Here is a 72,089-nt window from a genome sequence, read left to right as displayed (position 1 = left end):
TGATCACTTGTATGATGATTGGGAATTATGTGTTTTGCTTGCATCTTTGCTCTTTTCTTTATTTCTCCTACTTTTCCTTTATCTTTGTCTCCATGTTTTCTTTATTTTTCTTTCTTTTCCTTTCCTTTCCTTTTCTTTTCTTTTCCTTTCTTTTTTATTTTGGTTTGTGTATAGTTTTTGAGATTTTTTCATTTTTTTTCTCTTATGAATTGGACAATATACAATGAACTTTTGCTTTTGAATAATCACCTTCCTAGGTTTTAATGGTATGCACTGTTTGAGAATATGTTCGGTTGATTCTAGGATGACATATGCTAAGGTATTGTGTTTAAGAACTAGGAGGATCATGAAACTGGATTCTACTTGTTTATGGCATGTTTGGTAGTTTCTCCCTATAGTTGATTTGATACCAATAGTGAGTTTTTGCTATATCCGTGTGAGGTTCATAGTTTTTCAAGCCTTCAACATTATTTGCATGAGCGGCATGGATCCTTGACTATTGCGGAGCCAATCTAGAATCTTGACTCATATCTCTTAAGACCGAGACCGAACCATCTAGGAATGACAAAGGCATATTTTCAGGGTGGTAATTTTTCTTTTCTAGGATAGTATTCATCATTTTTGTTCTTTTTGGGTTTACATTTGCCTACTTGCTAACCATTTGTGCCTTTACCCTTCTTTTCAAGCCACATCTTTAGATTCTTGAGCCTTTTGTTTCTTTTTGTTCCATCTCTGTTTTTTGTGAAGCAAATGATCATATTTTGGAGTTTGTGGTTTGATAGTATGGATATTGGTTCAAAATGAAAGCAAGATTGTGTTTTGTGTATATTTTGTGAATAATGGCAAGTGAATAAATGAAAAAGCCGTCCAAAGTTAAAAAAGGCAAGGACATTTTTATGCAAAGTTGTAAAATCCGTCCATAGTTAAAAGAGGCGAGGACAATTGTTATGAAAAACGAAAAAAAACAAAAAAAAAAGTGAAAAATGAGAAAATCCAAAAATATTTTGATGTATTCTTTTCTCCTTCTAAGAATTGAGGACAATGCTTCATTTAAGCTTGGGGGAGAAGCGTTTACGCTTTTGTATATATGTTTGTGAGTATAGCTTTGAATAAGCTTGAGGGTGTTAGTTTGTTTTTGTTTGGTGATTGCTTGATTATGGTGTTGAGGATTGATCACCCTTTGCTTCACAATTAGGTATACCACCAAATTTTAAATTTTAGCTTACCCTCTTCTTGCGTTATAACCTTGGGGAAAGACCTTTCGACCTAGAGGTTGAGTCACTTTCCGGTGGAGGGAAATATGAGTTATAGCCTCAGGGGAGGGGATGCATAGTCAAGATGTCGAGTAGCCTAAAAATTTCTCTTTTCCGGTTCCTTCGAGGAACCATTGAGATGCTCACTAGAGGGAGATTTGAGACTAGTAGGGAGAACGCGGTAAGATTGAACGGGATGAAAGTGGAGTGTGATACCTAGTTCTCTATGCTTAGCATATTCTATGTTTCAATCAACCTTAGATATCTTGGAACGTGCATACCTGTAGGGAATATTTCAATCATTATAACCCCAAGCTTGAACCCCACTGTGATTATACACTAAAGTATGGTGGCGTTCTAAAGGGAAGAAAGCTAGAGCAAAAGAGTCGCCAACAAGTTTTAGGAACTTGTAAACCCAAAACGATCCAGGAGATCGTCAACTCCATAAGCTCTTGAACCAAATAGGGTTCGGGGATGATGGTACGAATCCAATCTACAAAAGAAAGGACCCGCCCTATAAAATGGCCTCTACTTTGTTCTGCTCGTATTCATGTGGGCTTTTCGACTAACATGCAAAACATTATATTTACCCTAAACCTGTTTATCTATGTTGGTTGAATATTAATGCACAAATAAACTATTATTGGCGATCGCTTGAATTAAAATCATATTAGCCTAAACCAAATTATTAATTATCTTATTAAGCGTGATTTCAAGTACAAATTCTCTTTAAACAAGCATAAAAGGCGTGATCAAGCAATAACAATAAAATAAATATCAAGCAACATAAGCATAATAAATATAATAATAATAATCATAATCATAATCATAATCAAGAGCATGTTAATAATAAAGCTTAAATACAATAGCAAGATCCTAGGCATGATACTAACAAGATTAATAACAAACCCAAGCATGTCACTAAGCAATAAAGATCAAAGCTTTAAACCTAACATGGTACTAACATGCTAACATGATATTAGAAAGAATAAAAGACACCCTAAACATGATTCTAGAAAGCAATAAAAACATCCTAACATGATACTAGGAATATTAAACAATAATAAACATGCTTTCTACGTACATTGAAAGAGAGTAATAAGATTACATACTTTGAAGCCTCGTACCTCTTTCTAATAACAAAATACACAAGTTAGTAAACTTCAATGAAAATAATAAAGAATAATTAAATAATTAAATTAAATTAAATAAATTGAAAATAGAGAGATAAAAAGTTTAGACTGGATTTGGGACCAAACCCTCAGAAAAGTATAAACCTTTCACGTCTAGGGCGAAGGCAACTTCGAACTTGGCTAGGTGTTTCTAGATCTTGCGAATGCGGTATTGTGTTTGTAAAAGGCTAGTTTAGAAAGAGAGAGAAAGAAAGCATATATTGCTCAAGAGAGAATAGAGAGAATTGGGTGATTGTTGATGAGAGTTGATGAATAAAAACAGAGGTCGAGGACCCTATTTATAGGAAAATAGTCCGGAAACTCTGTCGCTAACAAACCGACCTTGTCGCCAGAAATTCATCTTGTCGCCAGGCGACAGACTTGTCGTTTAGCGATAGACTTGTCGTTTGGCGACAAAAACAGTTTTTGCGGATTTTGTTTTTATCATATCTTTTGATCCAAAAGTGTAAATAAATCATATAATATGTCGTTGGAAAGCTCTTGAAGTCTACTTTCTAATGCAATTAGAATCAGATTAAAATATTTTGTATATAAAAAGATATGGCCGAAATAGTGGAAGGGTGTCAGTTTTGGATAGAGTTTCGTATTCCTTTCATATCTTTTTCGTTAGAGCTCGGATTAAATATTATAATATATCATTGGAAAGATAATTTCAAGATCTATCCAAGCATATAAAATTTGGATAAAAAATATAAGGCACGAAAATAATATCTTACTGTCTTTGAACAACTTTAAATTCAAATAGAATTAGGACTTTAAAAAAGGAAAGTTTTTATTTAAATCAAATTCCATGATCTTATCTTTTCAAAAAAGGATAATTAAGATATTTTAGAAACTTATAGAAGCTTCTAATCAATCCTAATTAGTTTAGGAATAGGATTAAACCCTTGGACCCTCCTCATGATCATTGGGTCGTAGGTAAAATCCGGTTTGGGCCCAGTTTAGTATTTTGGCCATAACTTCCTCATTATTCATCGGAATTGGGCTTATAATATATCGTTGGAAAGCTCTTTTCAAGCCCCATCCAACTACACTATTATTGGACCTTTATCATGGACCAAAATAAACTGGATTGGTTATTTTTAATAAATAGAGTTATTTTCAAAAACAAAGAGAAGAGAATTAAAACGCAACACTTGACTTTTCCACACTTTCACCTCATTCGATTATGGTTCGACGCGAAAGGAATTCATCGCTGGGTTTGGTTTTGGGGAGACACAAATGGGTGTCTACAATACCCTTGTTACTTGACAAGTGTTTATTCACTTGAATTGTAGTTACTTTGTAATGTCCAAATTCGTAAAGGTTTCATTTTTCATTTCCTTTTCTTTTCTTTCTTTTATTTCTTTTTATGTTTTTCCTCATGTATGATTATGGGAGTTGTAGGTTAAGCTCTTAGGAAACCTTTACGAGACCTCACTCGTCCTCATAGGCGACTTTGAGGTTTAGAGGGCTTGTTGTAGCTAAAAAACAACCGTGATTCCTACGACAGTGAGTCTTAGTGTATATTCCCATCTTGAGTCTTTCTTTTTCTTATTGAATAAGAATTTCATCCTTATTCTTTCTTGCTTTGTTTTGCTCGAGAACGAGCAAAAGTTTAGCTTGGGGGAATTTGATGAGTGTCATTCATGGCACCCATTTGATTCTCTTTAGGATGAATTTCATGCTATTTTATAGCTATATTCCTTAGTTTTCCTTTATTTTTTGTTCTTTATTTCTTTAGTTTGCATTTCTTTGGTTGATTTTATATTTTTATGCACTTCTTGGTTTATTTTGCCTTTTTCTCTTTTATTTGCTTGTTTTCGTTCATTTTTCAGGTTGAGATCGTGATCCAAGGATTTCCGAGTTTCCTTCCCTCATTTCACATCATTTTAGATGCCTCTCGCCCACCATTTGAGGTTCAGGCTTGAAGAAACGCAAGGTTCAAATGTCCAATTGGTACATTAATGCGGTGGGGGCACCATTTTTGGTGTTAAATCCACCGTGGAGGCCATTTCAAGACTGCCACATTTCGTGTTCAAGAACACCATCAAGTGGAGCGCACGAGGCTGAGAAAGATCGAAGAGAGGAAAGGGTGTCCTGCTCTCAGGCGCGGCCGCGCAGCATGGTGGCGCGGCCGCGCAGCCTGGTGGCGCGGGTGCGCCTCCATGGGTCTCTGTTCTGTACCCATTTTTGAGCGGTCGCGCTTCCTCCATGCATAGGCCGTGCCTTTCCAAGTCTTTTTGGGACAATTTAACCAATTTTTTCTTAGTTAATTTTACTATATATAGATTTTCCTTCTATTTTTAGAGAGAGAATTACTTGTAGAATCAATTGTAGAATTCATTAGAGAATTTGTAGAGAGAGAAAGAGTAGATTTGTAGAGAGAGAAACTCTTGATTGATGATTGAATATTGATGATTCTAAGCAATTTTTACTTTGATTTGAAGCAAGTTTGTAAGGATTTCTTTTACTTTAATGCAATTTTTAGTTCTTGATTTCATTAGTTTTGTTGATTTTTCAAGTTTGATTGATTTTTGATTGATTTTAGTTTGATTAATATGATGATGATGAATTTGTTGTTTAGCTTAGTTTTGATCTTAATTTCCTTGGATAGTAAGTAGTTTACTTGCTAGGGTGATGGTGAAGCATATATGAGTAATGGATTGGTGTTAACTGGGGGAAATTGATGGAGTTGATGATGTGATTATTTGGTTGATTGATTATGTGCATGTGTGTGATTGATTGAAGAGTAGCTAACTTTGATTGATGCACTAGATTGCATTGTAGGTTCACATTGATACGGACCATTGATTTGTGTCCTACATTTGTCGATTGAGTTGGTTTGTGAAGTTCCTAGCTAGAGCCTCTCGTAGTTGACGCTAGTTTGACCTCTAGGAGATTAACCTATCATACTCTTTTGATTGCATGATTGATTTTCCCTCGCATCACTCGACTTAGTCAATTCCATTCCCAATTAGCTATTTCCATTGCAAGTATATGTAGATCCTAAACCCTAGTGCTTGATATATTTGATTTCCACTTGTTATTTTAGTTGTTTAGAGTATACACACACCCCTACCTTTGTTTCCGAAATAGCTTGACTTAGGCAATAGCAATTAACTCCCATTCCTTAGTGGTTCCACCCTCAACTTACCTTTATACTAGTATATGGGTGTGTTGAGTGATATAAATTTTGTTTTGACCTAGAGACGATTAATTCAACGACCTAGTCCATTCCCTAGTCAATCTAGGATTTCAGCTATAAAGGAGGTTGACATTGGGTTGTCTGGAGGGATTGACTTTGCCCTCAAACCGACATATGTGCTACTTTATTCCTGGCATCGTGATCACGATGTTTGTGTTAACTTGACAGGGTCTTCTCTTTTGACACATTCCTGAACGGGTTGTGGCTGATGCGGCTCATCAAAAGTGGGTCAAGTACGAATTCAGTTGTCGGGCAATTGGATATGGCTTCCTTCCTTTCTCTTTATCTTCACTTGGGGATTTAGAGAAGGAGGCGATTGCATAGCTAAAGCGGATTTAGAAGTTCTCAAAGACTCAAGATATTGGGGCACGTGTTGCTGCTCATATCTTCACTAGAATAGGATTTGCAATAGCTAGAGGAGTGGGGCCTAGATTGTATCCCGGCTTCCCACTAATTTTTTGTAGGTTGTATGACTTTGTATGTTTTTAAGGTATAATAATAATAACAACAACAACAACAACAACAACAACAATAACAATAATAATAATAATAATCTGGGTCTTTGTTTCCTTTTTTTCATTTTTGGATATTTTCCTCTTTTATTTTTATTTTTTTTTTTTGTTTTTTTGCCTTTGTTTTTTTTCAATATTTAATAGTCAAACTATTACAGTAAATTAATTTCACAGGCATTAATTAACATGAAAATAAAAATTTAAACAAACAAAAAAAAAAGGTTTTTCTACATGATACCCCCAAATTATTACGTTTTCTATATTGTGTCCTTCTAAATCCAAACTTATACACGGTGCCCACAAGTTTTATGTATTGTTTTATATATGCCCTTCATAAGCTATTTTGTTAACAGTAATTAACTTGTGGTTAAGTTAACCACCCACCTTATTAGTTAATTACTAGTACTTAAATTTAAAGGACATAAAATACAAAATTAAAACCCCATTCTCACGCGCCCTGTTTTTATTGAGAATGGTTATCTCATTAAATTCCCGATTGTTATGAACCCTAAGATTTTTGCTCAAAAATTCGAATCTAATAACGATCGATTGATATATACAATAACAAATCCAGAATTCTTCTTTGCTTTATTTCGATCAGAATTTTGGTGTTCTTTTATTTTGTTTTTTTAAAATTTTTTATTTTTTTTAATTTTTTTTGAAACCGGAATTTTGGTGTTCTTAGTTCAGAAAGGTATGATTGAACAACATTTTTCATCCTAAATTGATAATTAATTTCTTGTTATTTTACGTGTACAATAATTAAAAATGATTACATTAACTAAAAGGGTTGGTAAATTTCATACTAGTTGTTCGTTGTTGAGTTGATTGTCCAATTAATCAATCAAATGTATATTTTGATGCTATGCCATGCCATGTCATCTAATGATTTTACTTCCACAACAAAATAACCAGATACTAATGATGAATTATATTGCTTATTCACCCCTTCTTGAAATTGCGATTCGTAGAATACACCTTCAATTTCGCATGTTTTGGTATCTTGCAATTACATTTAAGTCAATTTGACATCGGAGAATGACATATTGGTTCTGAATTGGAGGGCTTTATGGGGGAGAGATTTCTGGGTTTTAATGGGGAAGGTTGCGAGTTAAAAATTGGTTGAGGTGAGGTTGTTTGCTAATTCGTTGTTGTAGAATTCAGATTTCAATTAGTGATGAGAAGATTGAGAAAGTTTAGAGAAAAAGAGTTCATTTTATCAATGTTTATTATGGAGAAGAAGAAAGAAGCTAACAATGGTGGAAGATCGTGAGTTTGGGGGAAGTATAACCACATTATCTTATGAAGTTATAATAACATATTACTAACCTCTTTTTAAAAAAAAATAATATAAAATAAAAAGGGAAAAAATATATTGCTAACCATAGTTAGTAGTCAATTATAAGTGTTTTAACATTTATTAACTTAATGAATGATTAAAAGTAATTAAGTTAATTAAACTAGTGAACACCGTAATAAAGTTTGGATTTAGAAGGGCACAACATAAAAAACCACAATAATTTAGAGGTATAGAAAATTCAAAAAAAAAATTATTGCATTTAAAAAATAACAGAGGTAGTAGAGCTACACACTCTGTCCCCTTTTACATGATTTGATTCAAATTATGCACATAACTGGGTAGAAAAGTCTTGGCTGACCACGGCCAAGCTAGCCAAATTGTATTTCGGCACCTTTATTGGCTTTATATATATATATAATACTTGTATATATGATCTTCATCTCAACAGATTATTATACATACCGTCAAACTATTACAACACATTTTACTAGAAATAATGGATGAAAATTTGCTACTTTATGCTGCTATACTCTTAGTCTCTTACATATTAACAAAACAAATATTACACAAGTTTCAGAATCATCCACCCACACCCTTTCCAACCATACCAATCTTAGGCCATCTCTACCTCCTAAAGAACCCTGCCCAAATCCACCGGACCCTAGTTAAGGTCTCGGACCGCTACGGTCCGGTGGTCCAACTCTGGCTCGGCTTTCGCCGAACTCTCCTAGTCTCGTCAGCATCAGCTGCCGAGGACTGTCTTCACCACAACGACATCATCTTTGCCAACCGGCCTCGCCTCATAGGTGCCAAGATCCTAGGATATGACTACACCACCATTCTGTGGGCCCCATACGGTCCACTATGGCGTAATCACCGTAGGATCGCGGCAACTGAAATATTATCCCCTCATCGGCTTCATTTGTTGGCTGATATACGAGCCGAGGAAGTACGATCACTCGTTAAGCGCATCAATGATCATGCAGCCGAAGGCCGGGATAATACAATTATAGAGATTAAGCCGGCTCTCCTCGAGCTTACGAATAATATCATGATGAGGATGATTGCAGGGAAGAGGATATACGGCGAGGCGGTAGAGACCGAGGAAGGGGAGAGATTTAAGATGTTAAAGGAGTTGTTGGCCATTGGTGGTGCGTCGGTGCAGGAGATTTATTCCCGTTTTTTAAATATTTGGGGTTGAATAAGGCAGCTGAGAAAAGATGTAAGGCAGTATTTGTGAAATTTGATAAGTTTTTACAAGAATTGGTGGATGAACAACGAGGTAATTAATAGAGGAAAATGATAATGGTGATGATAGTAAGATTAACGACAAGAAAAAGAATTTGATTCAGGTTTTGCTTGGACTTCAGAGTACTGATCCTTCTTATTTTACTGATGATATCATCAAAGGTCTTGTTCAGGTATGAATCTATGACTACTCTTTTTCCTGCCTACTTTTGAATTTTCTCAAATGTTTAGTACTCCCTCCGTCCCTTTATTACATGCCTGTATTCCTTTTTGAGGTGACCAAAATTAAGTGTCTATTTCTATTTATAAGTTGTACTTTTTGCCAATATTATTCTTGTTTTGATGATTTGTCATCAATTTTCTTTTTCTTTATTGTACTTTACATCAATTCCCAATACTTTCTCTCTCCTAATTTTCAATCACTTTTTCTTTCTCTCTATCTCTCTCTAACCCCACATGCATATTTGTACTCCCAATTTTTAGTTTTAAGGAATCTTTAACTTTCTTAATTCCCGTGCAAAATGAGGAATAGGCATGTAATAAAGGGACGGAGGGAGTATCATTATTGTAGTGGGGTCTCATATGGCCTTATGAAAAATAATTATTGGACTTATAGTACGGTATTATTGGACTTATTATAAATAGGTAGGCCCATTCGTTCAATTAATAAGGTACTATTTGGCAACAATATGAAAATATGTGTTACATGTACTCTTCATTTCACTTCAAGTATCTGTGTTGAGTTTTTTCGACACGGATAATCTGTGTCTGATATAGGTATGACACTTGGATACTTTACTTTTATTTCAAAATTATGAAATTTTTTTAACATAATAGCCGAGTTGGATGCTTGGACATGTACCTATGCGGATGTGCTGGACAAGACCTAGGCAACCAAGTCCAGGAAACATAGATGAAAATGATGTGAAACGGACAAGTTAGGTGGAATCACAAGGTAATAGATGAAACAACCGATTAGATAATGAAATTTTATAATTATTTGATTGGCATATGGGATGTTTAGTAGAATTCAAATTTTTAAGTAGCAAATACAAATACCGTAATTAACTTATTTAAATTTTAAAGTAGAAATGGTTTAGATAGATAATACAGAGTACAAAACTTTGAACATCTTATTTTGATATAGTGGTCAAAATAACATCACACAAGGCAATATGCAACTTTTTCTAACATCTTTAATATTAATTTACTCAATTTTACCAGATATTATTGTTAACCGGGACAGAAACATCATCAAGCACAATTGAATGGGCAGTAGCATTGTTACTAAAACATCCTGAATGTTATAGCAAAGTAAAGAAAGAAATTGATGAGCACGTAGGACGTGATCGCTTGATTGAAGAACAAGACCTTCAATATCTTCCTTATCTTCATTGCATAATAAACGAGACACTACGAATGTACCCTGTCGCGCCCATTCTACCACCACACGAGTCCTCGGAAGATTGTGTTGTTGGAGGGTATCACACAGGGCCGTATCTGGCCCGGGGCAGCCGGGGCAGCCGCCCAGGGCCCCAAAATCCGAAGCCCATATATGTATTAAACACACACAAAAAAACATAAAATAAAAAATACAATCCGTAATTAATTATGCAGCATTTTCACTTGCCAGTTAATCAATTCATTGATTTCATTCCCTTTAATACTCCGTAATCCTCTCACATTAATATTCTTCCTTGAAAATAGCTCCTCCATTTTGGGAAGTTGAAATTGCCAAATTAATTTCCCTAATCTAACCAAATTTCAATTATTTATATCTTTACCTTTATTTTTCTGATTTTTTGAACTTCCTTCACAACTTAATTCTCAAAAGTTGATTTCTTCCGTAAATGTTTTTTGCAATCAATTTTCAATGGGATTTTCCTACGAGTACGAATTTTCCTATAAAATTTTACTCTATCAATTTTCTTAAACACTTTTTTCCATTTGTTTCTATAATTTTTTCACCAGTTTTATAAATTTAGGCAGCAGCCATTAATTATCCTAAAATCATTGATAAATTCTTTCATTTTTTTTTTCAGAAATTAAAAGTTTTAATTTTAGATGAAATTATACATGTATACGAATTATAATGTTTGATTTATAATAAATTATCAATGTGTCAGATTTATATTTTCTTTGAATTATGATGTATGATTTTGAATTATCAAATTGTCAAATGTTGCTTACGGGCTTACTGCTCTACCGCTTCTACATGAATTTTTAGTAATATGCTTTTTTATAAATTAAACGTATTATTCAATTATACTGAATTTATGTTATTGTACTTAAAATTTCATAGCATTGGATTAAGTATTACAGTACTCCGTACTGAATAGTTAAATTTTTTTTGCATACCCAATTTTTTCCTTCAACAAATTCAATCGTTAGTTAATTAGGGCCCCATTTTTTTTTCCCGCCCCTAGGCCACCACAATCTCAGAAACGGGCCTGGTATCACATTCCTAAAGGCACCATGCTAACTTTAAATTTATGGGCCATTCAAAATGACCCTAATGTTTGGGATGAACCAAGTAAATTTAAGCCTGAGACCTGAGAGATTTGAAAATGTTGAAGGTGATCGAGTTGGATACCAGTTCATGCCCTTTGGCTCAGGGCGGAGAGCATGTCCTGGTGAGAACATGGCAACACGAGTCGTCGGATTTACTTTGGGGTCTCTAATACAGTGCTTTGAATGGGAGAGTGGTGAGGAAGAAGTAGACTTTGAAGAAAAGGTTGGAGTTAGTATGTGGAAAGCCAAGCCTTTGCAAGCCAAGTTTAAGCCTCACAAAGATATGATTGAGTTACTTTCTCAAATCTAAATAATAATAATGTAGGTTTTGTGTCGCGTAGAATTCTATCATGCTTGAATAAAGATTAGCTTGTTAGTGTTATATAATTACCTTCAGCAACAAAAAAAAAAAAAAAAATGTATACATACTAACTTGAACAAATTCCTCATGCTTGTAATGTTTACTAATAATTCATAAAAGAAACTTTACTTTTGAGTTTTGACATAAAATTTTTTTTTATAAATTAAACGTCATAAGCATAAGATAAGAAACATTAACGCACCAATGACAGAATTTCAACAAGAATAATATTGACTTTTTTTTTTTTTTTTTTGAAACTAATAATATTGACTATATACATAAAACCTTCAATGTCATTTTGATCTGAGCAAAAAAAACGAGTTCGATCCAAGCCGAATTTCTTATTTTCCCGTCATTATGTGCACCATGTCTATACTTTTGAACATTTATTTAAGTAAAAAAATTAGAACACTTTACAAAAAATAAACATTTAGTCTAAAATATATATGAACACGTCACAAAAACTGAACATAAACATGCAATTTTACATGTTCATATTATTTAAAGAAATGTTCATTTTATATAAAGTAAATAATGTTTAGTTTATATTACAAAAATATTAAATTAACAAGTCAGAGAAACTTCTTTCAAATAATTAATGTTTATTAATATAGTGTTGTATTTAATATACCACATTACTACATGTTTAAAATTTGCGATTGTTCAGATTTTTTTTATTAAACGTTCAAAATTTACAATTGTTTAAATTTAATTTATCAAATGTTCAAAAGTATAGGCATAATGCATTGCGATTGTTCATATTTTTTACTAAATGTTCAAAATTTTAGATGTTCAGATTTTTTTTTTTTACTAAATGTTCAAAATTCTCGATTGTTCAGTTTTTTTACAAAATTTTCAAAAGTATAGACATGGTGCATTGTGATTGTTCAGATTATTTTACTAAATGCTCAAAATTTGCGATGTTTAGATTTTTTTTACTAAATGTTCAAAATTTGCAATTGTTCAATTTTTGTGCTAAATGTTTAAAAATATAAACATGGTGAACCTTAAAATTTGCGCAGGTCTTGAATTGCATTAGTAAGATTTTTCCTTTTTCTTTTAACTCGGCCCAAAAGTTAGAAAGGCCTGTTTCAGCCAATTCATTTTTGCGGGTTTTAGGCGCATATTCTTAGGTGCATACTCATGCACCTAGAAATAGGTGTAACAACAGCACAATATGAACATTAGCTTTTCAAAAAGTGAACATAGGTATAACAAATATAAAAATTAGCTTTCAAAAAGTGAACATAGGCATAAAAATGTGTGATTTTCGATTTCTTATCTGGTGACTTTGTGATTGACTTCGATTGATTAGGTTATGCTACCTTCGTTAACATTTAGTTGCAACTTTGGGGATTTATTTGAGAGACATAAAATATTCCAAAGTTGCAACTAAATGTTAACGGAGGTAGTATATGATTTTCTTAATTATAACGAATTGAATTTTATCTGATTTTCTGCATTTTTTTTATCAATGAACATAATCATGCAAAATATGAACATATGCATAGGTTTCCTTAAATGTGAACATTATAGGCATAAAAAATATGAACTTATGCATTTCAGAAAGTGAACATAACATTTCAAAATATGAACGTAAGCATTGGTTTTCTTAAAGTGAATATAAACATTTAAAAGGTGAACATATACGTAAAAAAATATGAACATAAACATTTAAGAAAGACAACATATGCATAAACAGATTTAATTAATATTTCATGAACAACACTACATATTTACATTATAAATATTTGAAATTATATATGAACATATAAAATATTATTATGAATATAATGCATTTAATTATGAACATAAAATGGTAAAAAAAATAAAACATAATATGATATGAATCATATGCATTATAAGTGTTAAATGTTCATTTTTTTTACGTATTCATTTTTTATTATTAAATGTTCATTTTTTTTCATGTTCATATTTTTTTTACTAAATGTTCATATTTGTTTACTAAATATTCATTTTATAGAGCGTAGTGTTTATTTTTTTACGTTGTTGTACCTATCTAAGGTGCACCTTAGACTAATAGGGTTTTAGGGGCATTTTCAGCCTGAATCTTGGCCCATCCCAGCCCAAACTCGACAATGTATTTCATGTTGGGTCTAAATTGTTGCATTCTTACATTAGCATGGTGCACTAATAGAACCTTTCCAACATCTTTTTGCATATGCCGGAGCGGCCAAAATCAACGAAGTGCACTAATAACTTAGATATTAAAAGTATGTTGTTCTTATCTTAAATAAGGTAATTTGCTCAAACAAATTTATCATAAACTAGCTTAAGGCTCATGCCATACACGGTAAGTCTGATTTTTGTAAGAACTAGTATAGTACTCGTGTAATTGCACGATATAATAAGTTTATATTACCTGCGTTACATATTATTTACAACGATTTGACATAAAGTAGAGAGAGAAAATGTCTAATCGTTGTAAATAATATGTAACGGAGGTAGTATTAGAGATGGTTATTGGGTAGGGTAGCCCAATGATAGTAGGCTCAGGGCAAGCTTAAAGAGCTTTTAATGGACATGTCTTTAACGGATATAGCTCTTATTGAGTATGGTCAATATAGGGCCAAAATATTTTTTCAATTTAATACACAAACAAATTAAATAATGTAAAAGTATATACTTAATAATGACTTCGTTTAATATATATTTTTATTAATTGATATTTTATTGGATCGTCCATTATCAACCCACTATTGATCTACGACCTGCATTGGCCCGACCCGCTATTGACTTTATAAAATGTGACCCTTTTTTACCCGACCCGCAATCGACCCACACTGACCCTAACTCGACCAGCCAAATAACCAGGCCTAGTTTATATGTATAATTTACTTGTCAAAGCTATTTCTTAATAATGATGAAGTGGAAATCAAAAGTTACGCTCTAACATACTCCTAAAAATATCATAGCATGATTTAACGCTGTAATATACATAATTATTGTAATATTATTTTACTTATTAAATTATTTATAGACTTAAAATTATAAATGACAGATAGGTGTAAAATTATAAGTCCCGTATCACCCGTTAGAGTTGGAGCGGGTATGGGTCCAACTTTGATGGGTAAATAGGCAGGTATGGGTACAAAAGTCATACCCACCGCGGGTAGTGAATAAGCGGTGAATTTGATGTCATATCCGCCTATTACCCGCCTATTCGCCAATTACCCGCCTACCTGCCCAAGCAACTTGTTGTCAACTTATTACTACCACTAATTTTTTACTTAATTCTTTTTGTATTTGTAACAATGAAGGACTACTTTACAAATTGACTACTTACTTATAAAATATATTATTAAAATATGTATTTACAACAATTTTAAAATAGCATAATGACATGTTGTTCTATAGGAAATTTATCAAACAAATTTTGTTAGGTTAGCGGATAATAGGTAGTCGGGTAATGGATATCAAAATTTTACCCATTGCGGGTGCCAAGTAGGTCATATGGTATAAAAAAAATTTGACAGATGCGGATCCAGGGGTTGGGGTACCCCACACCACCCAATTGTCATCCCTACTATTGGGTAAATATTTTAATAGTATTTGTTTTATACTACCTCTGTACTTTTTTTTTTTTTGGTTATATTCACTTACGTTTTGATGAAATCTCCAACGTTAATATTTCACCAAATATTTTAAACATGTATGAATGTATGTAAATATGTTAATTTGATATTTTGATGTCTGGATAATACTGAGTATACATTAAAATGATTGTAGTAAGCTTGTACATGAAAATTTTATTTGTATATAAATAGCAAACGATGGCCATATTTTTTTAGTTTGACCCCATAAATAAAATGACGGCCATAAGTATACAAGTTTATGTTATACTTCGTATTATTTTTTTCACTAATATCTAAAATTGGCAAAAATATTATATAAGATCAATAATCATTATTCTAGTATATGTATTCTAATATCAAATTCATTTTCAAGTTATAATAATTAACTTTCCTATGTAATGATATTTAATTTTGACAAATTTATTTGATATGATGTTTTTTTATTTTAAGAATAATAATGATCAATTATGTACATATATATACAAGTTAAACTATTAGACAATAATTGTATCACATTAGATGAATGAAAGTTATATTTTTTTGTCAATATATTATATAAGATTAGTTTACTGTAATACTGCCGTGATTATTGATAACTTTAGACCAATCACCTTTGAAGGAAAAAAAAATGTCTGTGGAGAAGGAAAATATTTTAAATGTTAGGAAATAATTAGCTAGATTTGGTATCTTTTTTTTTAGGGAAAGATTTGGTATCTATATCATACATTACACATACAAAAGTATTCATTATCAATATTTTTGAGATAATCAATTTGATTATGCAAATATTTTGTTATCTTATATTATTTTATATTATCTTTTCTCACAATTTTGTTAAAGATATTTTTTTATCAGATATATTTCATTCTTTATAATATATAGTGGAAATATATTGTGAAATTTTCTACTTTTAAGGTTAATGAAAATATTTTGTACATAGGATCAATAAAAATCATATTGTTTTTGGAAAAAAAATATTATACATGATCAATCAATATTATTTTAGTATATATATATATATATATATATATATATATATATATATATATATATATAAAACTGATATTTTTTCATAGTATACGTAATATTTAAAGGAAATAGAAGATCTTAAATTATAAAGTGAATAATTGCTTTAATTAAGATAGCGAAAAAGGGTGGGAAAATTTTGCATGGGAAAGTGACACGTGGAGCTATTCTTTTGAGTGCCCTCTGTTTTAGTATAGTTATAGATATCTAACAAATAAAATTTGATAAAACATAAATATCAAATATAGAAATTATAATGTCATAAATTATATTAGTAGACAAGCAAAATATTAAATAAAAATGAATTTTTTGGGCTGCCTAATGAAAGGAATGGTGTCCTTCGAACAAGTGTATTATTCTGATAGCGGGTTCAGAATTATTAGAAAGCTAATATATTCAGTAAGGTCAAGTGATCGGAATGCCTGGGTGGAGGCCGCTTCCGATTAGTAATATTAATATAATTAATACTACAGCTTAATCTTGACTAAACCCTTCGGGTCACACCCAAGCAAATATATGCGAACCAACTCGACAAATTAATTCGGAAGAAATTAATTCGTCGCCTGAGTGTTAAATATTTAGACGTCGGTAATTCGAGCTTAGAGCGTCGAAACCGATCGTCGGAAGTCGAGTCTAAAATGATAAAAGACGAGACGCGCAAAATAATAATAAATCGACCATATTCCCGAAAATACCCTTAGCATCGGTGTGCCCCGAGCATCCGAATGCTAGGGGCAAGACGAGCTAGCACACCGTGCTAGCAGCCCCGGCCAGCCGCGGCTAGGCACAGCAGCAGCCGCGCCGTGCCACGGCAGCAGCTGCAGCCGCACCAAACCGCAGCAGCAGACGCACAGCAGCAGCAGGTGCGGGCTGGGCTCGGGTCAGGTGCGGGCTGGTTGCGGGCCGGCTCGGGCTTGGCTCGTGGCTTGGCTCGGGCCATAGGGCCATGAATAAAGGGGAAGCTTGGAATATGGGAGTAAGTGGGAGAGGACATGTGGCACAAGGAGAGTATTGAGTGGGGAGCAAGTATGGTCCCCTACTCTCCATGTGGTCCTCACCAACCCATCTCACATGGTAATGCCACTTGTAGATTTATTATTAGTTTGCAATTTTAATTTAATTTAGCTTTAAATTAATTTGTGGAATTTCATGATCCCACATTGATGGGATAGAAATTCCCACTCATACTTTCCTCTATAAATACCAAGCTTTGGGTTTTGGAGAAAAGTGCTTGAGTGGGAGTTAAAAAGAGCATTCCATAATTTTTGGGAAAACTCTTAAACTCACATAACACTCGGGTTTGGGTCGGACCTTGCTAACCTCAAGGTAGTAGACCTTAAAGTTGTGTTCGCCCATTTGTGGGTGGATACCGTCGGAGGCGCGGCGCTTGACGTGCTAGTAGCTTTCAAGTAAGAGCCCCGAGTTTTGGGCGAAGCTCGCTTCGAGGGTAAGATTCGTTATCTTTTCTTTGTGAATATTTATTTATGCTTTGTGATTTTAATTATTGCGAGTGGTTCCTTGGGAGGGGTTGTTTCCGCGGTGAGTCGGACTCACCAAACCCCAACAGCGGTATCGGAGCCCCGCTCGTTTATTTTTATAATCATGTTTTTCAAGGTTTATTTTTGGCTTAATTTTCTGGTTTATGTTGCTAATTAGATTAGTAGCTCGGTTTTATTTATTTAATCCCGTTTTTAATGACGAATTTGGCCCAGAACCCAGATTTTCGCCCAAGACTAGTGAATTTTGGGTGGAAAACGTGTTCTGGAAATGGTTTTACCCTGTTGGGACTGTGATTTTAGCCAAATTCTGACCAGAAATGCCTTTTTCGAGGGGTTTTTCGTTTTTGACGAAAAATTTTAAGTCTTTTCTAACCTTGAAATCAATGGCATAAATTGTTGATTATATGGTTGATTATTTGCATAATTTTCTGCACTTTTATGTCCCCTTAAAGCACACTTACTTGGTAGTATTTGATGCTTAAAGGTTGATTTATTTTCACATAATTGCAAACTAATTGCCTTTTAGTGTGAAAATTTTATTTTTGAGGCTTCCTAAGTGTTAAAGATTCAATCTTTATATATGATAAGTGATTGAAACTTTGAAAACCACTAAATTCCATGTTATTTTGAGTTGAACTTTGTTGTTTTAATCATTTTGAGTTGATTAGAAACATAAAGTTTCGATTTTTGTGATAGAAATTTGGTTATCTTCATGTTGGAAGATATAATTTTCAAGGATTCACAAATTTTAGATGTTGGAATTTTCATTTGAACATTAAAGTTCATATTTTTCCAACTTCCCTTTACTTTGTCAAATTCTCAAGTTTAATTTTAAATGATTAAATTGAAAGTGAGAAATTGCCTCAATTTTATTTTGCACCAAGCTAAACCAATTTAATTATAGATGGTTCTTGGAATTATTTTGGTTATTGCACTTTGAAAATTTTATTAAGTTAGACTTGTTTAAAATTTTACTTTGCTCACTAAATTAGTTCTAAAATTAATTTAGAATTAATTATTTTTGTCTCGCGGAAAAGGGATCAAATCCCAAGGTAGTGGCACGCAAAACGAGGCAATGCACCACCATGGCGAGCCGGGCTGCACAGCAGCCCGCACACTACTAAAATTCGGCCAAATTGCGACCACTTATTTACGACTGCCATAAAAATAGTCGCAAAAACTGCAATTTGCGACTGTTTTTCAAGCGGTCGCAATTTTGCGACCGTTTTTTAAGCGGTCGCAAAATTGCGACCGTTTTTTAAGCGGTCGCAAAATTGCGACCGTTTTTTGGCCAAAAAACGTTCGCAAGAGTGGTTGAACAATTTTTTTTTAAAAAAAAAATACATGTGTAAAATAATTATAAAAGAAAATTAATCTATTACGACCGTCAAAACGGTTGCAATTTGTGAAATTTGCGACCGTTTTATACACGGTCGCAAATATCCAAAATTACGACCGTTTTATAAACTGTCGTAAATATCAAAAATTGCGACCGTGTTTTAAACGGTCGCAAATTTCCCAAATTGCGACCGTTTTGACGGTCGTAAATACGGTTATATTTTTTTTCAAGAAAAATAGGGTATTTAAAGGTGCCCACTTCACCTTAACCTAACCTAACATTCATTCGGCCGCTTCTTTCCTTGCACTCTCTCTCTCCCCTATCTCTCTCCTCTTCCCCTCCATCTCCTTCTCTTTCCTTTCCTTTTCTTCTCACGTCTCTTATTTGTTCTCATCACTGGTGTTAATTCGCATCAGAATTCTTTCTCCCCCATTTTTGTTCTCTTTTTATTCTGAATTTCGTCAACTTGGGTGTTTAATTTCGTCTACAAACCAATAATTATGGTGTTTTTGGTCAAATTCGACCATAAAAATTCCAGATTTGGAGTTTTCATGGTCGAATTTGACCTTATAAACACAAAGAGGATGAATTATTTTATAAGGTATGTTGATTTTTCTGAAAATTTTGTTTGGTTTTGTTATTATTTCATTTTTTTGTTTGACTGTATTTATATTCATACGGATTTTGTTTGATTTTTTTTTTTCCCGATTTTTTTGTCTGATATTTGTTGATGTTCATTCGAATTCAGGTTTGATTTTTGTTATTTGTGGTTTAGATTTTTGTTGATTTTTTTTCGATTTTTTGGTTCGGTTTTTGGTTTGTTTTTTTCGATTTTTTGGTTTGGCTTTTGTTGATGTTAATACGAATTTTTGTTATTGTAGTGGCAGTGTTGTTGATTTAGTTTTTTTATATATAAATTCATGTGTTTGGTACTTTGGTGGTATGTTTGGGATGTGGGTTTAATTTTGGTGGATTTAGTTTTTGTGCGTTAGTTTCTTTCGGAGATGCTGACCCGGAGCGAAGCAGAGATGACAAGGTAGTTATGGTTAACGGTGGTGGTGTGTAGAGGTTGTTTAGGGATGGCGGTGGTGGTGGGTAAGGTGGTTTGAAGTGTAAAAGTATGCAGGCCAGTGGAATGTAGCTGCTGGTTGCGTTTGATTCTGTTTTTTTTTTATTATTTTTTTTAAACAATTAGCGACTGCTGAAAGCCGTCGCAAATGTACGGTCGCTAATTTGCGACCGCTTATGACGGTCGCTATTTTCCAGAATTGCGACCGCTTTATATGTCGGTCGCAATTATTAACATTTGCGACCGTTTTTTGAACGGTCGTTGAAAATTATAAAAGCGGTTGCAATAAATTTGCGACCGTCAAACGGTCGTAATTATGTTTTTTTGCGACCATTGGAATAACGACCGCCACGTTACGACCGTTGACGGTCGCAATTACTTTTAGTGACTGTTTTTGCTATTTTTACGACCGTTAGATACGGTCGCAATTTAGCTTAATTTTAGTAGTGGCATGTGGCTGCCACGGTGGTTGCACCGCCTCGATGGTGGGCCACACGCGCGACAGCAGTCACGCACAGCAACAGCTCACGCGCGGCAGCAGCAGCCACGCGCGGCTGTGCTGTGGCAGCGGCTTGCGGCCGTGTGCCGTGGGTCGTATGTTCGTGGTCTTGGCGTGTGCGTATGCTTGGTGCGGTGAGGTGAGGTGACTAGCCATAGTAGGCTTGATGTTAATTATTTTGCCGTTTATTTATTTTAATTAATTTTGTTATTTTTAATTAAAATTTTGGGAGGCTAGGCCTCGGGTTTTTGAGCGGCATTGGCAAAATTTCATTTTGACAAGTTTGGGTGCTACCGACTTAATTAATTGGATTAATTAAGGAAATGCGGAATTTAGTGGGAGCTTCAATTATTAATGACGTAATTTATATAATCGGTTAAACAACTATGACTAGTTTTAATTAGGCGTGTTAATCGGATTAACCACCTAGATTAGTTACTAGTGCGCGCGTTGTTTGAATGCATTTTACTTGTTGTTAATTTTGTAAATTGCATGGGCCATTCACAAATAGTGAATGGATGAATGGAATATATATATATTCTCTCTCTCTCACAGGTTTTATGAAATGGCAACTAGTGGGACCCGACTAGGATAGAAAATACGGACTACGTGCCGTTATGTATTTTTGTAAATCTAAATACGGTCTACGCACCGTTAAGTATTTTTGTACTTTAATATTTAGATCATTCCTAGTTATAGACACTAGTTTTTGCATAGTTTGGTTAAGTCTTGAAGACGGCGTATCTTGGAAGACAAAGCCTTGAAATGCAAATGAAGACCTTTTGAAGATATGAAGATTTCAAGGGGTCATGCTAGTTGCCAATATGCATCTATTATTTCGCTTTATATTTTATGGTTATATATATGTGTGTGAAATATTCGTTAGATGCATGTTTAGGTTTTCTTGATGTTGCGATGATTAGTTAAGTTCACTTAAATCAACCAACATAGAAATCCTAGGTCCCTAATAATATTGAGTCAAACTTGCCTTTCCAAAACAACACTTACTAACCGGACGATGGTGATGGTAGGCTACGCCAAAGTGAGGTGCCATCACTCCTCTAAGGGGCATAAGGCACACCGGGTGTGCACGTTGGTTTTGGTTTAACTCATCGGTATGAGTGAGGAGTCCTCACATACCGTGGCAAAAGAGATACATCGTCAAAGATGCATTAGATGCGACGATTGTCTAACCAAGAGTGGCTTAGAGCAATTAGCAAGGCAATGCTTACCTAGAAGATTGAGTGTTTAAGACAAGCCAAAGCATGCTTAACCACTCTTTGTTTCTTTGGATCTTGGAATTGCCTTATTTTCGCCAAATAGGGACAATTTTTATGCGTAAATAAGACGTTTAATAAGATTGAAATTTGCATGAATGCTATTAAATTTCAAACTTATTATGTTCTTGATAAATGGTTATACTTTGCACTTATATTCATAGTACTCTAAATCAAATAATATTGTTTCCGTGATTGGTAAAGGAAATCCTTGAGAATAGTTCTCAAGGACAGGAAAAGCATTTCTAAAATACAATTCTCATAATGACTTTTATAACTAAGTCCGAAAGGACGGTTGGACATCATGTAATCAAAATACTAGGTAGTTTTGATAAAACATGAGGTATTGAGTTGAAAACTCAAGATTGTCAATGTTTGACAACCAACGTATCTTTTCGCATCATACATAATTGAGTAGGACTCATTGATGTAGTAATTCGAGTAAGAATTAATGGAAAAGATGGAACTTTGTTTTACGGCGCACTAGGTGCTTGATTATGCCTAACAAAGTATAAGAGTCAAGGTACTTAAAGAAATGATTCTTAAAGTAAGATTATGAGATATTGTATGATAAGAAATATAGGAAAGAAGGAACGAAGAAAAGGAATTAGGTTTTATTTCAACTCATGAGTTCATGTTATTGTAGTTTACTTAGCAATTCGTTATCTTCACAAGTATCGGATACTGCTTGAGTGTTCCACTATGATAGTGACCTCAAACTATTGAAGTTAAGCTAAGTTATCGACTTACAAGCTTAGAATGAAGCAAGAAGAGCTACATCAGTTGTAAGGTCGTATGTTTTGTTTAAATACCTTTTAAGTCAAAGGCTGGAACAAGTAACGGTTATTATGTTCCATAATCAGCAATTGATCCGTTTAGACACGGAAAGACTCACATTCACAATAATGAGCAATAGTTGCGAGATTTATTTGAATGGCATGGCTATCCAAGCGTTGAGTCAAGAATGCTTGATTATAAACAAACATTTCCCTAACATGATAAACTCACTAAGCTCAAGTTATGGGCTTGATTTGCGTTCCAAACATCTTTAGAAATGTCACATCGACAAGAACGTACTCAAGGCTCTATTAGATAGGCTCTTGATAGTTGCTCGAATTGGAATCGTTCTAAGACAAGAAAGTCTTACTTGTTGAAACCGACAAAGCAGAGAGCTATTGTTCTCGGTATAGACAATTGACTCCGAAGGCTAAAGAGGATTCAATTACTTCAACGTTTCACAAAGAATTTGAAAGGATATGGCTATATTCATCAAATGTGAACAAACTTGACTTGAGTAGCTCAAGAGTTCAATGAAGTACATAATCGACTTGGCAAGATATCAAAACGTCTAGATTAGATCGAGCGATGTTTGCTTGAGCCAAGCGTGACTATCTCAAAGTTATGAATGAAAAATTTCATAAACAACTCCACAAAGAACATGGTGTGTCTTCACGGAGACCTCGGTGTCATTTGAAAATGACTCGAACGATGATGGTTCACAACCCTTCCTATAAAGTTCTTAAAGATTTGCACAAATGACTAATGTTACACTAAACAAAATGTCGAAGCTAAGAAAGGACGCCATATTTAGTTATGGATAGAAATAACTTCTAAAAGTCTTTTCAAGTATATGTCTAAGGCTCTTAGTCTCAGTGGGAGTTCACTAGCGCAGTGGGAGCAAAGTGGCTCAGTGGGAGCTAGGTGACTCAGTGGGAGCTGAATGGCTCAATAAAGACTAAGATAGCTCAAGTAGGAGCTAACTGTTTGTTTCACAACGAACTTTTACCCAAAGACAATATACATGTCTCTTTGTAAGCATTCAAGTGAGACTACGGGTATTACCTCCACATCCTAATTGAGGACAAAAAAAAAATTATTTGTTGCTCTAAGTAATGTCTTTCTGGAAAGTAACACGTTTCCAAAACGACAAGTGGGAGGAAAATGAACTCGATGACCATCGAGCTTAGCAACAAACTAGAACTAAGAATCTCGGAAGACCTTAATGGACTTCGTGATAATGCTTGATCAAGAATACTCAAAAGGACTTTATAAGTGCCTTAAAAGAGAATTCATTACTCACAAAACATTAAAGATGTTGGAGTAAGATCAACATAATAAAAGGGCTTTGAAAGCGCCTTAAAACTCAGTGTTTGATGCAATTACCCCGTATAGGTATAGAATTCACCAAAGGCTTGGATTGAATCCTATAAATTTTCTATTAAGTTAGAAATAAACCTAAGACTTACAAGCATACTATTTACTATTAGATAGTAAAGGAATAATGTCTTGTAAGATAGCTACGACAAATCCAAATTCCGAATAATGGTTAAAAGCCATGAAAATCCGAAATAGACTCCATGTTTGAAAATCATGTTTGAAACTTGATTAATCTGCATGAAAGGTGAAAGACCCATCGATTGCAAATAAGTTTTCAAGGAGAAAACTAACAAATGTGGAAATGTATATGCATACATAGCTAGATTGGTTGTAAAGGATATAATTAATTTCAAGGAGTTGATTTTAATAAAATCCCATTCACCAATCGGAATGCTCAAGTCTTTTCGTGATTGATCTAGCAAAATTGCGCATATGAAATATGGCAAAATAGATACCAAAACCGCCTTCCCAAAATGGAATTTTGGAAGTGACTATGGAATAGTCTAAGGGTTTTGAAAATCTAAATAATGCTAGAAAGCAAGCACATGGAATCCGTCATGGGATTAAAGAAAGCATTGCATGAAGAAATTGGAACGTGTTTTCTCATAAAGTTAATAAGAGGATTGACTTATGGAGAAACATAGAAATTCTGATGAACAAGAAGTTTAGTGGGAGCAAAAGTAATGGTCCAACAAGATGTTTACGAACTCTATTGTGAAACAACTATCAAATGCTAAATGCTTAGATTTGAAAGTATTTTCGACAATGGACCGAGCTAAAGACGATACTTAGTACATGTTGGGAATTAAGTTCTATGGTATAGACTTAATTAAAATGTTTAAATGAGTAAAGGAAATTACCATGTTAAACATGAAGGACTTTGAAAGGCTTTCGACCCATATGTATGAAGCTAAGTAAATGTTTGAACTAAGTATAAGCTAGGCTAAGTACTAAATCAAACAAGAAAGACGCTAGTAAGAGACTTTCAATCATATCATATAGCGAACAATTTGGCAAGACTCAGTGTAACTGTATAAGCTAAATGTCACATGGATGGAATAAAATTGAGAATCATTCTAGAATTAAATCCATCATGTAAGGCTATGATATGAAATCGTCAGATGACTTACATGCTTAGAGCATGTGAAGTACGTATATAATACCAATCGACATTAATCTAAGTATTAGATCATTAGATTATAGTCAAGAACATCCAAAGAACTTAGACAAGTAGTTGGATGAGTTCTTGACGCATGGAAACAAATATAATTTGAGTTTTGATGTTGCAAGCACAAACCTTAACAAGGATTGGTTCCTTAGCAAGGAAGCCATTTATAAGCACGAGGCAAGAAGTGTCGTGGCTTGAGAATGGTAACATGGATGTGCATCCATGTATAATGTGCGGGAATTTAAGGAAAATTCCCATGATCACAAGTGATTAGGGTATCCCAAATCGTTGTGAGTCGCTTGGAGTAAAACCCAAGCAAGGCATCATCGGGGAGTCTACTAAAATATATGTTGAGAATATTGTTGCCTTAAAGGCAATAATAAGATAGATGTTAAATGGAAAGGTTCGTTGTTGAACATTAATGATTGTAGGTTGTCAAGTAGAAGGTCTCAAATCATGAAAATGAGTGGGAGCCATTGCTTGGACAATAAATCCTGAATCACATGTAATCCATTAACACTCTCAAAATTTTATCATCTTATTATGGAAATGGTGGATAATGAAGATGCTAAGGTTTGCAAAGTAATTATAACTAAACCTATGCAATAAGTGAACGACAACATTCATAATTGCATGAAAGAAATCAAGCGTATCAAATATGAGTGTGATTTCTATGAATGTTTTATGAAGAGTACTACTCTTAAAACATTTGGGAAAAACCATTTATCATAAGATGAAACATTGTGAAGTTTCATAGTGGAATAAAATATTTCTAAATATTCCACAAAACTATTTAGTTGTGGTTTAGAATTAAATAATGAGTCCATTCGATTTTAATAAATATTCAAAATAGGGTATCAAGTCAATGGCTTGGATAAAGAAACACCTATTAAGTGAATGTTGAATATTTTAATCGAAAATTATCCCTAATCAAGGTCTTATTTTGTGGACGAATAATGACCATCAGAGATTAGTGTGTAGTATGATTTGTAGCACCGTTTCTTGTGCTATGAGGATACAAATCATTTGCATAGGTATTGGTTTAGAACCATACTGGACAGACCTATGAGGATGCTTTAAGAGATTAAAAATCGTCATAAGTATTTTCTCATTATTACTATCAGAACTCTTTCCTTTTGACCATGAGTAGTGGGAGATCTCTTGTTTGAGTATTGGTCCGTTTTGGTATTCGCCAAACATCTGCCGTAATTGGGGATTATAAAGACGGATATCGGGCGGGTGAGTCCTCATAGTAAGAGAAGCTACATTACAAGACTGGAAATGTCCTCCTACTAACAATAGGGAACATGTCTTGTTGTTTACAAGGCCTCTCGGAGAGCGAGACTGTGAAAAATGCATGGCCGTGCTCAGATGGATTTTAGAAATCATCTGCTTATTGACAGTCAAACTCGGATTTCGAGAAACACTTCTGGACGTAACAGAGATGACAAGTAATCTTACTCTGTAGTTCATGAAGAGACATGAAGAGATATAGGATAAGGGCTATACACTAAAACATAAATATCAAATATAGAAATTATAATGTCATAAACTATATTAGTAGACAAGCAAAATATTAAATAAAAATGAATTTTTTGGGCTGCCTAATGAAAGGAATGGTGTCCTTCTAACAAGTGTATTATTCTGATAGCGGGTTCAGAATTATTAGAAAGCGAATATATTCAGTAAGGTCAAGTGATCGGAATGCCTGGGTGGAGGCCGCTTCCGATCAGTAATATTAATATAATTAATATTACAGCTTAATCTTGACTGAACCCTTCGGGTCACACCCAAGCAAATATATGCGAACCAACTCGACGAATTAATTCGAAAGAAATTAATTCGTCGCCTGAGTGTTAAATATTTAGACGTCGGTAATTCGAGCTTAGAGCGTCGAAACCGATCGTCGGAAGTCAAGTCTAAAATGATAAAAGACGAGACACGCAAAATAATAATAAATCGACCATATTCCCGAAAATACCCCTAGCATCGGTGTGCCCCGAGCATCCGAATGCTAGGGGCAAGACGAGCTAGCACACCGTGCTAGCAGCCCCGGCCAGCCGCGGCTAGGCACAGCAGCAGCCGCGCCGTGCCACGGCAGCAGCCGCAGCCGCACCAAACCGCAGCAGCAGACGCACAGCAGCAGCTGGTGCAGGCTGGGCTCGGGTCAGGTGCGGGCTGGTTGCGGGCCGGGCTTGGCTCGTGGCTTGGCTCGGGCCATAGGGCCATGAATAAAGGGGAAGCTTGGAATATTGGAGTAAGTGGGAGAGGACATGTGGCACAAGGAGAGTATTGAGTGGGGAGCAAGTATGGTCCCCTACTCTCCATGTGGTCCTCACCAACCCATCTCACATGGTAATGCCACTTGTAGATTTATTATTAGTTTGCAATTTTAATTTAATTTAGCTTTAAATTAATTTGTGGAATTTCATGATCCCACATTGATGGGATAGAAATTCTCACTCATACTTTCCTCTATAAATACCAAGCTTTGGGTTTTGGAGAAAAGTGCTTGAGTGGGAGTTAAAAAAGAGCATTCCATAATTTTTGGGAAAACTCTTAAACTCACATAACACTCGGGTTTGGGTCGGACCTTTCTAACCCCAAGGTAGTAGACCTTAAAGTTGTGTTCGCCCATTTGTGGGTGGATACCGTCGGAGGCGCGGCGCTTGACGTGCTAGTAGCTTTCAAGTAAGAGCCCCGGGTTTTGGGCGAAGCTCGCTTCGAGGGTAAGATTCGTTATCTTTTCTTTGTGAATATTTATTTATGCTTTATGATTTTAATTATTGCGAGTGGTTCCTTGGGAGGGGTTGTTTCCGCGGTGAGTCGGACTCACCAAACCCCAACACCTAAACCCGAGAATTTTTTCGGGCGGGACTTGGTTTGATTAGGTCTAGTGGCCATATTAACAAATACTTATTTATAGATGAATTTTTAATAAACATCAAAATTAATTAAACAATAGACTAAAATTAATTGATATTTTACCTTTTCCTAGAGTTAGATATATGATATATTAACACAACATATATTTTATAGTTATACTATACTCTATAAGTCCTAAATTTGTAATAATATATACGTAGTAGTTAAATTTCAGAAACAACATATAAATAATTTGAATATATAGTCATATTGAAATTGAAAAAAAAAAAAAGTGTTTTATTTAAAAGTAATTTCTTTAAAATCTATTATATGAATCAATTCATTATTACTTTTTGACAAATTTAAATAATACTCCATTTGAAAGACAATTAAAAAGGATTTGAAATAATTATTTAGGTAAATGTGTATAGAGAATTATGAGCACCAAGTAAAATAAAAGAATTTATTTGTCATAAAGACAATACCAAATATTTGGAATCGTGTTATTTTAGTTACAAAATCAAATATTAACAAAAAAAAAAGTTGTCATAAAGATAACATATAATATTTGGAATTATATTATTATAGAATATTAAAAAAATTTAAAAAAAAATAAAAAAAAATAAAAGAGAAGGGGAATTTTGGAGGGAAAAAACAGCACCAGGATATGACACGTGTTACTCTCGGTGTCTGTTTTAGTATGCCCTTCGTTTCAGAATGTTAGTCCTATTAACGTATATCAATGTAAATTTATAACCGTGAATATCTTTAATCTTACACTAGCAAAAATTATAAAAATTAGATATTAATAAATTACTCAGAGACAAAAAAAACCAGATCTCATATGACTATGTTTGTTAATATATAGAGAGAGAAATTTAGAAGAATCCCTCTAATTTTTAAGAGCTAAAAGATTCTAAATGGGACTAAGTGCCTGTTCACTTCAGCTTAATTTCAGTCCAGTTCAATTCAATTCAGCTCCAATCAGTTCAGTTCAGTTCAATTCAGTTCTTAATTTCCTTCTATCATAAAATATTCATTTTAGCTCTATTCAGTTCAGTTCAGTTCCAATTAGTTCAGTTCAGTTCAGCTCAAGAGCTCAGTTCAGTAAATTTGAACAGGCCCTAACATTATGACACGGAGGGAATATTAATTGATTCATAATGTATATTTAAAATATATTTTCACTAATATAAACACAATCAAAAACGGATGTTTTTAAAACGATCGTTTGAAAAATGATTATCATATTATTTTAATGATATGTAATATGATCAGTTCATTTTATCACATTATAAAATGGCCACAACTAGTCTTAAATATGTACAATGCATGCAAATATAATTTTTAAAATTTTTAATCCAACCTAAAATAAATATTTTTCGAGAAACTATAAAATAAGAATAAAAATTACATAAGTGAGACTAAAAATTTGATAAATAAAAAAAAATATTAATAATACTTCCTCTGTTTTTTTTAGTTAACACCTTTCTATTATCACGCTTACCAACGCATGTTTTTAATGCTTAATAACTTCAATTATCAATATTATAAAATTATAAAAAGTAGATATTAAAAAAATATACATAAAGACGATTCAAATAAGATCTCACATGAATATATTTTATCGTATCTATAAACCACAAAAGCGAGTCAAAGCGTGTTGTGTGAATAGTGTAAAAGTCAAACGGTATCAACTAAAAAAACGAAGTAAGTACTATTCTATACCAAAAATAAAGTAATATAATTAATTACTTGGAAAAACATATGTCAAATATGAACTATAAATGGAGTCTTGTGTGTGGTTGGCCACACGGTGTGGCCAATTGTAAAAAAAAGCAAAGTAACTCCTATAATACTGACCAAATAACCCCTAAATACTGATCAAGTAACCCCTGTAACACTACGAAGTAACCCCTATAACATTGACCTAGTAATCCCTGTAACACTGACAAAGTAATCTTGGTAACACTAACGAAGTAGCCCCTGTAACATTGACTGAGAAACCCCTGTAACACTGACCAAGTAACCCCTATAATATTGATCAAGTAACCCATGCAACACTATAAAGTAACCCCTGTAACATTGACCGAGTAACTCCTATAACACTGACCAAGTAACCCATGTAACACTAACAAAATAACCCCTATTATTAATCATGAACCAAAAAACTGAACTGAGCTGAAATAAATTGTTTATGAGAGAAAGAAATTATAAACTTAACTTAATTGAACTGAATTAAATTAATTGGAGCTTAATCGAATTGAATTGAATTAAATTGAACTGAATTGAAATTAAGCTGAACAGAAACATACCCTAATTAGCACTTATAGAGAAACAACCAAGTGCTGAAGTATAACAAAATGTGTGACACAATGTTCAGCTTTACTTTATGCTTTTACTTACTATGTAGAAACGATTATAGATAGCTATGAGTTGCCTAAATTTGCACTCATCTATTCCTATTTTGCTCGGGTGACTAAGATCACACTGATGGAATATAATTTTCCTATTTTGCGAAAAAAATAATACTCCCTCTATTTCACTTTATTAGTCTCATATACTATTTTAGGTATTTCAAAATAATATACCCATATAAAATATTTCCTAATATTATTACCGGATGACTAATTTTCATAATCCCTAAATAGTAAATCCTTTGGGTTTTTTTTTTTTTGAAACAAAAAAATTCATTAATAAAAAGTCATCCGACATCTACAAATGAAATATAAATTAACAAATACATAAAATTGAATCAAACTAGGTTTCATTCATCAAAGCTACGATCGTCGAAATATCTTACATTGTGGTACATCTCTCGTACACATTGTTGAAATATACAACCTTTTCGGAGAGACGGTCTAACGATTTGTTGTAGCCGCAAGGATGATTTTCATCTGATTCGCTTGAACGTATTCGAAAACTTGACAACCGTTGCGAACTTGCAATTCCGAACAAATCTTTATTGACGAACTGACAATAGGGCAAAAGATGATTACCTTTTTGAGAAACCCTATTACACAAACAAACCCTAAACATAAACAAACAAGTGAACCAACAAAACTAACGACTCCACCATAGGGAGACGAACGAATATCCACAATACTTTTGTAGATTTATTATAACATAAATTGCAAAACTAAAGAAATTAAGGAAAATGGGTCAGAAATAGTCTAATTTCCAAAAGAATTAGACTAATTTCGACCTAAACGGCCAAGATTTTGGAGAAACCCTAGATGAGATGAGGAGAGAAGAGGCAAAAGTATCTTTTACATCCATGAATAGTTAATCTAATTAGGTGTTTAAATAGACAAATAATTCTGATCGTTAATATATGTGTTAGTGGATTGCTGATGACATTGCAAATCTTCCAACTAATATTTATTATAGCCAATTCTCATAACTAAAACAAATAAAACAAGAAAAAAAAAACATTAATTACAAAGGTGCAATAGAATTCCTAATTATTATGATTTCTCATTTTCTTATTTTAAGTGCGTGATTGATTTTAAAGGAGACTAATAAAGTGATACGAAGTAACAAAAATGTGTGAAAAGTTCAAATGCATGGTGATTAACGCGAAAGAGCATGGTGATTTTGACCTCGCATGAAATGAAGCCAGTGGTGGTAAATTTGGAACTTGGAAGGTGAGGTCAGAATGACGTAGGTACTAAAAACTGTTGAAATAATAAAATAAAGATGAGAGAAGGGAAAGAATAATAAAAGTTGTATTCAATCCTTTTAAAATTGTACTACATTGCAACATATATATAGTGCAAAATATAACTAAAAATAAGGAACATAATCTCATGATCATTGATCATGCTAACATTAACCCCCACTAAACTAACCCACTACTATTATGATTCCACTAACATTAGGAGTTGACTAACCACTAACAATTTGAAGCAAATATTCCAACACACCCCCTTGCTTCAAATTGGATTACAATGACTATTCGATTTTCATGCTTGATCTCGATGAAATTTTCTTTTGCTTTTACAGCATTTTGTGATGCACATCTCATCACCCACACAATTTTGATGGGGCACATTATCACCAACATGATATTCTCGGAGCACTTCTCTCCGCACAACTAATCCTCGACATTTTTTTATTGATGCACTTCTCATCAATTACTTGATCTTGTTGATGCACATTATCATCAACTTACATTCAATGGAGCACATCTCTCCATTAACTCTCTTTGACATTGTCCTCCAATTGACCATGTCACCTTGCATCATACCAAACATCTTTGGTATTATCTTGGAAACCATCTCTGCATTGATTATGACCTCCACACCTTCATGGGCTAAAAAGGAACCCATCAACGACACACCACACTAACCATTACTTCCATGGTTAAACACACAAAAAAATACTCACAAAAATATTTCACTCGAAAAAAAATATTGCTCTCAAACAATGAGATCAAGCTGCGTCGCTTGTCTCCTTACTCGATATTTTTTTTTTAATACTCTCTATCTCTCTCTCTTTTTTCTTCTTTTTCTTCATCTCTTTTCCTTCCCTTTTTTTTTTTTTCTTATCCCGGATCTAACCTGAAGCTCTTGATACCATGTTGAAATAATAAAATAAAGATGAGAGAAGGGAAAGAATAATAAAAGTTGTATTCAATCCATTTAAAATTGTACTACATTGCAACATATATATAGTGCAAAATATAACTAAAAATAAGGAACATAATCCCATGATCATTGATCATGCTAACATTAACCCCCACTAAACTAACCCACTACTATTATGATTCCACTAACATTAGGAGTTGACTAACCACTAACAATTTGAAGCAAATATTCCAACAAAAACCTGGTCAAATAAACAAACAATAATTAAATTTTAGAAGTATGAGTACGTAAAAACTAAAAAGATACCCCTGTTATTTTAATTTTTTTTTAATTACGTTTGGTACTATACTGTAGTTTGTTTGTTTGTTTTAGAGTTTCGTCTGTGTCTCTGTGATCGTGAATCGTCACGGGCAAGAAATAAAGACCCTGTACATCCACGTGTGTTGTATGACTTGTATCAACCCAACACCAGCTACTGCACTTCTGCAGCTAACAGTCTAATTCCAAGGCCCTTAGACCCTTCCCCTAGCCACTACCTTCTTTTTTACCGCACCCCCTTTCATTTACTATCTGTCGCCGTCACTTTTCTTCTTACCACTAATTTATGGAAATTGATTTTGGCACACCAACCGATTTTGGCACACCCTCATATGAGAAGAGCATAGAAAATTGTACTCTCACATAAGAGTATACCAAAATCAATTAAGGGTGTGTCGAAAGAGTAGTGATAGACCACTACCAGGTATGGGCTCGTTAGGCCCATATTAGGGGCAAAAATGTAATTTTACATATTCCTCTCAATAACAATACATAAATTAAGAATAACAGTATACAAACCAATAATAACAGTATAGAAATTAATAATAACTAAGCACCGACAAACATTCATCGTCGTCAATTTCGGTCGAACTCAACGATTTCCAGCACAGAACTCGCCGTTTTTAATGGCTAAAGCCATAAGTTTGTGTCTCTCGTTTTTGGGTTATGTTTATTTAGGTGGTTTTCGGTGATTTTTAACAGAGGTAGTTGCGTGTTTTTAGATTTCAACCAATGGGGTGGGTTTCTTGCTGTCGTAGATGAAGGTGTGGTGGGCGGAGTTTTGGCCGGCAATGGGAGCTATCCATGGAGGTGGGGAAAGGGTTTAAGGGAGGAAGAAGATGAAGAGGAAAGGGGAAACAAAAATAAATAAATAAAGGGAAAAGAAAAAAAAATTATATTGTGGTATTGGGTAGTATTGTCCATACTTGGTAGTAGGTAATACTTACTCGTGCCAAAATCATTTTCCCTAATTTACAAGTACGTCAATAATTACAACTAGGGTCCAAATTCTAGGTACCCGAAATTGGAACTGGAATCGATTAGAAATTGATGGGTCGGAATTCGGAACTAGACCCATTGAGGCGGTGATTCAAATTTTAGGTAATAAATTAATTAAGGAACCGTTTACCACCGATTTCAATTCCAATTCTCAATTTTTTAGACCCGAAATCGATTATTTGGTACCCGATTATTCAATATATATTAGACTATATATTTAAAAAAAACAAAAATAGGTCGAATGTATCTAGTTAGTAAAAAAAATATTATTAAGGCATGTTCACTTCAGCTTATTTCAGTTCAGTTCAGTTCAGTTCAGCTCCAATCAGTTCAATGTAATTTAATTTAACTCCTAATTTCCTTTTCTCATAAAATATTCATTTCAGCTCAGTTCTGTTCACTTCAGCTCCAATCAGTTCAGTTCAGCTCAGCTCCAATCAGTTTAGTTATGTTTAATTCAGTAAATATGAACAGACCCTTAGTATCTAACATAAATAAAATAGCTTCGTCATACATAAATAAATATAAGTATTAAATGCTAAAAATGAAAATGGATCAAAATAAATATAATAATTTATATTAAATTTTAACAATAATGCACATAAGTAAGTAAACCGAAACCGAAACCTTACCGGTGCCCAGTGGTTCCAATTCCATTTCCTAAATTTTTGGACCCAATTAAAGTTGTTTCAATTCCAATTTCGAATTTTACACCCGGCCCCAGTAGTGGGGTATTAATGGTGAGACTCAACTTTTGGTATTAAAATGCAAAAAAAGAGTTGTTATTTATACTTAATGGTAATACCTAACTCACTTCTCAATTTAGTAATTTATGCAATATACAATTTTCTAATAGCGAGACTCTTTTTTTTTTTTTTAATAAAAAGATAGTGAGACTCTATAAGGGCTTGTGATATATACGAAAATTATATACTACGTATTTATTACAGCGCGTTTTGTGTGCGGCTGGTCATACCATGTCGCCACTTGTGTAAACAAAGTAACCCTTCTAATAATGATTGAGTAACCTCTATAGTACTGATTGAGTAATCTCTAGCTATAACCCTGACGATGTAACCTCTGTAGCACTAATCGAGTACCCATGTAACACTAACTTAATAATCACCAATTCACCGTGTGGCCAGCCACATATAAGAATTTATGAAATTCTTATATATGTACTATAGTACTCTATTAAAATGAACATTTATTTTGAAAGGAAAAGGTGTTGATCTAGTGGTTAGACCATCTCCAATGGTGAAACTCAAGTTTTATTATTGAAATACAAAATGAGTTATTTTTTACCTCAAATGGTGATACTATACACACATCTCAATTTAACAACTCGTGTGAAATCTAATTTCCCAATGGTGAAACTTTCTAAAAGTATATAAATATCACTTTCAATTTATGGCCCACCAAATATATCAAATATTATAAGGTTTTTTTTTTTTTTTTTTTAAACTTAAATAAATTACAAAATATATTAGAATATTAATAAGGGGTTCACACTTTTTGTCAAATGAGACTCAAAGTTGAGTACCTAAACTTAGCAACTTTCTTTTAGAGTTGCTAAGTTTAGATACCAACTTATTGGTATACATTGCAAAAAATACCCCATCTCTCCTAAAAATACTCACTTGAGTCTCACCATTAGAGAGGGTCTTAGTGTAAAGGTATGTTCCGTTAACTTTTGAAAAGTTTTAAGGGTGATCAATTTTAATTATAGTTGAACAGGTTCAAGTAAGTGATCACATAATGATGATAAGTAAATCAAATTAGGATTTATAAGTTAAGTTCAATTAAAAGAACACAGATTCATTTTTTTTGTTTGGAAAAGAAAACAGAAACTTAGAGTTTGTTCAGTTCAGCTTCAATCAGTTTGATCCAGTTCTAGGTTCAATTCATAATTAGATTAAGTCCCGTGCCATGCACGGTAATTTTCATGTACTTTTTATTAGTAGTTTAACAATATATTTAATTTTGAAAACAATCTAATTGCGATATAAGATGATGAAAAATTCATAATTATAAAAATAAAATTAAAAATATATAATACATACTAAAGAAAATAGTGGAGTTGTATTACATGCACGAATAATAATATGTATAAATGGATTATGTCCCAAAGTTATATGTAGGCAAATGTTTTTTTATTTTTTAATTTTTTGAAAGAATATGTAGGGAAATATTGCATAATACTTCGTAATAAATATTTTCTAAAAAGCTTTGACAAAAAAAAAAAAAAAAAGGCAGATTATTTTTTATAAAAAGATGTCACATGTCATTTCTCAATTTCACCTTTGGTATAATATTTAGTTATAGATTTAGTTATAGATGCACGTAGTTTTTTTTTTTTCTTATTTCGTACTATAACATATAAATTAAATCCATTGACTATAATAAATAAAAAATCATTTTGAGCAAATAATATCAATATTAGTAATAAGAATCATTAATTGATATTATCATATATAAAAAAGATATATAGGATTATGTTATTTTAAAAAAGTTCTCAATCAAAAAGATATTAGAGGAAAAATAAAATTAGAATATATTTAATTTTAGAAAATAGCTTTTGGAGGGAAAAAGCGACACCATAAAGTGACATGTGTCATTCCCGGTGTCTGTTTTAGTATTATGTTATTGATTGATTGATATTGATTTTCTCTCTTATAAATAATTAATTTCAGCTCTATTTACTTTAGTATAATTCAGCCTAATCAGTTCACTTCAGTTTAATTTACTCCCTCCGTGTTATTTTTAAGTGTTACACTTCCCATTTTCGGTCGTGTTTTTTTTAGTATTACACTTCTTTTTTGGCAAAAAACTACATTAAAATATTATATCTCTCTCCTCTCATGGTCCTTATTATATCTTTCCTCTCACATTCATTATTTTCCAATAAACTATTAACCTCACTATCTTTCTTTTACAATTTTTTAATACTCAAACTACCCCCCTTACTTCTTATTTTATTTAAATCAATTAAATTACCTAAAACTATGTGTCGGTCAGACTGTAACACTTAAAAAAACACGGAGAGAGTAGTTGTTTTCAGTAAATCAAAACAGGCCTTTATGTATGTTAAGCTGTAAATAAAAAACCAAAAAAGAAAATTGATCAAAAAAAAAAAAAAAACAAGTAAAAACCCCCAATATTTAACAAATTAACAGCCGTATGATTATGCACACTCTCTGGTTCAATAAACGGCTGACAATGAATCCCAAATCCCACCCATACAAACACAAGAGTTAGTTTAACGCAACAGCTCATTATAGTGGGGTCCCCGTCCTCCTTCCCTCTTCTGTTCATTCATTCAAACCCTTCTTCTCTTTTCCGAATTCCCTATTATTCCACGTGCCACACCCTCATTGGCCATTTCACAACCCAGAAAATCTATACTTAGTTAGTATTTAAAAACACAAACCATAATTTTTCATATGACACATGTCATCACAAGTCACTCAATACCACATATGACACATGTCACCCCTTTTAATCTTTTTGTTTAAGTCTTAATGTATTCCATAACTTGCAAATTCAATTAAGAAAATGAAGTGTTTCATTTCCATCATAATAATATAAAGTTGAACCAATTAATATCCTTCACATAAACAAATAAATTGAATTATATAAAAATTGTCTTTTTAATTCCTAGACTTAAAACATAACTTAAACTAATATGTCATTTCATATCCTACAATCTTTATGTATATATACGTAACTAAATTTCATTATCTTTTTCCATTGTTCTACCCTCATTCTTTTTTTCCCTTTAAGTTTTAGCAATGAAACAATTACTTCGTATTTCATATCAAAAGTTTCAACTATTGAAAAACATACCTACATATGAAATAACTTAGGTAAGAACCCGTGCATCGAACGGGCCAAAAGGCTAGTTGTACTTACAAACTATTCCGTATTTTTTTTTTTTAAAAAAAAAGCAGTGGACCCCACTAAAGAAGGATTTTTCTTCAGATACCCTTGACGGGGGTTGAGGTTGGTTTTAGTGACAACCTGTATACAGCTGTACTCCATCTAACCCCACCCCCTTCCCTCTGCAACTAAATGCGCCCCCTTTCTTCTTCCTCTTCTCTTTTCCCCTTTTTCCACAAAAAAAAACATTAAACCACTCTTTAAACTTCTTTAACCCACAGATTTTCATGTTTCATTTTTAGAAATATATTTCAGGGTTTAAGAATTCATTCATGAAGAAATTCTGGCATTGTTGTTTACTTTCTTCTCTTAACAGTTTTCGCAATGCGCATCCCTAAAACTTCTTCCTCATTCTATACCATTAATCTTCTTTGTTTTTCTGGTTTTAGTGAAGTATACTGCTAGTGCTCTGTAAAACGGGTCGTTTTGAGGAGAGAGAAAGTGAGGATGGATCCTTGTCCATTTGTTCGTCTAACAGTCGGTAACCTCGCGTTGAAAGTTCCGGTACCAGCGAAACCAGCGCGCACTGTAATCCACCCAACATCATCCCCCTGTTTTTGTAAAATTAAACTCAAAGGCTTTCCCGTGCAAACCGCTGTTATCCCCTACAATCCGTCAGAAACGGTGGTTTCCGACGGAACCCACCACCCACAAACCGGTTTCATCGCCGCCGCAACTTTCCATTTAAGCAAGGATGATCTGAACAAACTCGCCGGAAAATCGATCTTCGTCGGAAAACTGTTTTTGAAGATTTCAATCTTTACTGGAAGAACAGGGGCAACATGTGGGGTGAAAAACTCTGGGAGATTGTTGGGGAAAGTGTCTGTACCGTTGGATCTTAAAGGGGCGGAATCAAGGGCTGTGGTTTTTCATAATGGATGGACTTCTGTTGGGAAAGAATCTGGTGTTTCGCAGTTTCATGTTAATGTTCGAGCTGATCCTGATCCTAGGTTCGTTTTTCAGTTTGATGGTGAACCTGAGTGTAGTCCTCAGGTTTTTCAGGTTAAAGGGAATATTCGTCAGCCTGTTTTTACTTGCAATTTTAGCTTCCGCTCCACCAACTCCGACCGCCATCAACGTTCCAGGTAACTTTTTTTTTTTTTTTTTTTCGCTTTTCCTAAAGTTAGTAAAATATATTTATATATTAATTCTGACGGGTAAACTTCTTGGAATTTGTATTATAGGATTATAATAATTGAAATAATTAAATTGGGTTTTGTTAAATTTGTGTTGTTGATCAGATCATCGGAGCAAGGAAGTGGAAGAGGATGGTTGAGTTCGTTTGGAAGTGAAAGAGAAAGACCGGGGAAAGAGAGAAAAGGGTGGTCAATTACGGTTCATGATTTATCAGGCTCACCAGTTGCAGCTGCGTCAATGGTGACACCATTTGTGGCATCCCCTGGTTCGGACCGAGTTAGCCGGTCGAACCCGGGTTCGTGGCTTATTCTTAGGCCGGGTGAGGGTACTTGGAAGCCGTGGGGACGTCTCGAGGCGTGGAGAGAGCGAGGGGCTCATGATGGGCTTGGGTATCGGTTTGAGTTGATTCCTGATATGAGCGCCAACTCTGGGGTGGTGTTAGCTGAATCAACTCTTAATACGGCGAAAGGCGGGACGTTTACGATTGACTTGGGTGGGTGTAGTCAGGTGAATGCTGGTAGTAATGGCAACGGTTCGAATCGGGGTAATCAAAGGTCGAGTTCGCCCGGGTGTAGTCCAAGGAGAGGGAGTGGGGATTTTGGAATGGGGTTGTGGCCGTATAGCGCGTATAGAGGGTTTGTGATGGCGGCGAGGGTGGAAGGGGAAGGGAAATGTAGTAAGCCGACCGTGGAGGTGAGCGTGCAGCACGTCACCTGCACGGAGGATGCCGCTGCCTATGTCGCGCTCGCGGCAGCGGTTGATCTTAGTATTGACGCTTGTAGGCTTTTCTCCCAAAAGCTTAGGAAGGAGCTTTGCCACACTAATGATATGGGTAGCTGACACTCTTCTTGGCTTGGGTGTTTTTCAATTTACTATTTTTAAAGTTTTGAGTAATTTTTACTAAGTGATGGAATTTGTACTCCATCGACTTTTTAGATGGTTAAGTACTTAATTAATTACTGCCTGATTATTATTAGCAACTACTGACTGGTTGTGGGAGGGGGGAGAAATGTGTATAGTAGGAAGTAGATTCTAGGAGATAAAACAAGAAGGTAAAAAAAAAAATATATATTTACCTTCTTTGATTTGTGTGTGGCTTGATTAAGATCTTTATGTTTTTTTTGGAAAGTACTATCGATTTTAAATTACTTTAGTATTTTCTCTCTTTTGATTGCAATGTTTGAACTTATGTTGCCTTGTATGTTCTTATGTATATATGATGATATAGTCATATATTCATATGTGATTTTGTTAAGAATCGAGTATGGTTTAGTTGTTGAAGGCCCTTTTCCAACTTTAGGGTCTGTTCTCTTACGTTGAATTTCAGTTTGTTTAGCTGAGTTCAGTTCAGTTCAGTTGAGTTCAGTCAATGAGAGCAGACCCTTAGAAGAGTTTCATTATCAAGCTTTGTAAGAGACCTCTAATTTTCTCTGTACATTAGCTAGATTAAAATTTAAGACTTTTGTTATATTCGTGTTAATATGTTAAATTAAAACATTTCTTTTATCACAAGATTGTAAATCGTGACTTCCTAATATGAAAATGTGTAGATACTTGATATTTATTACTCCATCCGTTCCTAAATGATAGTCCCTTATGGCCTATTTTTAGTCCTAAATTGATAGTCCTATTTGCTTTTTTCAAGTATCATTAGTATCAATTTTTTTTTTATCAAAATTTACTCCAATTGCAACAATATTTATGTAAATTTAACTTTTCCATGTAAATTTTGTTTTTCAATGTACTTTAAATATTTTCTCTCTCTACTATTTTACATACCCAATGTAAATTTGTCTTTTTAATGTGATTTTACTACTTTTATTTAAGTTTCTTAATTCCCGTGATTTTTGCCTATAAGGGACTATCACTTGGGGACGGAAGGAGTATTATTAGAAAGTTCATAATTAGATTACTTGATATTTACTATTATTAGCTACTGATTTTCATAAATATCTACAATATTCCCATCCTCTTAACCCCTACACGCACCGCACATTAGCAAAATTGTACTTCTTCTGTTTTTTAATAGTTGCGATACACATTTTTTCACGCTATTTAAGTAAAGTAGGGTTCACATGATGTAATATACTTTAAAATGGGGTGAGGTTTTTTGGAGTATAATTTAGTGGACCATGTGCTTTAAATAAGAGAAATAATACAACTTTTTCCCAAAATCTTATCGTCTATAGTGTGTTGCAAGTATTGTGACATTTTCATTTTAGGGAAGTGTTGCAAGTATTAAAAAACGGAGGAAGTATTATAGAGAAAGATAGAGATTTGGAAGATTTCTTTTTTAAGTAGTTTGATGATGGTTTGATTTCTCAATCTTCATTCTTCACCTGGCCTGTTTGTTTAAGCCTATATTTTACGGTGATTAAGTGGGGATGGGATGCTGGTGTTGCTACATAAGATGAAGACGATGGGGGATGGTGGTGGTGGCTAGATAAGAACGGTGGGACGCGGTCAGTCCAGGATGGAGAGACTTTGGTTGTCAATCATCTAAGTTGTGGTTGGTTGTAATTGGTGGTGGATAAGTGGTTTAATTAAGTGTCTCAAATGCTTAATTAACATGTGTTAGTCTGCTACACATACAAATATACAATCTCTCTCTCCTATTCCTTAAGTATCATGTCAAGGGCTATAAGTTAAGCACTACATAAGAAATAAAAATAAAATTCAGCACGAAGGGCTTGTTCTCATACGATTATTTTTAGTTCAGTTCAGCTCTTAATTTCCTTCTCTCATAAAATATTTATTTTAGTTCAGTTTAACTTTAATAAGTTCAGTTCAATTCAACTCAACTCATTTCAGTCAATGAGAATAGGCTAGAAGTATGATTTTTAAGACTAATAAGAGTAACTCACAAGCTAATTAAACTTCATACTTGTACTAGTGTTTGTTGTGCATGTGCAAGTAGTGTAACATAGTTAAAACTTTGTTAAAGCTTGGATTATTTTGAGAAGACATATAAAGCCCAGATTATTATTGTGAATTTTTTCTTAATTTTAATATGATAAACTTAGGAAGATTAATTAATGGGATTGTAATTTCATTTGCTCAAGTTGAACATTATTTTAGGGTTGATGAATTGAACAGAGAGAGAGAGAGAGAGAGAGAGGGCATGACAGATGCAACCATAACCATTATTACTGGCAACACCAACCATCACCACCTCACAAACCACTGCAACAAAGTCTGATATAAACTACTTTGCAAACTACTCTAAAAAAAACCTCCTTGAATTAGAGAGGAGAAAGAGAAATACCAAATTTGCAATTGAGAGTTTTTTATGGGATAAATCCAACTCCAATTGAATGTTTCAATTTGGAATCTTGGGCCAATTTTGATCACCATAGAGTAAGATTTAACTTACTTGATTCATTCTGATGCCAAGTTCATTGGAAATTGAGAAAACAAGGAGAGAGATTGAGGTAGACGAAGACGAAGATTATTGAGGAAAGGAGCGGTCGTGGTGGCAAGGAGGAGTTAGATGAAATGACGTGAGGAAGGTATCACCCATATTTCGAGAGGAGTCACTTTATAACTTTATGTTCAATTCACGTTTAAAAAAATATTAGAATTTTCCCTCCACTTATTTCTCTCCTATTACTAGCATTCAAGGCATGCCCTTAGAGTGATCATCAAACTCCATGGTCATGTCCATGTGTTTACATATGCATAATTGTGTATATCATAACAAATTTGTAAATTAAAAAAAAAAAAACTTTTTAACATAGCACAATTGTATTTTTACATCCAACTTACATCGTATAACATTGAAGTTTAAATATGCAATATTTATCCTTAATAACTCCGTCAAATAATTAACAAAAAATATACATTTGTTATTTGTATACGGAGTACAAATGTACAATAGATATATCCTCGAGCACCTCACTAGACGTATGGTTTTTGAAGCGAAAGTAATAACAACAAAAAATCATCTATAATACAATGAGGACAAAAATAGAAACATTAGCTCGATGGGTCAATTAAAAGGATAGGAGTTGTTGTCGACAACTCATACGACTAGAGTAGCAAAGGAGTGCGTCCAAAAGGCTTAGATTCGGTCGATAAATATGGACCTTCATTATTTTTTATTTATATTCTTCTTGTTTTGAGCCGTTTAAAATTAATTAAATTGAATTAAAAAATTGAATTGAATTTAAAAAATTGAATTTCATGGCCCAAAATATATTTTTGTTTCGTATGTTGGGGATTGGGTAAAGGGAGGTGCGTGCACGTCTAAAGAAAAGCTTGAGTTGAATTTGTAGCTTCAAAGTTAGTAGTAATGGAGTACTTGTTTGAAAGTGAGAGAAGTGGATGATAGCTGTAATCTGCTGTCTATCCATTTTTTTAATGTAAAATGTGTACTTATATTTCCTAATAAATTAAATTATATGGAGTACTTTTTACTTACAAGTTTAAGAGTTTTGTATAATTAAATAGGGCGTGTGCCTCGTTTGGGCTTTGTGTGCTTTGTGATACAAAAATGGGGCATGTGATTCACTGGGCTTTGTGTGCTTGACGTGCTCACCACACGCAGCAAATATGGATTGGAGTTACAGACTTACAGGTGTCAATTTGATTATCCGAGTTTGATTAATTTAAGTCGGGTTGGATCTGGTCGGATGAATTGGATCTAATTCGAGTTTTAGCCATGCTACTTTATTGTATTAATATAAATTGGAGTTTTTTTTTATAAGATCAACTCTATGGCAAGCAAATTTGAAAATTAGCTTGGCATGCTAAATACTTCCTCCGTTTTTAAATACTTGCTCCACTTTCATTTTTCGGCCGTTTTTCAAAACTTGCTACATTTCTTAAATTGAAAAACTTTTACAATATTTAATTCATTTCTCACATTTGGTGGACCAAACATAATATTCTCTCTCCTTCTATTCTCCCACTACTTTTGCTTTTTACAATTTTTTATTTTCTAAACTACCCCACTACCTCCCATATTTTATTACTTTATCCAATTTCTCCTAAAACTCCGCGCATGGAGAAATGGAGCAAGTATTTAAAAACGGAGGGAGTAAGCTTTTAACCTACTTGTCACTTTGAACTCCAATAGCTAGCTATTAACTTGCAAATTAAATGAATCCCACTTTCTTAATTATCTTTTTATATTTTATTTTATTGATTCTATTAAGTTTTTCTCCAAGCAAATTAGCTTTTGCTTAGTCAAGCTAATTGCAGTTTCTAGCTCTAATGGTCAAACTAGTAGCTAGGGTATTTAATATTACAAACAAGTCTCTCGCTACTACCATTGAAGTTACTATACTACTTCTGCTATACTAGGGCGACTAACAAGTGCGCCATAATTAGACGACATATCAATGGAGTCCTTCGGTTTGGCCATATGTCACAACTTTAGTTGTTAGTAACATTAATGAGGTAAAATATTTACACAAATATATTTAGGGATAAATGTTCGCAAACAATTCTTAAGATGTCAAAAAAAGAGACCAAACTGATTAACCGGTGGCCCTGCCGATTTTGGCACCGACTAACTGATTTTGGCCGCCAATTGTGCTGTTAGCCGCTAATAAAAGAAAACCACCTTCACAACCGCCCTCCCCCCGCGAGGGAAGGTGGTGGGTCGCCGTTGAGGAGGAGGTGGCCGTTATTGGTAAGAAGGGATAGTGGTGTCAAGGTGGTGGTGATTGGTGGCAAGAGGGAAGATGGTGGTGAAGTACTAAGGGCCTGTTCTTTTCAGCTTAAGTTCAGTTCAGTTCGTAATATCCTTCTCTCATAAATATTTAGTTCAGTTCAGCTCAGTTCAGTTCAGTAAATCAGAACAGGTCCTAAGAACATGATGGTCCATGTGTTGAATAGTTGACGATAATGATATATTTTGTTGACAACCCTTAAATAAATTAATAGTTAGAGGTGGATCCCCAATGGCCAAGGGGTAGCAATTGTGGAGGGGTAAATTTAAAATGAATAAAAAAATATTAAATAAGTGAAAAGTAATCTTAAATGCACTATAACCTTTTTTTTTTTTTACCAAATACCTATTTGTTTTTTTTAAGAGGGGTACTTCCTCCATGTTTTAATAAATGTTACACTTTGACTTTTTTCATTATTCACATAAGGACTTTAACTTGATTATTTACTAATATTTTAAAAACAATTGTTATTACATAACACATTGTTGGATCACAAAGTCTTATACTCCCTCCGTTTTTAAATACTTGCTCCACTTTCCTTTTCTGGTCGTTTTTAAATACTTGCTCTATTTTCTTTTTTTGGAAAGTTTTTACAATATTTAATTCATTTCTAACACTTAGTGGACCCAACATAATGCTCTCCCTCCTCCTATTCTTCCACAACTTCTGCTTTTTACAATTTTTTATTTTTTCAACTACCCTACTACCTCCATCTTTTATTATTTTCTCTAATTTCTCCAAAAACTCCGCGTATAAAGAAACGGAGCAAATATTTAAAAACGGAGGGTGTATGTGGCTGGCCACACCGTATGGCAGGGGTTACTTCGTAGTGTAATAATCAGTGTTAAAAGGGGTTACTTTGTCAGTGTTATAGGGTTACCCGATTAGTGTTAAAGGGGTTACTTTGTCAGTGTTGGATTCGTTATAATGTATACTATCATATTATAAAATTTCCTTTATATTTATTAACATATAATTAGATAAATATTTTCCCATTAAAATATTTATAATTCGAGCAACCATTAAATCATTAAACAAGGAAGGGCAGGACTTAGCCCACTTCGAACGGATAGTGCAACTGTGCAAATGACAGAATTAAAAAATAAAGTTCATCTACAGTTGTAACTTCGAACTTCTAAGTCAGCTGCTGGGAGTTCTCGTATCATTACAGAGCCCCACTCTCTCTCTTTCGCACAAACATAGAGATTAGAGTGATGAAGCCATTAGCTTGGTGGTTGATGTTGGTGGGTTCATTGCGATTAGCATCTGTTTGGTTCGGTTTCTTTGATATTTGGGCTCTTCGTCTTGCTGTTTTCTCACAATCTGACAGTAAGTTTTTCTTTTGCTGATTTCAGACTTTTTATTTCATGCAATTTTTAATTTTTCCCCTCGATTTTCATGGGTTCTGTTTGATTAATTTTATAATTCTGTGGTTGAAATGCAGACCCTTTTAAGAGCTAATATTTTTTGAGATCCCAACCCATTTATTTTTTATTTTTAATTTTCTACTGAATTATTGATGTAAGTTGTGTTAAAATTATTCATGTAATTGATATTAATTGCAATTTCAAGAAATTATTGCTTTAATCGAGGTTGGTATTGCTGATATTATATACCCAATTAATTCAATTATAATGTGTTGGAGATCCCAAAGTTTATGCATTGCTTAAACTGCGGATTATCTTATATGATTGACTCCAGAAATCCTGTGGTTTTAAAATCTGTTTGCCGGCTGTTAAAAGAATAGTTCCATGTTATTTGTTCGATAAATGTTGTGATGTAAGTTCAGAGTTTAACTTGATTTCCTCTTTTATGATCACCAATTTGACCATGTAACCATGTTATGCTCATGCTGGACTTAATCTTCATATTTTGATGGGTTATTAATGCTTTGCTGTTAAAATGAATCACCTCGTTTTTATAACCGCAATCTTCCTTGCTTTTATGATCCGTGCCGTGTGCAAGACTTGATTTGGTTTGGATGCAATGCTTCTTTCATGTTGTTCGAGTTGATTCAAAGCCTCTTTATGTACATAATAACTAATATCCTGCAAAATGACATCAGTTTGTCTACAAACATCTTCCGCGATGATGACATGGTTGATGCTTTGCTAATGAATATTTGTCTCGTTTTCATCCCACAATCTTGCTAACATTTGTGGGCTGCGTGAGATTTGATTTGCTTTTGAATTTGGATTGACATGTTGGATGCAGTGTTTCTTTCATATTTTTCAGTTAATGCAAGTCCACTTCATAAGATTACATCAGTTTGCCCCTCAACATCTTTTGTGACAATGACATTGTTTAAATACTTATTAAGTCAGCTCCTAATATAGATTAATGACCCAGTTTCGTTGATGCTCTTCCACTGTAAGAAGCAAGAGTTATTGCATAATGATTTCCAGAGGTTCTTCCTTAGCATTAGTTGATTAGTAGATAAATTAGGATACATGATCATTTAGAGACATTATAGCTTTGTTTTAAGTGTCTTATCTTTATCCTCTTTCGATTAGAGACATTACCAGTAAGGAAAGCAGAGGGTTGGGATAAATCCAAAGATGACGTGGATCGAAGGAGTTAAGAAAGACATAGAGAAGTTGGGTTTGTAGGAGCATATAGCATTGGGCATAGGGAATGGAAGGAGAGGATCATTATAAATGAGTACAAGAGATTAAGTCTTAGTGAGCCGACCCCATCTTTGGAATTGAGGCTTTAATTGTTGTTTTTTTTAGAGTCATTACTTCCCTAAAACTGTGAAATACATATGCAATGTATGTCTTTGATAGCAAATATGGTACATGTATTAGTTTGGGGTCAAGAACCAGACATTTCTGAATTAGTAATAACTTCAAGGGGAGACTTTGTTGGGTATGCAGTACAAGTCCCATTTGAAAAGAAATAAGAAAGTGATGACTTGCTTCTTAGTGCTCACCTACTTCATTAGTATTAGGCCTTTTGGGAAGGTGATCAAAAACAAATTTGTGCGGCCCAAAGTGGACAATATCATTCTAATGAGGGAGTCAAGGTAAGCATGCATCCCAACAAGTTGGATGATCGGGGCCCAACAGATTTGATCAAAGAGAGAGCAATATGAGCTAATAGAAAACAAAATGTGGTACAAAATTTGACTAGCTGTTAAGGTCCTATTTCATGTGCTCCCAGTCTTTATAAAAGAATAAGAACAGAGGATTGAATTTGCTGACAACCTTATGTGTCCTTCATGAGTTTTCATCAACTTCTCACTAGCTTTATTCCTTGCACTCAGGCTTAATGGCTTATGCTACCATACTGACAGGGATAGTGGGATTCACTATAAATAACCAGGATCAATTCTAAAAACGTTAAATCATGGACATGCTTCTAAAATGGATGGAAAACATGAAAGATATTCTTACGCTGTTATCGAAGAAGATAAAACTTAGAAGGATTCTTAAACTGTCTGTAAGTATATATATGTGGGAGCTGCAAGTCTGCAACTATGAAGACTTTGAACATCAATGTTGTTGCCACCTGCAAATAGAGCCTCAAAAATCCATATTTATTTTTTGGTGGAGAAAATCTGCTTATACGTGATCATGCATCATTTTGAATTCGCTCTTTGATTAATTTTCTAGATATAAAGCTGAATCGATTATTTTCCAAACTTGAGTTTTGCAGTGACTGAAGTTCATGGGAGGACCTTTGGAGTTTGGACTCTTCTGACTTGCACACTCTGTTTTCTTTGTGCTTTTAATCTTGACAACAAGCCTCTCTACCTGGCAACATTTTTATCGTTCATTTATGCTCTTGGTCATTTTGTGACTGAATACCTAATCTATCACACAATGACGATAGCAAATTTATCAACTGTTGGCTTCTTTGCAGGTAATTCGAGTTAGCCTTGTATTTCTTTGCTTCTATTTAATTTTTTGTGTACAACTGTACATATGCAATTATTAACAAGAATGAACAATATTGCCTTGGTCTTATAACACTTATGATTTAAAATGGTTACTTTTCTCTTCCAGGCATACATGCATCCTTGTATTTCGGTTTTTCTCTGTATTTGCAGCAGTCCTATGCACTTATGTTTGTAGAAAAAAGTTGTCTAATCTACCTCTTCACTTTTTAAACTTTGAAGTAAGGTTCTTGATTGTGGTATTGATACGTTTTTCGTAGCTATTGGCTTTCTAAAGATAACTTTTTGTATGGCCTGCCAGCTGCCGCACCCATGTTAACATACAGTAATATAGGAGAGGTCTCTCTATACATTACAAAGCCTGCTATAAGGATTTGTATACTTTGGATCCTTTAACATTATTTGGGGACTAGAGTAGCCCACATAATGGGGTTTTATCCCTCCTTTTCCTATTTCTCCACTCCTTGGCATGTTTTATAGAGCATTGGTGTGCTAACTAAAGTACAGTGAGCATGCTGAGCAGTGACACCCATATCATATACTAGCAAATGATAGAATTTTCAAACAAGCAATCGTGCCATACGCATTTGACATTTACCTAATAAGAAGCAGGATATCTCAATTGACATTAATGTAGATTCCTGATTGTGAGAAACGTCTCTAGGTAGAATTATTTGTTAGGAAAGGACACAAAATTATTTTGTCTGATGATCACATACTGATTTAATGTCTGCTGACTCTGGAGTATGTATTTTATAAATTAAGTTCATTTCACTGTATTATCCTTTCTTTCACTATATGAATTTTATTTAGCTCAGTTTTTATTTTAGTTTATTATATATTTTTTTTTTTTTTCAAAAAGGCGTCTCTCTTTGTAATTTTTTATGATTCATAGTTTCTATTAGATTCTTAAGCAGTTTTCACATTGTTATTTTGCGCTTTGCCGCATTATACAGATGAGTTTTTCATTTTGTGAATGCTTAGAATTGGAAGACGTGCTTGAAATCGAGCTTTGAAAAGTAAAACTGACCAGCCATCTTATGTTTAAGAAAGATTTTGAGGTCATTTTTTCCACTGCCAACGATGCTTCAAGAATATGTAAGGTTTTAGCCGTACTATAGCTGTCTAAGTCCTTAGTATGAGTAATTTCTTAGGTTTTGTTTTTTTAGGTTGATTAAAAATAAGCATATGAAATGTACTGTGCTTATTGTGATTGAAGTCATGGTGGTTTATCCTACTCAAAGAAGGTTCCCTCAGTAGAGGCATAACAAATTATCTTTACTAGTTGAGGCTTAAGGCCATCAATCACCTTTTGTGGTGGTATGTAACTATGTATTCTATATACAAAATAAGTGTTGGGAGAAACGATTCAATTACTAGCTGGAGGTAGCAATCATAGGAATATACGAAGTATAATAGTATTATAAACATGTTGGGGAGATTGTTGTTATTTGCCTTTGCTATAAAGAGTCAAAACTTCTTTTAAAAAAAGAGCTTCTAGAGCTTAAATGGTGTATGAACTGGTGTAGAGCAAGAGTTAAGAATTACTTTTTCAAAAGGAGCTTCAAGTCCTTATGCTTTGTACAACTACATAATAATACGTAGGACCGCTCGATTGGCACCCATTTAAACTAGCTTATCTGACTGAGAAAAATAAACTTATGGTCGGCAACCTTTACATAAATATAAGCAGAATCATTTGTTAGTTAAGGTTGAAGCTGTATATGGTTTTGTTTGATGATCTCTGCTGATTTTGTCTAGCTGGAATTTTGTACTTACCTCATAATTTAAGCCCTTTTTTTTTTGCTCTCAAAGCATCTCTAACTGTGTTTTCCATTTCTTTGGCTTTATGAATTTTATTTCTACTCAAATTTTCTAAGAAATGGTTTCTCTTTGTTTCTATAATTCTTATTTGTACAAAAATTTTAAGCACTAGTCTTCACATTGTTATTCAGTGCTTTGCTAGCTTAAATCTGTAGTTGGGTTATATATTTTATATTAATTTATTTTTCTTCTTGTTGAAAAAATCTAATATGAGTTTGTGATTGCTCAAAATGGGAAGACATGATTGATATTAAGGGTCTGTTTGGCCAAGTTTCTTGAAAACAACTTCTGTTTCGTAGAAGTAGTTTTACGGAAACTGTTTCTAGAGAAATACTTATCAGAAATAGAATTGTTTGGCCACAAAAAGTAAGAAGTAATTCTGAAAAAATGAAATAATTTCACACTGTTTGGCCTATTGTTCCCATTTTACAAATCAACAAACGATCTGACTCATATGAGAGTAGCCCAATAAGATCTAACAACCACTAAACAATGCCAATTAGTTAATAAATGTCATCGGAAAACAGGCAGTGACCACGAGCCACGTGGTTATCCGGCAAGCGGCCGGCAAGAGTATCCCACCGAAATTTACTTGAGTTCGTTGCTTTTCTCTCTCTTTCTTTTTTTTTTGGTCTTAATGTTGGCTGATTTTTTTTTTTTTTAACTGAATGTTTGCCCAGATTATCGTCCACCTTACCTCACCTTGTTATGGTAGCTGAGAATGGGGAAGGGGGCGTCATACGGTGTAGGTGGGGAAACTGTGAAGAATGAGGCCATTAAAGAAGAAACCTTTTTCATGGGATAACAAAGGATTTTATGTATTATGTGAGGGTATTTTAGACAAACTAAAATATTCATTAAATGGGTAAAACTCCTCCCCGAGAAACAAATTTGAGAAGCTTCAATTTGTAGCTTCTGTTTCCAAGTCCCGTAGAAGCTATTTCGGTCCTTTTTGGGCTTCTCAAGAAGTAGAATTTACTTTCAAAAAATATGGTGTTTGGCCCAGTTTTAGCTTTTGGGTACTAGAAGCTCTTTTAGAAACTTGGCCAAACACATACTAAGCATAGAACATTGTCAAACTTTTTTATCTGTCTGAAAGAGTTTGAGTTGAGGTCATATTTTCGATTGCCAATGCTGGTTTAGAAAATTATCAAGCTCTTAGTCAAAACAGCAGTGCTTTTATTTAGCTTTTTCGCTCTATGGTGCAAAGTAGTTTTTTTTAGTAGTTTTGTTGGTCACACTCTTTTAGGTTAACTCAGAACAGGTCCTTTTTTATGATTGAAGTCAAACTCAAAAAATTTATCCTCACTATAGGTGAAGCAAAATACCATTTATACTAGTTGAAGCTATAACCTTCAATCACCTTTCGTGATTATACAAAACAAGTGTTGGGAGAAACGATAATATTACTAGATGGAAGTATACTAGTGATCATAGGGGCATGAATATCTGTATTTGAACATGGAGAAAAGACTGTCATTTGCCATTACTACTAAATGTTAAAACTTATACAACAAGATCTTCAAAGACTTGAAATACACTTATTGCTATGGGCCTGAAATCTATATTTTATGGTGTATGAACACTTCTGCCTGAGGTGCAACCCTTGGAGTGTGATCGCCTTTGGGCAGCTTAAGGCATTTCAGGTGAGATGTTTTCCTCTTTAAGAAACTGTGAATTTCATGTATTTTCAATTCATGCTAAAATGGAATCAAGAATCACTGATTACTAGGAAAAATTAACTAACCTCTGTGTTGGCAAGCATGATAATTGTATGTTCAACTCAAAAACTAGACCTCTCACCTTTCTTAGGTGGTTGCAAGACCAAGTCTAGTAAGGACTTGTTCTCATAAAGTGTTTATGTTTGAAATTTCTGGTATAGTATGGTCTGATTTGATTTGATATAGTGATTTGATTTGATATAATTTTGACTAATCTAGCGGGATCTTGTTAGATTTTTCTCATTGTGTACTTTACAAATATGTAATTTTCAAAGATTTAGTCGACGAAATAAAAGCTATAAGTTAACTTGATAAGAATATATTTGGTCTGATTTGATTTGTCTAAGTTTCTGAAATAATTTGAGTAAACAATTTCTAAAATACTTTCCTAATATTATGGCCCTGATTGGCAACAACTTTTCATGTAGATTCTACAATTTTGGCCAACTCTGAATCTGTTAAAGTTGAAAATTAGTGTATTTAGTATAGTTTCTTGTGGAAGTGGATGAATAGAGCTCTTTGTTCTGTAGCTGACCAACTAGTTTTACTTAACATTTGTTTAATAAATATTTTAAGAGCTAATCTCTAACAGCCAACAACTAGTCGTGCGGCACAATTGCTAATCACTACTAAAACGACCAACAGACCCTTGGCCCCTCAGTGAAGATGTTATATAATTTAGCTGAAAGGCTTTGATTTCTGATTAAGCAACCTGATTTGGTCTCTCTTGTTGGGTTGAGTTTCAAAAGACTATGTTTGATACTTCAGTGTTTGTTCCAGTCTACTTTCTGTACCCACCTGGTTACAACCTCAAAACTGTATAAATACAATAGCCTTCATCCCACAAATATGTCCTGTACTAATAAGAGGACGAGAATCTAAATGGCTGAACAGTTCAGGGTCAGATGGCCCTCATACGTAAGTTGTCTCGCTGCCTTAAGTATGAAGACTAGAAGATTTCATGCTTGACATACTGTGATACGTATCTTTCATTCGTGCATGCTTGACTTAGATTAGAAGATGCATAACTCACCTGTTGCAACACTTGCAATTGCTTTCTTTTTTTTTTGTTACAAATATAAAATCGATGAAATGGGTTATTTTGTGAGAATTGACCTTTGTGTTTTTCAGGTACTTCTATAATATGGATGGCATTGCAGTGGAATGCTCACCAAAAGATGTCTGTGAAGCAAATGTAGATCCGATACGAGATTCCAGTTTGGTGTTTTCTAGAGCTGGGGAAATATCCTGCAATTTTTATCTATCTCATTTCATGATTTATTCTGGGGCATCGGCTTATGTTATTTTACAGCCACTGCGCACATAACTTCAAAGAAATTTTCGTGTTCCGTTCGAATCATCAGATTTAGGAGTGACCAGTATCAAATGCTCTTTTCTTACTCAATGGTCTCAAATCTATGATTGAGTTGTGAAGCCTTGATGCTTTGTTACTTGTTTACAATTACGTGGCATATTATATTTCTGATACTCGAAATATGTTTATTTTACTTGCTTTTGCTTCTGGTTCATGTTCATTTCTATGTGTCCAACTTTTGCATTTTCACTTACAAAGATCTGTGTAGACTGTAGAGTCATTCGGGGTTGACGGTTTGGTACCGGCTTGTGTTGATTCGGGTACATTTGAAGGGGGATCTATGTAGAATTAGCTTGACATGTTGAAGGGAGTTGGTGTCATACGCTATAGCCTATAGAGAAGCATCAGATGGTAAAAAAAAAAGCGTCTTAACGTTGTGCCAATTTACCGCATTTTCAAAGTGTTGTAACTTTTGGTCATGAACTTGTTATTATACATATTTTTTTTAATTATGTTATACGTGTCTTGCTTAATGAGATGCATGTCTGATAGTTTTGTGAGTCTTGGAATTTACCTTTAGTAATTTTTCATAACACTTGTCAAATCATTATGCTACCTGTCCATATTATTTTCATTTTACAATTACTAATTATGAGTGTTACTGTTCTTCACCCAACTTCTTTTTTTTTTTTTTTTCCACAAGCGGGCAACAATATTATTAAATCAAATCAAGATCAACCAAAGTTAGAACACTTTGGGGGAACTCACTAGTACAAATGCTTTCTGAATTAACATCAACATCCCACCTAGCAACTAAGTGAGCCACAGTATTACCCACTCTTCTTATGTGATTACAATGAAATAAATCAAACGATGCACTTAACCGGTATATGTCATCTAAAATTAAAGGTATGATTTCTATTCAGTTCTCAGTTCCTTGTTTAAATTTAACTAGTTCATTTGAGTTTTAAGTTTTTCTTTTGTTTTTTTGATTGTCTTTTAGTTTTTACTTTATGAGTTTGCTTAGGTTTGTCACTCATCAAAAAGGGGGAATACTGTTGACCTTAAGTTTTGATGATGACTCAAGGAACCTAAGCAAACCCATAGGAGTTTTAACTTTTGTCTATTAGCTTTGATGTATTGACAGGTTCATATATGCAACGAAGTTCTAGAGTCAGAATGGAGCATGGAACAAGGTCTAAGTATGAGCTATGGATGAGCATAGAAGACAATCAGAAGTCAAGTTCCTTGGGTGAGGAACTGAAGCTCCAGAGTCGAAGCTTCACAGTGTGTCAAGGAGTCTAATGTATCTTTATTGTTTATTTTAGGCTTCTTGTATATATGTTAAGTACATTGTTAATTGATAGGATTTAAGTGGATTTGATTTTATTTATTAAAGATTTTATTTTCCATATTTTAACTTAGTTATTTTCGAAAAATATCTTTTTGAGTTAAAATATCTTTTTGTTAAAAAGATTTTCTGTTTTAATTCTATCTCATTATTTGGAAAATCTAACTTGGTGAATAATCTTTCAAACGCGTGGTTTACTTTGTCAAAGGAAGTTGAGAAAAGTTAGGAAGCCAGTAAAACACTTCCTGATAAATCGTTTGACTTGCTGCCCAAGCTCCCACGAACTGCACTTCCTAGTTTCATGGAGGTTGTGGCTTAGTGGAAGTTGAGGCAAACGGAAATGTTTTTAACAAAATACACTTGAGCATTACAATCTTTAGTTTTCTAAAAAGAGTCAAAAATCCACTTAAGTCCTTGAGTGTCTTTGTACTTAGCATTTTAGAGTTTAAACTTGAGTTGTATTGGGGTAGAGTTTGGGTAAACTCTAGAGTGTTTAATTGCTTTGAGTGAAGCAAGGAGAAAGAGAGAGATTTGAGAGTTCAACTGATTGAGGGATCAGTTGAGGGGGAACTTAAGTTCGTTGAGGAACTTGAGTTTAGAGTCTTAATTTGTAATAGGTTGTTTGCCCTATTATTATTAAGAGTTGAGTTTAAACTCCCTTGTGGTCGTGGTTTTTCTTCTTGATTAGGGCCAAGAAGTTTTCCACGTAAAATCTCTCTTGCACTTTAAAGTTTTTGTTTAAGTTCCTTTAAAAATTCCGCAAAAATTACCCTAGTTCCTCTACAATACAATTCACCCCCCTCTTGTATTGTTCATTCGAGTCAACACAGCCCCTACTTACTCTCGAAAATGGCTGTATTTTTGCAGTGCCATGCTGCCCAAGTGAAGGATGTAAACACTCGTAGCTGCACCTTATCCAGCTTCCCTACCATCCACACAAATCTCTCCGCAAAGGAGCTGCTTGGAGCATCATTCAACAACACTTGAAACTCATTGTTATCCCAAATAGGTTTAGTAAGTTTACATTCAAAGAGTATATGCATAAATTGCACCACAAATGGAACAGGAAGCATTCTCACGCATGTGGCGTTTTTGAAAAACGTCCATCACAGCCAGTCTACCTTTACACGCCTTCCAAATAAAGTGATCTAACTTCGGAGGGCCATCAATTTGCCAGACCACTCTCCACGTTTCACCTCCCCTTGCGCCAAAGTATAAGTCCTAGGTTCTCAAATGACTGAGTCGTGCCAACCAATAACCAGAATGCATCGTGTATAAGCCATCATTTGCAGACCCCATATACCTCTTATCACACGGCCAGTCAGTTGAAAGAGGGATATCAAGAATACCTCTCCTCTCAGCAACAACAAAAGTGGCAGAATCCAGATTTTCATCCCAGCAATCTTTCTCAAAATCAATTAGCTCGTTAACCCGAAGCTCTAAGTTGCTGCTGCTTGATGGTGTGGGCACAAAATGAGACCCATCTCCTAGAATCCACGCATCCTCCCACACTTTGATAGAAGCACCGTTCCCCACACACCATTTAGGACCACCGAGCAAAATCGATTTTGATCCCCAAATACTTTGCCAACTATAACTCAGATCAAAACCTCTTGAAGCACCAATAAAATAAGTATTTTTAAAATACTTTGCCTTCAATACTTTGTGCAGCAGTGAGTTTGTATTATTACTTAGCCTCCAAGCTTGTTTGGCAAGTAACACTTGCTTAAAGCATTTTAAGTCACGAAATCCCATGCCACCCATCGCCTTAGGCAAACATAGAGATTCCCAACTATGCCAATGCATCGTTTCAACCCCACCAAAACCTTGCAAGAACCGAGCGCATCTCATCAATATGACCATCCGGGATACGGAAAATGCTCATCATATAGGTTGGGATTGCTTGGGCAACCACCTTGATTAATACCTCCTTTTCGGCATGTGACATCAATTTCTCCTTCCACCCTTGCATTTTTTTCCACATTCGCTCCTTTACACAAGTGAACACCGCTTTCTTTGATTTTTAATTAATAGTCGGAAGCCCCAAGTATTTTTCATGTCTTTCCACCTCACAAACGCCAAGAGTGTCAACAATCTCCTTTTTTCTCTTAGTGTCAACACATTTACTAAAATCAACTTCCGTCTTACTAAGATTAACTTTCTGTTCCGATACTCTTTCATAAGTACTGATCATATTAGCAATTTTCGAGCATTGCTGCAGAGTTGCTTTAGCAAATAAAATACTATCATCGGCAAAAACTAAAAGAGAGACCCGAGGATCTCCCCTACATATACGTGCCCCATGAATTAACTTGTCATTCGCGACCATGAAAATCAACTTGGAGAAAGCTTCAGCACATATAAAAAATAAATACGGGGAAATCGGATCACCTTGTCTAACCACGGGAAGGAGCAAGAGAGCTAGTAATTGCACCATTATACTTGAAGGAAAAAAAACACTCGACAAACACTTCATTATCCGGTTGATCCAAATCTGACAAAAACCCATTTTCAGCATGACTTTCTCAAGAAAACCCCACTCTACACGGTCATATGCTTTGCTCATGTTTAACTTGAGAGCTACTATACCATCACAGCCTTCCCCTTTCCTCTTCATAGCATGGAAGATTTCAAAACCAATCAGAGCATTATCGGTGGTCACAGAAATAATTTTGTACAAAACATTGCACAAACTTATCGGTCGGAACTCAGTCATATTTTTTTAGATTATCACACTTCGGAATAAGGACAATGCAAGTACGATTAATATCATCCAACCTTACTTCTCCATGCCACCATTTCTTCACAAACTGGATTACATCTCTCCCTATTACACCCCATAATATCTGAAAAAATAGAGCATGCATTCCATCCGGTCCCGGAGCTTTATTAGGGTGCATTTGAAAAAGCGCTACTCTTATTTCTTCACCCGTGGGCTCACTATCCAGCAGCCGGTTTGTCTCATCCGAAACCATATGTTCAATGCCCTCTAATGCAACCTTCATATTCGTTGGATTACTAGTCGCAAAGAGCTCTCCAAAGTACTCATAAATCACCCCCTTAATCGAACTCTTCTCGGTTTTCCACTCACCATTACTGTAAAAAAGCCCCATAATTGTATTTTTCTTTTCTCGTTGGCTCGCCTTATGGTGGAAATACTTTGTATTCTTATCTCCATCTCTAAGCTCATTTTCCTTGCCCTTGCGCTTGCGTGCCAATATGACTCCTCTAGCCTTCTCAACTCATCGATTTTATCCGCTAGCTCCCTACATTGAGCTAATCCCCTTGCATCCATGCACCCACCCTGTACTTCTTTCAATTGAATTTCAGCTCCCCAAATCTTTTTCTTCACTGCCCCGAACTCCTTAGCAGCCCACAAGGATAAACACTCAGCAACTAATCCAATTCTGTCATGAATTGGGCGATTAAAGACTTCAGCCCAAGCATCGGATACAACCTTACCACAATCATCACTTGAAAGCCACATAACTTCAAAACTAAACAATTTACTTCTCTTTTCTTCCGGCATTTTTTCATCAAATTTCAACAAAATAGGAGCATGATCCGAACGACATATGGGGAAATGTATTACCTCAACAAACGGGATCGGTCAAGCCTTTCATGCATAGTAGTATCCGGTGAGATACCTCGCTGCCATGTGAAAATATTCCCCTTGAAGCCAAGATCCCGCATACCACAATCATCCAGAGCATTCCGAAAAGCGTCCATTTCCCTTTCTCCTCGAACCACCCCTCCCTCTTTCTCATGAATACCCAAAATCTCATTGAAATCACCCATCATGACCATCGGAAGAGAAGAATTTCGACCGTATGTGCCTCATCAAATCCCATGTACGATACTTATTTGACGCATCCGGCCAACCATAAACTCCAATAACAATCCATTAAGAAGTATTATTCGAGTCACAAATTGCTGCTTCAATGTGATGCATAGAGTACGAGCGGATACTAACATTCACATCACTCCACCACAAACCAATTCCCCCTGATCTACCTTCACTACTTAGACAAAGACCACTACTAAAACCACACTTATTTTAATTTTCTCCAACTTTTTATAACTCGGCCTATCCCTCCAACACCAATCTCGGAGGGCACTAACTCGCAATGGGTTGCCAAGTCCATTGCAATTCCATCTTAGCATTTTCATGGCTTTTCGGGGGTTGGTCATTTCCAACCTCTGCTACTTGATTGTTGATCATCACATCATTAAAATTGAAATTTTGCCTAGCTTTTTTTGGTACTTCCAGCACATTATCCACTAGCTCATCATTGCCACTATCCATATTCTTTCTTTTACCCCTGCCACCTCCTATTTTTCCTTCCAATCCTAACACAACCTTGTCACCACTATGAGCCTTGTCACCACTATGAGCATGAGAAGTCAACTTGAACTTTTTCCTCTGTACTCTATTAGGATGAGTTCCAATAGTAAAAACAAGAGGAAGTGAGTTAATGGTCCCCTCATTTAAAGAATTTTGAAAAGCATTCACATCATCTGTCACACCCACATTCACCAAAGCTTTCCTCTCCAGATTGTTGTCATGTACAGTAATCTAAGTTTCCTCCCTCTGTACACTTTTCTCTGTTTCAGTTCTTGTTCCACTTCCCTCAGTAATAAACAGGGCTTTCTTCCCCCTTGCTATAATTCCCATTTCTTTTAACTCCTTCGCCATCCCCTTCCTAGGATTAGCTTTGAGAGTCGTCCCCCACCCCAATTGTTTCTCCTTCTCCTCATCTGAAACCACCTGGAAGAACCTCTCAGAGTGCCCCATAATGCCACAAGCAAAATAGAAAAAAGGGAGCCTCTCACACGCAAAGTTAACTCTTGATTCTATACCCTTTCTATCTTTAAACCGCTGAAAACGTCTCAACGGAAGTGAAGTGTCAAGCATTACCCTAACTCGTCTATAGCTTCCAATACCAAGTACATCTTCATTCTTCAATTTCTAGAATTTTCCCCATATCTCCAATTAGAGCTCTTACATAGTCATCCAATCTGCTATTGAAAGGTAAATTTTTAACCCTAACCCAAAAAGGCGATAGGGTAATCTCCTTCCTTTCTCCTTTCCTTCAATTGGGGAATTAGATAGTGAGGTTGTTGCAATGCTGAAGCGGGTTCAAAAGTTCTCAATGACTTAGGACATTGAGGCACGTGCTGTTGCACATATTTTAACTAGGATAGTCTTTGCTATAGCTAGGGGAGTGGGGGCCCAGATTGTATCTCGATTCCACTAAATTTTATAGGTTGTATGATTTTGTCTGTTGTTGAGATATAATGACTTTGTTTATTTTTGAAAATTATTATTATTATAATTTTTTTTTATTATTATAGTAATAACTCAAGAATAGACAAAGTCATACAACCTACAAAAATTAATGGGAAGTCGAGATAATATTTGGGCTCCCACTCCTATAGCTATAGCAAATCCTATCCTAGTGAAAATATAAGCAACATCATGTGCCCTAATGTCTTGAGTTTTATAGAAATTCTAGACTCGATTCAGCAATTGTAGACACCTGAATGTGTCTCCCTAAATTCGAAACTCAATGATGAGTATCTTTCACGTCCTTGATTATCGAGTAAGGTGAAATGTTGAAGAGTCTGAATTTCCCATTTTCTAAAATGTTTTAATTCAAAATAATTCTTTTCATATTTCAAAAAAATTATTTTCGTATCCTATTTGTGAAAACGTCCAATCCAATTAAGTTTGGTCCATAATCTGGGTCTAATGTAGTTGGATATTAACGATATATTATAAGCCCAAATCCGAGTTATAACGAGGAAGTTATGGTCCAAAAACTAAACAGGGCCTAACCCGAGCTTTATATGCGGACTCAATGATCATGTGGAGGGTCCATTAACTATTAATATATAACTAAATTCATTAGGATTTATCTTAAACTTATTGAATCCTCTAGAAGATTGTTTTAGATTCTAATTATACAGTTTTGAAAAGCTAATAATTAATAATTTTATTTCGGATAAAACAAGTATTTTTTAATGGATTTAATTTTGATAAAACTGGAATACGTACGGAAAAGCGGCTAACCCAATTTGATTGGAAGTCGGATACTGTACGGATTCTATCTTCTAAAAATCATCTCTTAGCGATGGATCCATCGCACATCAATGGAAATATCGCGATGCGATGAAACTTGTTTTATTCCGGATGGAATTTGAATCGTTTTCTGATATTTTTGGTCGTTTTTTCCTATAAATAGGAGATAATTCCTTCCATTTTCATTAACCAACAATAATCATCTGATTTTCTATCTCTATAAGCTTTAAGCTTATTCTTTCTCTTTCTCATGATTTTCTAAACCTTTTCCTTAACACACACTATACGTCCTTTGCGAGACACTAACACACATAACCAAGCTTGAAGTTGCCTTCTCCCTAGACGTGAAAGGTTGATAATTTAGAGGGTTTGGCCCCAAATCTATATTTCAATTATTATACATTGTTTGATTTAATATTTTATTGAAGTTTACTAACGTGTGTATTCTTTTAATAGAAAGAGGTACGAGGCATCAAAGTGAGTAATACAATTACTCTATTCCTTCAGATATCATGCTTAGAATTTTATGTTAATTCCTATTGTCATGTTTAGGGTAACTAATATTTCTAATATATGTTGATTCCTAATATCATGTTAGGATGCTTTTATGAAATCTAGTATCATGTTTAGGATAAAGTTTTAATCTTTATTATTTAGTGACATGCTAGGATTTGTTTTTAATCATGTTAGTATCATGCCTAGGATCTTGCTAATATTTTTATGCTTTGATGAGAATAGTAATATTGTTATGAAATATATATTAATGTATGTTCATTATACCTATGTAACCTATTTAGCTTTATTACTTCCCTTTGAAACCCCCTTGTAACTCCTTTAACCTTATTATATTCCTTTGTAACTCTTCTCATAATGGTGGTTTCTTATTTTCATTAGAAAGTTACAATTCCAATGTGTATATATATATATGTTGTATGGAAAATGAAATGGATGATCTATATATACTAGCATCACATCTTCATCTTTCATTCTTTCTTTTCCTCGATTTTATAACATGATATCAGCACCAAACCTAGCTGACTGAGCGAGATTGTCAAATTCACGTCTGGGCCGCACCCGCAAACCAAGAGAGAGAGAGAGAGTCCACTTTATAAGTACAAAGGAGGTTCCATCCCAAAACCATATGGCAATAGGAGGAGTAGCCCTTTAGTCGATCTTATAAAGTGTTAACTCTCTCTTCTTCAACGAATATGGGACACTTACTGATGAGTGGCATTTATGCCACGATTAAGATTCATTTTAATGGCTATTTTCCCACATTGCGGTTTATTTGTATCCTTTCCTTGTACTTAGTTCTCTTTTCTTTTATTTGCCTTCTTTCCTAGATTTTACCTCCTTTGCCTATTTTCTACTTCGATTTCCTTGCTTGTGTTTTGTAGGAACGAGGTCTTCAAAGAGGAGAAGATTTTAGTTGAAGGGAGCTAAGAGAAGCAAGTTCAAGAGGAGGTGTGGTCGAACCTCTCGGAGGTTCGGTCGAACCGAGGTGTGACCGAACCTACTCAAGTGTCCGACCGAATATCCAAGGCAGTTTCAAATCAGTTTTCAGCATTTTTGCAGGAGAGGTTGAACCCCAAAAGTTCGACCAGATCAGGAGTAGGGAAGTTCGACCGAACCTACCTGTAGGGAATATTTCAAGCATCCCAAACTTAAACCCCACTGTGATCATACACTTAAGCATGGTGGCGTCCAAAGGGAAGAAAGCTAGAATAAAAGAGTCGCCAACAAGTTTTAGGAACTTGTAAACCATTCACAGGGTGAAGGTTACACCCCATAACGATCCATGAGATCGCTAACTCCAATAGTTCTGGAACCAAGACTGGATGTTCGGGGATGAGGGTACGAATCCAATCTAAAAGAGATTGAACCCGCCCTAAAATAGGCCTATACCGTATTCTACTTGTATTCATGTGCGCTTTCTGACTAACATGCAATCATTAGATTAACCCTAAACTTGTTTATCTATGTTGGTTGAATAATAATGCACAAATAAAACTATTATTGGCGATCACTTGAATTAAAATTAATAGTTCTGGAACCATGACTGGATGTTCGGGGATGAAGGTACGAATCCAATCTAAAAGAGATTGAACCCGCCCTAAAATAGGCCTCTACTTTATTCTACTTGTATTCATGTGCGCTTTCGGACTAACATGCAATCATTAGATTAACCCTAAACTTGTTTATCTATGCTGGTTGAATATTAATGAACAAATAAAACTATTATTGGCGATCACCTGAATTAAAAATCATATTAGCCTAGACAAAATTATTAATTATCTTATTAGGCGTGATTTCAAGTACAAGTTCCCTTTAAACCTACGGAAAAAGCGTGATCAAGAAATAACAACAATATATATCAAGCAACATAATAATAATCATAATTATCATAAGAATCATAATAATTATAATCATAACAAACATGTTAACAATAGAGCAAAATAATAATAGCAAGATCCTAGGTATGATACTAACATGATTAATAACAAACCCTATCATGTCACTAAACATTAAAGATCAAAGCTTTAAACCTTACATGGTACTAACATGATATTAGAAAAAACAAAAAGCACCCTAAACATGATACTAGAAAGCATTAAAAACATATTAACATGATACTATAGGAATTAATAAAATAAGCATGATGTCTACATCAAAATAATAGATAAGTGATTTGATTACTTACTTTGATGCCTCGTATCTCTTTCTAATAACAAAATACACGCATTAGTAAACTTCAATAAAATATCAAATCAAACAATTAAATTAAAATAATTGAAAAGAGTTTAGAAATTGGATTTGTGGTCCAAACCCTTAGAGAGTATCAACCTTTCACGTCTAGGGCGAAGGCAACTTCAAACTTGGCTAGGTGTGTCTAGATCTAATGAGTGTGGTATGGTGTATTTGGGAAAGGCTAGTTTAGAAAAGCTAGAGGGAGAAAGAAAGCTACATTGCCAGAGAGAAAGAGAGAGAGAGAGTGAGAGAAAGAGAGAGAGAGAGAGAGAGAGAGAGAAGATCGAGAGAGGAATTAGAGAATTCTAGGTTATTGAAAACGGAGGTCAAGGACCCTATTTATAGAAAAACAGTCCAGAAACTGATAGTAAAGAGATCGAGTTCCAAACGGAATAATACACATCCTGTCGCCAGACGACTGCACCAGGAAACGTTATTAGCGCCAAGCGCTGTTTTTAGAAAACCACACATTTTCCACGCGGAATCCACTTCTTAATATGATTAGGTCGTAAAATCCGTGTTTAAGGGTAAAATCGTATTTTCATAAAATAATTATTTAATTCCAAGTAAAACTCTTTAAAACATAATTATCAATCCTAATTCCATTAAGATTTAAGAAAACTTTCTAGATAATTCTAGAAGACTACAATCAATTCTAATAGCTTTAGGAATGATAATTAATAATAGGCCCTCCTCTAAATCATTGGGCCGCATGTAAGAACCAAATCGGGCCCAATTTAGTATTTTGGCCATAACTTCCTCATTATTCATCGGAATTAAGCTTATAATATATCGTTGGAAAGGTCTTTTCAAGCCCCATCCAACTACACCATTATTGGACCCTTATCATGGACCACGCTAAACTGGGCTGGACGTTTTTATAAACAGAGTATAAAAAGGAATATTTTTGAAAACAGAAAGAAGCATTTTCAACTTAAACAACCTCAACACTAGACTTTTCACACTTTCACTTCATTTGATAATCAAACGACGTGAAAAGTATTCATCACTGGGTTTGGTTTTGGGGAGACAAATTTGGGTGTCTACACTACCCTTAATCGGCCGAACCTACCCAGATGTCCGACCGAACCTACCTAGTGTTCGGTCGGACCTTTTCCCAATTTCAGCTATTTTGTACAGACTATATAAGTCCCTTTTTAGAACATTTTGGAATGAATTAGATTAGCTTATTTTAATTTTCTTATTTTTAGCTTAATCTAGAGGGAGAAGCACCATTAGTTTTGGCATTTTAGAGAGAGAAAGTGTGGATTGCTCCATTGTTGAGCTTGGATTTTGAAGAAGAAGCTTAATCAACCTCTTTGTAGAACTTCAGCTTCAATGAATGAGAATTTATTTACTCTTTTCTCTATACTTTGCTATTTGATTTTGTCCTAAATTGCTTTGATTTGTTAATTACTCATTTATCATGCTTTTGCTTGTTAACACCATGATTGACTTGATGATTGCCATGGATAGTGAGTAGTTACTTAGCCAAGGGTGTGGGGATGATGTAGTTGGAATTTGTTCATGTTTATGGTGTTGGGATTCAAGTTGATTGTGATTAAAGTCTTTACATGCTTGATTGTTATTTGATCTTCTTGCAAAGTGCACGTTGTTAGTTGATTAAAGGTGAATCTTTGCTACATGAAACGGAAATCAATTTAGCTAAGTACATTTGTATCGATTGTTACTTGATTGCACCTCCCAATATATGGTTTTAATGTGGAAGCATAGAGGCTATGTTAGGAGAACCCAATTAACCCTGGAAGGTGGCTAGATTGGACTCTTTATTTTGATACTCATGCATGTTTAAGTTCATTATTGATTCATTTCTATGTTATTGCATGTTCAAGTGAAACCTACATCTACCCATTCCCCTTGGTGTTTTCTTTACATTGATTTTAATTCACTTCGCTCTTAGTTTAATCTCTTAGATAATTCCGTTCTTTGTCTAGAGATAGCTTAGTTTCTCAGTTTAGCTTCTCCCTGTGGATCGACCTTCTTCTTGCCATATACTCGTATTAGGTTAGTTGAGTGTTATAAATTTTATTTGATCTAGGGATAGACATTTGACGAAACGTTTATTCCTTTATCACTTACATGTGGTGATATTTGGGAGGTTTATTCTTCAACACTCCCTCTCACATGTAAGGTACCTTTTAACTTTATCTCATGTGATTTTCGGGCTAGAGTGCTTCTTCAATTCACTTGAAAATTTTTAGCTACACCCTCCTTTAGCTATTGTTGTCTACTCCCCCCATGTAGCTACGTCGTTTTGATCATTCCTGGCTTCTCTCTCTCTTTTTTTTTTCTTTCCTTTTTTTTCCCTTTCTTTCTTTTTTTTTTTCCTGACTTTCCTTCTTTTTTTCCCTCTTTCCTATTTTTTTCTAATTTTCCTTACTTATTGTTCAAGCTACCTATATATTTCAATTTCAACCTAATTTTTGTATTTTTGTCTCTTTTTTTTGTGCATTTTCTCTCTCTAGATCGTTCCTTTTTCTCTCAATTATGGATGAATTCATGATTGTAGATGTTGATCGTGATTGTGAACTTCAGCATTCTTCGATTTTCGAGTTTGATCGTGATTGTGAAGTTGTTTTTCCGTCTTCTACTGGATTGCTGAATTCATTTGTTGATCAATGTAAGTTGTTTTGATCATTTTTTATTTTGATTTTGTTGTTTTATGAATGTAATTAGTTTGATTATGATGAATGTGAGTTGTTTTGATTAATTTTGTATTTTGATTTTGTTGTTCATACGTGTAATTAGTTTGATTGTGATGAATGTAAGTTGTTCTGATCATTTTTTATTTTGATTTTGTTGTTTTATGAATGTAATTGTTTGATTATGATGAATGTAATTTTGTTTCTGTTTTAGTTGTTTAATGAATTTGATTTGTTTGATTATGATTAATGCTAGTTTTTGAAGTGATTTTGCTTTTGTTTTAGTTGTTTTATGATTTTGATTTGTTTGATTAAATTGTTTTTGTTTTAGATCAGTTTATTCTCTGTTTTAGCTAGATTTTGAGTACTCTGTTTGATCTAGATTTTGATTTCTATTTTATGTTTATTTGTTATATATTAGTTTGATTGTGTTTTTGATTTAGTTTTATTTGTGAATTTTGATTTTGATTTTTGATTACGCTACTGTGTACTATTATTTTGAACAGTTGTATAATTTAAACGATCATTATCAATTACACTAATATTCAGTAATTTATTTTATTTAAATATTTTGATCATTTTTATTATGCTAAATGATCATTTATATATGTACTGTTTTGTATTTGTACATATCTGTTATTCATTATGTTCATTTTTAAAAACTTATGCAGTGGGTATTAGTGATGAAATTTTATTTGAAGAGGCAACTAAATCAGAGTTACTTTATAAAGATTTTAATTCTGAAGAAGAAGCTTATGATACTTATAATGAATATGCTTTTAAGCATGGATTTGGGATTAGAATTGATAAAAGTAAAAGTCGAAATGATGGCTCTTTGAAGATGAAAAGATTTGTTTGTTGCAATGAAGGTTGGAAGGATGAGAAGGCAAAGAATAAAAGAGCTTATGAGAGACTTAATATAAGAACTGGTTGTTTGGCTTTTATTCAGTTTAAGATTGATCGTTTAGGTTTATGGACATGTACAAAGCATTACATGAAACATAATCATCATATGATTCCTCTTGAAAGAGACATTTGTTAAGGTCTCAAAGGAATGTCTCTAAAGAAAATTTGCAATTCATGTCTACATTGAGGTGTAGTGGAGTTAAAATTTCTGCAGCCTTGAGGGCAATGAAGAAGGATGTTGGTGGCTCTCCTAATTTAGGATTTACAGCACCGGATGCCTATAATGCTTTATCTGCTGAAAAACGAGCTTTACTTGATGGTTGTGACAGTCATCAATTGATCAAATACTTTGCTAAAAGACAACTTGATGAAGCTGAATTTTACTATGACTTTGAACAAGATGAGGATGGGTGTTTAGTTAACTTTTTTTGGCGTGATGGTCGGATGAAGAGAGATTATGAGTATTTTGGAGATTTACTGGTTTTTGATACCACATATAGGACAAATAAATATGGAATGATTTGTGCTCCTTTTGTTGGTATGAATCATCATGCTAATAACCTCATGTTTGGTATGGGTTTTATTTTTAATGAGAGAACCGAATCTTTTGTGTGGCTTTTTGATACATTCTTGAAATCTATGGGAAACAAAAGTCCTATCACTATTATGACAGATCAAGCTCAAGCTATTGCAGCTGGTATTCGGAATGTATTTCCTCCAAGTGTGCATCATCGTCTTTGTGTTTGGCACATTGAGCAAAATTCAAAGAAGCATATTGGGGCTTTGAGAGCTTTGGATGGATTTACAGATTTGTTTGGTTATTTTCTCAAGTATTGTGAAACCCCTGCTGAATTTGAACATTTTTGGAAAAGGTATTAACAATTTTTTTAATTATAATATGTATTTTCAAGTTTGTTTATATTAGTTATATAATATGATCATTTAGTTTTGTATATATGTACATTTTATAATATAATTTGTTCAATTATACAATATCTAATGATCACATGTTTTATGCAGAATGTTACCGAAATATAAATGTGAAAAAGATGATTGGTTGTGTGATTTGTACAAGATTAAAGAGATGTGGTGTCCAACCTATTCTAAGAAGCATTGGTCTGGTGGTGTTTTATCATCTCAACGAAGTGAAACTACAAATAAATCTGTTTCGGAAAGGCTTAATAAGACCCAAGGTTTGTGTGACTTCTACCATGTTTTTCTTGATGTTATCTCTGAGTGGAGGAGCAAAGAGAATGGAAATGATTTTAATACATTGAGGGGTAATCGTCATCTTGCTTTTGCTCATATTAGCATTTTAGTTCATGCTAAGTCTTTGTACACCATTCAAGCATATATTATTTTTGAAGAGGAGTTCATTAAGGGTACTGCTTATGAACATTCTGATGCTGGTCTTCATTTTCCTGAATATTCATACCATTATGGAGATCTGGTAAAGATAAGATTAGGCATGAAGTTGTTTTCAACAAGGAAACTCATGCTATATGTTGCACATGCATGTACTTTAGTGAAATGGGATTGTTATGTTCTCATTCTCTTCGTGTATATCATTTACATTGTGTACCTAAGATTCCGGATGAGTATATTATGAAGCGTTGGACCAAGGCTGCAATGTGTACTCATACTACTGTTGATAAACCTTCTTCAAGAACTAATTTGGTGTCCTCTACTGTTTGGAGGTCGCAAACATTAAGGAAGTTTGTGAAGTTGGTAACTAGTTGTCAAAATTCTTTGCCTGCAAGAGCTAAAGTTGACCTCTATTTTGATATTTTAAAAGACAAAGCTGAGAGTGTTAGGGGCACAATTGATTTCAATGAGGCTGCTGAAGGTGTTGAAATTGTTGATCATGAAGTTAATGATCCTCCCAAAAAACGACCTGTTGGTGAGAGAAATGTTCGGCCTAAAAGTACTGTAGAAAAGGAGTTTAATAAAGCTAGGGGTAATTGGAGGAAGAGAAAGTCATCATATACACCTTACATGAGGGCTAAAGGTCAAGCAGGAGTTCAGGTACTATTGAACATAAAGTTTTTTATATTTGATCATTTTATTTGATACTAATGTTTATTTTTTTTGTTTTAGGAATTTGATGATAATGGACTTCCTATTTCTTATGCTAATTTTATGTGTGATTCTGATGAACTGGTTATATTGAAAAACCCACCTTCTAAGGTAACATTTTTATAACTTTTTTTTTCCTAAATTTGTTCATTTACGTTTTTATGAATGATCATATTTCATGTTTTTATAATTTAGGTTGCTAGGAAGGCATCTTCTGTAGAAAAAGATCCTTATTGTTCTAATGACTCTGATGAAATTATTTTTAATGGTTTTAATCAGGTATTTGTTTTTTTTAATTCTTTTTAGGTTAAAAATTATTGATATTATGTAAATATAATATTTGTATTATTGTTTTGTTGGTTAATTGTAATTTTTTTTTATAGGTTGCTGTTGAAAGTTCTTTTGATGAAGATATTTTTGCTCTTGCTAAGGTTTATTTACTCTTTTTAAATGTCATTTATAATTTTTTTATGTATATTTATATTTATTATAATGCTTAATATTTTTTATACAGGAGAAGGATTTAAATTTTTCAAGTAATGCTCATGCTTCTTCAAGTGTTCCTCCAAGAAATGTTCAAGTTCCTCTAAGAAATGTTCAAGTTCCTGCAAGAAATGTTCAAGTTCCTTCAACAAATGTTCAAGGTCCTTCAACAAATGTTCAAGTACCTCCAAGAAATGTTCAGTTACCTCCAAAACCTGTTCAAGTTCCTGTACCATCTTCAAGAAGCATTGAAGTTACAGCTCCTTCAACTGATGAACAAATTCTAGGCACTCAACGTGGTGGTCAACATGTTTCTTATAAGTATGATAGGTTTTTAGCATTTTTTGATACTAATGTAGCTAAGAGGTTGGCAAAAAATAATAAGTAAAAACTTGTTTTGTTGAACTATTTTGCTCCACTTAAATATTTTGTTGCAAGATATGTAATTGAACAAATTTGATTTTGGTAATGATCATATACTCTATTGGTAATGAACATTTTTATTACTTTGTTTTATTAAGTATTTTATATTCAAGAATGAGAGCAAAATTATAAAATATGCAATTTCCATATAAACTGAAAAAATATTGTTTGCATTAGAATAACCAGAAGAAATATCACATAGAATACTTTGTGAAAAATAAAAAATCTATATGTCTATATATAAACATTGATCATATGCATATTCGTCAATGAACATTTACAATTAATCCTTTGCAAACTTTCTCGCTTTTCTTCTATTTATCATTACTTCAGTGTTTTCTGGAAATAACATCAGCTCTGCTACGTATTGGATCCTTAGCTTCCTAATTTGGTTCACCTGTTGAACAAAATGTATTAAAATATTTAGTATTATATAAATGACCATTCTATATTATATAATTAAACATTTAGTATTCTTACATTGTTTGGTTTTAAATCACATATCCAACTTTCATTAGGATCACCAGTGAAGGTTTCCATGTGCTTCATAATGTATACACCACAGTTTGTATGTTCGTCGTTGCTACGCCATTTCATCTTCTCCAAAACAATTTTGTACTCTTCAATTCTATCAGCATCTTCATACACAAGGTGTTTCATGTATCCTGCTAATCCCTTCAGCTAATAAAAGCAATAGTAAAAAATACTTAGAAGTTGGCATTGTGTAGAATACATGAACAAATAGAAACAAAAACTGATCATTTAGCAAAAAAAAAAAAAATGAACATAATTACTCACCATCATTTTTGGTTGCTCTTCATACTTTGATTGGAGTGAGATATGTTGAGGTAGTTTCCTATTGTCAATAATATGAATTTTCTCTTCTATATGATTGATGCACAATAGAAAAAAATGCTGAGAAGTTGATACTGGGCAGAAGACCTGAACAAATATTATATTGTTAATGATCAATTTGCTATTCATAATTGAACATTTTTATTATGAAGTTTATGGCAATACCTGTCTGTATCCAACAAGGCTATCAGTCTTATTCATTTTCAACTCATTGTCAATTCTTTCTATGAAGGCATGAATTCTTTTTTCCATGGATGAACCTTCTTTACAAACTCTATTTGTACACATAATGTGCTGTTGAAATAGAAACAATGATATACAAAGTTAGTGAAAATTTTGTATAAACAATCATATAAAACAACACGTGTAGTATAAAAAAAGAAGTAAAACTAACGTGAACCATTGTTGAGAAGTAAATTTTGCTTTTTGGCTTTTTATGATTAAGAACTCTTGCCCAGCCATCTATCACACAATTTGTTACTTCAACATCATCTCCAAGTGTTTTCATTTCTTCTCTATTGATGAGATTCAAGCCATCATAATATAAAAGTGCACTGCAATATGAACATTTAGTGATATAGATATGAACATATTGTTAGATAATATATTCCACTTTAATTAAATTATTGCAAGTATTTACCTTAAATCTTCACCACTAAGAGCAAAGTCTACTACAATTTGGTTCATTGTTTTCTCATCTTTGAATAGATCTTTGTACTTAATCATGTACGGAGATCGGAAAGCATGAGGAATTGTTTGCTTTTCACGTTGAGGTCTTGATGTTCAACAAATGTACTATAGTTATTTTAAGAACATTAAATGAACATTTAAATGTATATAAATAAATTTGAAATTATACCTTTCAGCCTTTTCCTTTCCAGCCTTTTTACTCTTTTCTGCAATTTGGGTTTTCTTTTCATCATTCCTGAACATATTAAACAACATAATTGAACATTTAGTAATCTATAAATGTTCATTATAATTTAACATTGAACACAAATGAATATTTACTTATCTAAAAATGTTC

General features: G+C 34.0%; 2 protein-coding genes and 1 pseudogene across 3 annotated transcripts; all 3 read left to right on the top strand.

Moving 5' to 3' along the window:
* The first annotated feature begins 7,941 nt into the window (after positions 1-7,941).
* LOC145615208 (cytochrome P450 81Q32-like) lies at positions 7,942-10,456 on the top strand (annotated as a pseudogene). The gene is made up of 2 exons (XR_014107247.1): positions 7,942-8,866; positions 9,918-10,456. The product of XR_014107247.1 is annotated as a cytochrome P450 81Q32-like (transcript).
* A 27,575-nt stretch (positions 10,457-38,031) lies between these two features.
* Positions 38,032-40,143, top strand: LOC145615209 (uncharacterized). The gene is made up of 2 exons (XM_081670277.1): positions 38,032-38,990; positions 39,147-40,143. The coding sequence occupies exons 1-2, from the start codon at positions 38,353-38,355 to the stop codon at positions 39,880-39,882; spliced, it is 1,374 nt and encodes a 457-aa protein (XP_081526403.1). The 5' UTR covers positions 38,032-38,352; the 3' UTR covers positions 39,883-40,143.
* Positions 40,144-45,787: 5,644 nt separating this feature from the next.
* LOC145615161 (ergosterol biosynthetic protein 28-like) lies at positions 45,788-53,695 on the top strand. The gene is made up of 3 exons (XM_081670231.1): positions 45,788-46,046; positions 48,375-48,581; positions 53,292-53,695. Exons 1-3 carry the CDS (start codon positions 45,932-45,934, stop codon positions 53,357-53,359), a joined length of 390 nt encoding a protein of 129 aa, XP_081526357.1. The 5' UTR covers positions 45,788-45,931; the 3' UTR covers positions 53,360-53,695.
* The last annotated feature ends 18,394 nt before the right edge of the window (positions 53,696-72,089 follow it).

Source organism: Chenopodium album, chromosome 25 (assembly GCF_948465745.1).
Source record: "Chenopodium album chromosome 25, dcCheAlbu1.1, whole genome shotgun sequence".
NCBI lineage: Eukaryota > Viridiplantae > Streptophyta > Magnoliopsida > Caryophyllales > Amaranthaceae > Chenopodium > Chenopodium album.
The sequence above is the reverse complement of the archived record's forward strand: the minus strand, read 5'-3'. Positions and strand labels throughout refer to the sequence as shown.

Excerpts from the sequence above, each read along its gene's own strand:
- LOC145615161 (XM_081670231.1), top strand. The coding sequence starts at position 45,932 with ATGAAGCCATTAGCTTGGTGGTTGATGTTGGTGGGTTCATTGCGATTA. Across the intron at positions 46,047-48,374 it reads TGTTTTCTCACAATCTGACA|TGACTGAAGTTCATGGGAGG; the intron begins GTAAGTTTTTCT and ends TGAGTTTTGCAG. Across the intron at positions 48,582-53,291 it reads AACTGTTGGCTTCTTTGCAG|GTACTTCTATAATATGGATG; the intron begins GTAATTCGAGTT and ends TGTGTTTTTCAG.
- LOC145615209 (XM_081670277.1), top strand. The coding sequence starts at position 38,353 with ATGGATCCTTGTCCATTTGTTCGTCTAACAGTCGGTAACCTCGCGTTG. Across the intron at positions 38,991-39,146 it reads GACCGCCATCAACGTTCCAG|ATCATCGGAGCAAGGAAGTG; the intron begins GTAACTTTTTTT and ends GTTGTTGATCAG.